Source organism: Mustela erminea, chromosome 15 (assembly GCF_009829155.1).
Source record: "Mustela erminea isolate mMusErm1 chromosome 15, mMusErm1.Pri, whole genome shotgun sequence".
NCBI lineage: Eukaryota > Metazoa > Chordata > Mammalia > Carnivora > Mustelidae > Mustela > Mustela erminea.
This window is the reverse complement of record NC_045628.1, coordinates 20,656,603-20,728,691: the sequence shown is the minus strand read 5'-3', so window position 1 is coordinate 20,728,691 and position 72,089 is coordinate 20,656,603. Positions and strand designations below refer to the sequence as shown.

At 33.5% G+C, this 72,089-nt stretch overlaps 1 long non-coding RNA gene across 2 annotated transcripts; it reads right to left on the bottom strand.

Moving 5' to 3' along the window:
• Nucleotides 1-15,985: 15,985 nt before the first annotated feature.
• LOC116574590 lies at nt 15,986-41,809 on the bottom strand. 2 transcript variants are annotated; one of them, XR_004279382.1, is made up of 4 exons: nt 41,504-41,809; nt 37,347-37,460; nt 30,229-30,317; nt 15,986-16,121 (listed from the first exon to the last, which is right to left on the bottom strand). It is a non-coding gene; the product is annotated as an uncharacterized LOC116574590 (long non-coding RNA). The 2 variants fall into 2 exon arrangements; XR_004279383.1 differs by lacking the exon at nt 15,986-16,121 and adding an exon at nt 22,162-22,221.
• Nucleotides 41,810-72,089: the final 30,280 nt, after the last annotated feature.

Below are 72,089 nucleotides of genomic sequence, written 5' to 3'. Positions count from 1 at the left end.
ATTTAAGAGCTTCCATTACCCTCAGGAAAAAGTCCAGACATTTTAGTGTGCCGTATATATAAGCATTCCTTTATAAACTTACCCATGTTTATCCTTATAGTCTTTTATAGGCCGCTATTACTTTGTGCTAAATTTATTGTGACTTTCTTACTACTCTCCAAATGTGCCATTCTTTATCTTCTCTTCTGGTGACTACATGTGCTGCTCTCTGTGCCAATAACTCTCTTCCATTCTTCTATTTTTATTACAAATTCCTCTCATCCTCAAGAGCCATTGAGATACTGATATATACATTATGTTGGCTTTTCTGCCTCTGTTTACCACTATTTCCAAGAATATACCTACTATAGCATGTTTTACATGATGATACTCTTGCAGTGTGCTTATTTGTAGCTCTAATCTTCTGTAAATTTTTTGAGAGCAGGGAATATTATGCAGCATTCTAATTACAATGACTAGGATAGAGCTGAACCCATTAATAAGCGTGAGTTAAACGTCATGGATGAAGACAAGTGGAAGAAAAGAAGGAGGTTCTCCAACAAAATATTATCTCTAATGAATATTTAAATGATTTCATAATAACCAGTGTGTGTAGAGCTGAACAGAAAATATTTAGCTATTCTACCAAAGTAAGGGTCAATATTGATTAGACTTAGAACACTTTAAGCTTACTATATATTTTGACATGTTTTTCTTGCCAAAAACGACTTCAGCTTAATCAAACTGTACTATAACGCTTTGATTATAGTCACTAAGAGAGCATATATACAAGTATATTTTTTGGATTGGGTGTGTCATCAAATTAATACATTTTTAGATCAACCAGAGCTTTTAAAAATATTTAAAAATATTTTTAGATTGCATTTTCAATTAATCAAATAACATAATGGAGTAGACATAATTGAATTTTTATATAAAATATTTAATATATACAATGAATTATATACATTTTTAGATTGAGAAAATGAAATGTTAAAACAAATCAAATAATATTTGGCCTGAGAGAATCAAGGATATGTTTTCTATCTCTTATTAACCAAGCAAAACACTAGATACCTTTCACAAAAATAAACAGTCTACAATGAAAATGTTTTTGTGATGAAGCGAACTTGTGTTAACATGCACTTAAGTATTTCCCTAGAAGCTCCAACTTAATATTCTAAAATTAGATTTTGCTTCTAACTTCATCCTCCAAACTTTTTTTCTTCCTGTCCATTATTTCATCTGCAATTTACACAAAGCAGAAATCTGGCTGCCACAGATGATTCCTCTTTTACCTTTACACTGACAACTTCATAATTAGCAAGACATTTTGATTTAATTTTCTGCATCTCTCTTTAATGAATCCACCACATGGAATGTTCTTTGACATTACTCGACTTTGTTACTGCCAACATGGTATGTTTGACTTGCGTGTATTTTAAAATAAGTGTGGTAAACCTGTTTTAGGACTTGGCTTCGCAGCTTACTTGTGACCCTCTAAAATTGATAAATGGAGCATATGGATGACATAACATAATAAAAAAACAGAACATATAGAATGTCTTCTTTTATATCTGGCTTTTGTCATTCAACATTATGTTCATGGGATTCATCGATTAGGTGTATGTAGCAAATTTTAGTTTACTTTTGTACTCTATGGTATACATTAAAGGAATTATTCTATAAACACAACACATTTTATTTAGCATTCTCCTATTGTTGAACATTGTTTTATTTTTTACCTATGTTTTCTCTAGATACTGACTCTAACAGTAATGCTATTGTGAACATACCAGTATATATATAGTATATGTCTTTTGGTGAGTAATGTACACATTTTGGGAAAGTATAAATAGAAAATAGAATAATGGGTCACAAAGCATGGTTTTGGTTATATGCATTATTATATAATTTTCCCCTACATCTCCAGCCATTACTATGTTGTTGTTGTTTTTTTCCCCAGAATGCCATATAATTACAATCATATATTCTTTATAGACTGGCATCTTTCACTAAGCAATACGTATTTTAAGAATCATCTATTTATTTTTTATTTTTGGTAGCTTATTTCTTTTTATCACTAAGTATTATCCCATAGTATGAATCTTCCATCTATTGAAAAGCATCTTAGTTCAAGTTTTTGGTGACCACAAATAAAACTGTTAGAAACATTCACATGCCATTTTTTTGTGTGGGTGTAAATTTTCAGGTTATCTGGGTAAATATCTGGGAGTGTGATTGCTGAATTGTGTTGTAAAACTCTGTTTAGCTTTTAAGAAGCTACCAAATCTTCTCCCAAGTGGCTCTACCATTTTGTATTCCCACCAGTGACGAATGAGTTCCTAACACAAGTGCTATCACAAGTGCACTTCTCCCCCAATCCCCATCACCTATTTAATTCATCGCCCACCCACCTCCTCTCTGGTAACTATAAGTTTGTTCTCTATAGTTAAGAGTCTGTTTCTTGGTTTGCCTCTCTCTCTCTTTTCTCATGATTGTTTGTTTTGTTTCTTAAATTCCATATATGGGGTGCAATCACATGGTATTTGTCTTTCTCTGACTTATTTTGCTAAGCATCATACACTCATCTTCATCCATGTCATTGTAAATGGCAAAATTTCATTCTTTTTATGGCTTTTCATTCTTTTTTTTTTTTTTTAATACAATAGTCCATTGGATACACACCACTTCCTTATCCATTCATCCATCGATGGACACTTGGGCTGCTTCCATAGGTTGACAATTGTAAATAACACTGCTATAAACATGGTGGGGGAAGGAACCCCTTTGAATTAATGTTTGTTTTTTTTTTTTTCTTAAAGATTTTATTTATTTACTTGACAGAGATCACAAGTAGGCAGAGATGCAGGCAGAGAGAGGAGGAAGCATGCTCACTGCCGAGTAGAGAGCTCAATGGGGGCTGGATCCCAGGACCTCAGGACCATGACCTGAGCCGAAGGCAGAAGCTTTAGCCCACTGAGCCACCCAGGTGCCCCTGAATTAATATTTTTGTGTTCTTTGGATCAATGCCCAGTAGTGCAATGGCTGGATTGTAGTGTAGTTCTATTTTTAAGTTTCATTTTTTTTTAAGATTTTATTTATTTATTTATCAGAGATCACAAGAAGGCAAAGAGGCAGGCAGAGAGAGAGGAAGGGAAGCAGGCTCCCTACTGAGCAGAGAGTCCAATGCAGTGCTCAATCCCAGGACCCTGGGATCATGACCTGAGTCAAAGGCAGAGGCTTTAACCCACTGAACCACCCAGGCACCCCTATTTTTAAGTTTCTGAGGATCCTCCATACTATTCTTCACAGTGCTGTACCAGTTTGTATCCCCAACAGTGCAAAAATGTTCCTTTTCCTACACATCCTAAACAACATCTGTTGTTTCTTGTGCTGTTGGTTTTAGCCATTCTGGCAGGCATGAGATTGTATTATTTGTTTTTTTGAGTGTTAAGTTTTCTAATTCCGTATGTATTTTGGTTACTAACCCTTCATAGGATATATCATTTGCAAATATTTTCTCCTATTCCATTGCCTTTATTTTTATTGATCGTTTCTTTTGCTGTGCAGATGCTTTTTATTTTGATGTAGTCCCAACAGTTTATTTTTTGCTTTTGTTTCCTTTGCCTCAGAAGACATATCTCAGAAGACATATTATTGGACCAATGTCAAAGAAGTTACTGCATGTGTTTTTTTCTAGGATTACTATGGTTTTGGGATTCACTTTAGGTTGTTAGTCCATTTTAAATTTGTATTTGTGTATAGAGTAAGAAAATGGTTACTTCTTTTTTTTTTTCTTTTACATATAGCAGTCCAGTTTTCCTTACACCATTTGTTGAAGAAATTTTTTTTTCCCTTTGGATATTCTCTTTTGCTTTGTCCAAAGTTAATTGACTGTATAGTTGTAGATTTATTTCTACAGGTTTTCTGTTCTGTTTTATTGGTCTATATGCCTATTTTTGTGCCAGAACCATACTGTTTTGATCACCACAGATTTATAATATAACTTGAAGTCCAAATTGTGATTCCTCCTGCTTTGCTCTTCTTTATCAAGAATACTTTGGCTATTTGGGGTCTTCTGTGATTCCATACAAATTTTAAAATTATTTTTTCTGGTTCAGTGATAAATGCTGTTGATATTTTGATAGGGGTTGCATTAAGTGTGTAGATTTCTTTAGATAGTATATACATTTAAAAATATTTGTTCTTTCAATCCATGAGCATGACATATCTTTCTACTTCTTTGCAACATTTTCAATTTCTTTCATAAATGTTTTATAGTTTTCAGAATACAGGTCTTTCACTTTCTTGGGTAAGTATATTCCTAGATATTTAATTAAATTTGGGACATATATAAATGGGAGTGTTTTCTTAATATCTCTTTCTGCTGCTTCATTATTAGTGAAAAGTGCAATAGATTTCTGTACATTGATTTTGTATCTTGACACCTTATTGAATTCATTTATCAGTTCTAGTAATTTTTAGGTGGAGTCTTCAGGGTTTTCTGTACATAGTATCATGTATGATGTATCTGCAAATGTTGAAAATTTTGCTTCTTCCTTACCAAACATTTCCGTTTAAGTTTTGACTTGCCTTTTAATTTCCCTAGCAACATCTTCTTTATATATTTAAGTGGTATTTATTGAGACATAAATTACATACAGTAACATTAAACCTGTTAAAGGTAGTGTTTGATGAATTTCAGCAATTGTGCTTAGTCATGTAACTACCACCATGGTCACAATATAGAATATTGCCACTCTGGTAGGAAGCTTCTTAATGTTTCTTTTCTTTGAGTATTCCACAGCATCTCAGCCTCAATCTCTTTCCCTGTAATTTTCCCTTTCATGTAATGTCAATATTTGAAATTATACTTTATGTAGCCTTTCATTCCTCTAAACTTTCATTTAATGCAGTGCTTACAATAATACTTATTCATGTTCTTGCATTAATTAGCAATTTGTTCTCTTATTGATGAAAAATACTCCCATTTTTAAATTTACTACAAATTGTTCCTCCACTCTCCAGTTGATAGACAACATCTGTTGTTTCCTGAATTGATAATTTTAGCTGTTCTGACTGGTGTGAGGTAATATCTCATTGTGGTTTTGATTTGTCTTTCCCTGATGCTGACTGATCTTGAGCATTTTTTCTCGTGTCTGCTAGTAACATTTTAATAAATTCTTTAGGATTTTCTGTGTAGACAATTATGTAATGTCTTAGAATAGATTGGTTTCTTATCTAACAGATTTTTATCTTACTTGTCAATCTGAATAGATTGTGTTGTTTCTTGCCTTATCATGCTGGTTAGGGACTCTGCACAACGTTGAATAAATGTGATCATTTCAGACATCCATGAAAGTTTCCCGATTTCAGGAAACCATCTTGTCTTTAATTATTAAATATGATGTTAGTTCTAAGGTATTTTTAAGTGTCTGTTACTAATATGAGACAGTTTTCTTCTATTTCTAGTTTATTGAGATAATGTTAAATATTACATATAAAAAGTGTGTAGATAATATGTGTGATTTTGAATTGTATTATTTTCTGGCTTAAACAGTTCACATTTCTTTCTGGCAGGTAGTGGAGGAGGCACACTACTAAATTTGATCATCTTCATCAATTTCAAGATTACAATGATCCAGTCTTGGTGCACCTGGTTGGCTCAATGGGTTTAGCATCTCCCTTCAGCTCAGGTCATGTTCTTGGGGTTCTGGGATAGAGCCCTGCGCCCAGTTCCTTGCTCAGTGGGGACCCTGGTTCTTCCTCTGCCTTTGCCCTTTCCACTGCTTATGTTTTCTCTCTCGCTAATTTTCTCCATCTCAAATAAATAAATCTTAAAAAAAAAAAAAAGAATGATGCAGCCCTGAGCTTCAGTCACTATATAATCTAACATTCTTCAAAAGGTGTAATCCTGAAAACATGCAGTATTCACTAGGACCTTCTCAAGGTTAGCATATTTGAAACACATTTTTATTGTCAGTTCTTTCATTCTGGGAATAAAAATATAAATAAATAAAAAAGACTCTGCTCAGGTTCTCTTCTTTTCAACCCTGGGAATCATCAAATGACCCAAGGAGAAAAACAACACCAAATGCCTTGATCACCTCTTTTGGTTTCTCTTCTTTCTTGGATATTTTTTACCTTATAAATTCTTTTTTTTTAAGATTTTATTTATTTATTTGACAGAGAGAGATCACAAGCAGGCAGAGAGGCAGGCAGAGAGAGAGGGGAGGAAGCAGGCTCCCTGCTAAGCCCGATGTAGGACTCGATCCCAGGACCCTGAGATCATGACCTGAGCCGAAGGCAGCAGCTTAACCCACTGAGCCATCCAGGCACCCTGAAAAGAATTTTTTAAAATGAAATAAAGACAGCTCTATGATTAATGCAGGAATTATTTATATTTTATTATTATTTTTATTTTCTTAATGTTTTACTTATTTATTATTTATTTGGGAGAAAGCGAGAAAGATCACAGAAGGAGAGGAAGAGGGAGAATATCTATATTTTATTTTAATATTACCAATAGGTTATTCTAATTACAATGATTAGCTTTCAGTTTTGGAAGAATAATTGAAACATGATACACGCACACACTAAATGTCTGATATTTGTTTTGCATTCAAATGTGTAATATTGATATTTTATAATGAAAAGATATGCATTAGAAGGGAGTAGATACATGATAAATGATAAATGATAAATGTGATTTTAAGTCATTTTGATACCACTGAAAAGCCAAGAAAAGTTAAGAAAATCAACTTGTAAGGTAACAATTTACTTTGCCTATCACATGTATTTTTTCCCTATGGGTGCTGTAGTAAATTATCACAAACTTGTTGGCCTAAAACAACAGGATTTATTCTCTCTCTGTTGTAGAGGTCAGAAGTCCAAATTCAGTCTCCCTGGGCTGATTTCAGGTGTCGACGGGTCTTTGGGGAAGAGTCTTTTTCTCTCTTCTTCCAGCGTGTGGGGGCTTCCATCAATCCTTGTAGCCACATCAGTCTTCATCACATATCTCTTCCTCAGTGACAAACTACTTTCTGTGTGGTGAAATCATCCACCTCTGACTGCCTCTTACAAGGAAACATGTGATTGCACATAGGAACAACCCAGATAATCCAGGACACTCTCCCCATCTCAAGATCTTCATCTTAACATCTTAACATCTTAACATCTACAATGTTCTACTATGCTACATACGATAATATTCACAGGTTCCAGGCATGAGGGCATAGTTACTTTTATTGTTACTATTTTTCAACATACTACATTTTTCCAATCTCTCAAATCTGCCAAAATCAGGAAGAGAGACTTATAAAAATGACATTTTACATATTGATTATACAGCATTATTTTAGCAATGAGCCATGGCATTGCTTTATTTCATTGTTTTTAGGCTGAAAATTGTTAAAGCAGAAATGGAAGGATGACATACATTAATAATTTATAATCAGAATTTATATTAATGAATAGGTGAAAGCATATTGTATGACTACAATTTGAGAAATATTTAAAATATTTCATAGGAAATATTTACTATAGACCTATGATTGTAAATAATTTCCATTTAGAATTAACCTTCTAATCTTTTCTGGAGAACTAGGTTTTCATTATCTGTCCAGGAAAAGCATTTATAGATAGTGTTATCACTGAAGGTTACAAAATAGCAGGAGCCATTTAGTTCAAAACCTGAGTTCCCAATATTTCTCGATTCTAGCTTAGATTACTTTAATATTACATATTTGATCTTACAGTCATTTCTATTTTCCTCTAATCATTTTATTTTATTATTTTTATAATGTGGCACATTTCAAATACAAAATAAAAATACATAATTTTGTGTTGATTAAACATTTCTAGTTTGGAGATCTTGAGCGTGATAATATGATTCTGTCTTAATTACTGAGTATAGGTTGGAGAGGACCAGAAATGTGTAGGAGTCCAATCAGAAAGCTATTGCATTAGTTCAGGGAAGAAATAACAAAAATCCAGAAAAGAAAATCATTGGTATATGTGCAAAGAAAGGGCGAAAGTGTGCATTAACGTAATAATATTTATTAAATGTCTTCTATAATACTTTGTGATGGATTTTTTATGGATAATATGATAGTATACTTGCTTGAGATAGGAAACTCTGGAAAAGTGTAGGATGTTAAAATGTTTGGGGAAGATATTATGATTTTATGAGGAACATTCCAAAATTGATATTTTGGTGAGATATCCTTGGGGTGATATCAAACAGGTAGCTGAAAAGTTACAGAAGTTCTATAAATAAATAAATAATCACTAGCAGAGATTATTTTACTCTCCTATGGTCCGTGGCATTTTCATTTATTGCATTAGACTGACGAGTAAGTACTCTGTTACATACTCTGCCAAAGGAGATAGAGTATTTAAGTTTTTAATCATGGAATTTCCACAGGAATATTTAATGCAAATATGTTATGTACTTAGCCCTGCCGTTGCTGTCACCTGAGAGAAAACTACTTGTACCTTCTTTAAATTGTCAACAAACATATTTTTTTGAAGATTTTATTTATTTATTTGAAAGAAAGAAAGAGAGAGAGCACAGAGGGAGAAAGAGAGGGAGAAGCATACTCTCTGCTGGGTGGAGACTTTCCATGAAGTTGGGGCTCAATGCAGAGCTCAATTCCAGGACCCTGAGGCCATGACCTCAGCCAAAGGCAATGCTTAACCCACTGAGTCACCCAGGTGCTCCTAAATTGTCAACAAACATATTAATTTGTTAAGGTCATATGGTTTAAAACTGTAAAAAATTGAGCTTTATTGTTTCCTTAACATTTCACATTTGATGGCATATGTACATGTGACTATAATTAACATTGAATATGGAGTTTTTAATACCTTATTTCTTTTTTTGATGATACCTTAATATAGCTTTTAAATATGTTTCATTACTAAACACAATGTTTGTAAATATAACTTATTATTACGTATGATACTAAAATTTCATTTTACCACAACATCAGCTATTATTAAAATCATGTGTTTGTGGATTTTGGTTTCTTCCAATGCATTGTTAACACTACTCTCTCCTTTTTAACCTAATTTAAATGGTATGAAAATGTAACTTTAGAAATGGTAGTGATAGCAAAATGATCTTGATTTATTATCATGCAAACATGTATTTTTCACTGAGTTTATATGTGGCCTATAAAGCGATATTTGTGCATCACATAAAGTACATGGATTTTGCATTTAGACATTCTTGTTAAATAGGTTAATGGACACTTTAAACTCAATTCAGAGCAGATCTAAGAACCAATAAAATAGATCTGCAGCCCATTCCAGGTAAAGTTCTGTTGACAGTCACTTAGTCACTTGTGGATAAAGCTAAAACAAAAGTCCCTTATTAAAGAAATGGATAAACAATGGTTTTAACAGTCCTAAGACCCATGAAAGGGCTGGGCATACTGAATTTAGTTGACTATGGGTCAGTTGTGTCCTTAAGGACTTAGACCTTTAAGTCTTCAGTTGTAGAACTACCTGAGCCCACTTGATGTTCTTTTTTATTTTGCTGAAGAATTTATCTTTCACACATTCTGTTCTTTTAGGAAACTGATGGAATAACGTACTTTTGATAAAATTTTTATTATACTTTTCCTTCAGCGGCAAGTGCACCTACTATATTTGGACTAATTTCTGCTACGGTTCTTGCCAAATAATCTTTAAAACATTCAGGACTATTATTGATATTTGTGCCAGTTATATGTAAACATATAATTTACTTTTAAGAAATATACTCTATGTATTTGTAATTTATCTTCATGTTTGTTTTAAACTTATATATATATATATATAGTTAAATATATAATTATAATATAAATATAAATAAATTATAATAAGAAATAGATTAATGCAATGACCTATTGTGTAGATCAATAATATGAGGATTAGTCTCTCAGACAATTTTTAAGAGAAGTCACAGATACTATAAATGCAAAGAGCTTTGATTTCTAATTCCAGTGAAACTGCAGGTGTTACTGGTCTAAGTAAGTTTAGTTTCAGATATCTTGAATGCAGCATCTTCAAATGGGAGGACAAATGGTCATATGCTTATTAGCATATATATAAATTAAATTTTCGGGCGCCTGGGTGGCTCAGTGGGTTAAGCCGCTGCCTTCGGCTCAGGTCATGATCTCAGGGTCTTGGGATCGAGTCCCGCATCGGGCTCTCTGCTCAGCAGGGAGCCTGCTTCCTCCTCTCTCTCTCTGCCTGCCTCTCTGCCTACTTGTAATCTCTCTCTGTCAAATAAATAAATAAATAAATAATCTAAAAAAAAAAAATTAAATTTTCTTTGTCCCTAGAGATAACTCACTAAAAAAAGACATTATTACTCTAAATAATGAATATTTAAAATATTTATTTATTTATTTATTTATTTGTTTGTTTGTTTATTTGAGAGAGAGAGAGCATGTTAGTGTTCACAAGCACTGGGTGGAGGAATGAGGGAGTGGGAAAATCTTAAGCAGACTCCCAGCTGAATGGAGCTGAACCTGGGGCTGGATCTCATGATCCTGAGATCATGATTTGAGCTGACACCAGGAGTCCTGCACTTTGCCAACTGTGCCATCCAGTTGGCACCCTAAATATAAGTATTTTAACATCCATTCCTGTGATGTTAATAACGAAATAGATTGCCATAAATTTTCAGAGTTAAATTAAGAATGCTCAGTTTCAGCAATGAGAATACTCCTGAGTTCTTAGAATATTGTCCTTGAAGCTATCACACACCACTCACAAGTTCTTTCATGATGACACCAGTTGGTTACACTCTTTACTTCATTAAGAACAACACATAATAGGGGCACATGGGTAGCTCATAGGTTAAGCATCTGACATCAACTCATGTCATGAACCCAGGGTTCTAGGATCAAGCCCAACATCGGATTCCCCACTCAGGGGGGAGTTTAATTGTCCCTTTCTCTCTGCCCCTCCCCCTACTCATGTTTGCATGCACTCTCTCTCAAATAAATAAATAAATAAAATCTTTAAAATATACCCACATAATTAACATCCCTGCATATGTAATCCTGTAAATGTTTGTGAATTTTTTTTTGAGATACCTGCACATCAGTGGAATGTTTGGTTTATGGGTCATACACGTATTTATTTCTACTAAATAACTGCTCATTTTCCATAAAATAGCAAATAGTTTCCACTACTACTTACAGTACACAAAAATTCTTGTTTTCTCAAATTCTTAATAACATATTTTAATATGTATTTTTCTTAATTTTGTCATTTTATGGGCATAGTCATCTTGCAATGTTTTTAAATATTTAGTAGGTATATTTTTGTCTATACATTTCTGTTTTAGAGTTTAATTTGCTTATACATATTTACTCTACCATGAATTATAGTATGAATTTGAGGAGTTACTTAACAAATGTAAAAAAGCAAGAATTTTGATTGGAATTCTATTGAATTGGAAGATCTTGGGGTAGAATTTAAATAATATATTTATGTTATATTTTCTCATTAATAAGCATAGACTATTTCCCTATTCAGATCTTATTTTATGTTATCATATGCATTCTATATTTCTCTACATAAAGACTATGTGCATTATTTTAGTTTGAGTTATGCATATTTTATAGTTTAAACCCCTGCATTGAATAGTATTTTTTTTTAAGATCCATTTATTTATTTGACAGAGAGAGAGCTCACAAGTAGGCAGAGAGAGAGACTCTGAAGGTAATTTACAATGCTAGTACCAGTAATGTGAATATTAAAAAACAGTAGGAGTGCTGTTGTATATTTTTAAAATAGCATGCAGCTTTTTAACATGGAACATATAATCCTTCCAATCGTCAAAAGAAATACAGTATGGTTTTATCTAAGGTCATATAACGTATAATTGACAACTCATGGCAATGGTAGACATTGGTATCTCAAGCAAACAATTTACCTTTTGTATTGTCTTCAGTGCAGAGTATCATAGTTAAGTGCTATCATTAATAGGAATTTGGACATTGGAAGTATCTATCACAAAGAACAGCACTCTCAATTATATTTTCTATTGTGTTTTTAATGGAGTCTACTTCCTAAAATGGAAGTAAGTACCTAAGTTTATTTAATTCATTTTCTACATATAACAAGATAGCTCTTTTTTTAAAATCTGATTAAAATTTGTTCCCAGAACCCAGCAGTCATGGTTTAGATTTGTCATTAAGGTGACTAAATCAAAGTTGACTTTGTAAGAAAAATATAATGATTTTAATGTTTCTATTGGAGACAAACTTAGAACTTGAATGTCACTATTATTTCCTGCAATAGACTAACTTATGTCATAGAAGAAAAACACTTACTTGAAATAATTTCTTTGTGGAAGCTTTTGCAAAAATGGCCTTCCCTCCAAAAACTTAATACTAAAACTTAATTAATAGCAACAAAATGATGTAAAACAATATAGTCACTGGAAAAATAAATAAGAATTTGCAATTCCATTTTTATATTCTGATTTATATATATTGGTTTGGTGTTGCACTTTTCCTATGTTAGTATATAAGAATTTGTTAATAATTCAAGTATACTTCGTTTCAATTCAGCAATACAAATTTCAAATTTCTGGTATGTTTGATACCTTGTGAAGCATTTTACTGTAGCCCACCTATCCAAAACTAAAGAGCACATTTTTAAAAGAAAATCATCTTATGATAGCAGGTCAAACTAAAATAAACATTGCTTTCTACTTCAGACCTACCCAAGGAAGGGAATGTTTACAAAAATGCACACCAAAAAAAAATTAGGGAAGAAATTTAATCATGAGTTAAATGGGTCCTGTGTTCTTGAGCATTTTCTTATATTCCCTTAATCATATTTTTTGAACAAATAATGTTCAAAAAAATGTTCAAAAAATATGATTAAGGGAATATAAGAAAATGCTCAAGAACACAGGACCCTTTTAACTCATGATTAAATTTCTTCCCTTTGGGAATATTACTGCCTGTAGTCATATATTTAGCCATTCAGTTCATCCCACCAGCAATTTCTATGCATCTGGTATAATCCAGTCCTCAAATCTTATGTGATCCTGCAAATTCAGGACACCCAGGATATCTCCTGGAATCTGCAATTGAAAACATTCTCTAGGTAGTATAATCCATTGAGGCAATATCTGAATACTAAACCTCTTCCATCAGAGGACTTGTGAAACTTGCATCATTATGGTTAACTAAAGGTACAGCAACTACCACATAAGACAATACAATTATGTCCAATCCAATTATGGCCATTGTTTGAAATACATCTGCTGTGTTATTACCTCTAGTTCCTCCCGGAATTGATTCTCCATCCTCCCCAATTTTTCTATATGACATATGAAATTCTGCTACATTATTAACAAACTTAGTGGCATCCACATTTTTATTCACACATTAACTGAAACTCTTCTATTCCTGAGATGCTTTTCTCTGCAGCTTTTCTCATGTTTAGAGTTCCTTTTTCCTGTCGGTCTGAGTTTGCAATTGTCTCCTCCCTCTGCACTTCTAAATTATTACTCTTCCTCCGTCATGCGAAACCATTATTCTTTTGGGTCACATGTAATTTCTCTTTATTACCCTCTTTACATACATGTTATAACCTAAAAACATCATCCATCAAAATCTTTAATAGCCGGGGCACCTGGGTGTCTCAGTGAGTTAAAGCCTCTGCCTTAGGCTCAGGTCATGATCCCAGGGTCCTGGGATAGAGCCCCAAATTGGGCTCTCTGCCTGGCGGGGACCCTGCTTCCTCCTCTCTCTCTGCCTGCCTCTCTGCCTACTTGTGATCTCTGTCTGTCAAATAAATAAATAAAATCTTTAAAAAAAAAATCTTTAATAGCCAATTAAAAGTGTTATTTTCTTACCCTAAATCATGCCATTAACATAAAAACTGATATCATCAAATATGTTAGAGCTAAAAGCATCAACTTTTAATTCTTTAATTACCTTAAGAGCAAAATAATTTTCTGCATTACTTGGAAGTAGAATCCCTCCAGGGTTTTGACTGCAGCAAGTACCTGCTTTATTTCTGAGATCTTTTACTCAGTCCTCCTCTTCTTTGGCCACAGCTTTCTGTGTCTCAACAAGAATAACCACACATAACACACACATAGCCTTTTTTTGAGGGGTCCCATTCATCATTCTAAGAGCTTTACCACACTAACTTACTGAATTCTCAAACTTTATCATGAAATAAGTTCTAGTGCCATGGCCACTTTAAGTTTGAGGAAACTGGGGGCGCCTGGGTGGCTCAGTGGGTTAAAGCCTCTGCCTTCAGCTCAGGTCATGATCCCAGGGTCCTGGGATCGAGCCCCGCATCGGGCTCTCTGCTCGGCGAGGAGCCTGCTTCCCCCTCTCTCTCTCTGCCTACCTCTCTGCCTAGTTGTGATCTCTCTCTCTCTGTCAAATAAATAAATAAAATCTTTAAAAAAAAAAAAGTTTGAGGAAACTGAGTCACAGAAAATTCAGTCACATGCCCAGGTCACAAATGAATTTAAAACCAATGCAGCATGTTTTAGTATTTGTGCCCTCAATTACTATAATTAAATAATCTTTTGTACCAAAAATTCAAGTCTATATGGCTGTCTATATTCACATTTGTTATCCTCTTCAATTCTTGATCATTCTTTGACCAATATGTTTCCATTTACACTTGTATCAATATGTTTCTATTTCAAAGCCTGGCAAACTTGAATGCAAATTTTTTACTATTCATTCATATTTTGCATTTATTAATAATATAATTTAAGTTACCCAATAAATATGTCCATACTCTTCTTTGTTTTTTTTTTAATCAAAACAACATATCTTTCACTTAGGTACTCAAAAGCATTCATTTTATAAGTTCTTGTAAGCAGCAATATATAGGTATAGATAAATATAGGTTGATATCTAAAATATATAAATGTATACTTTTGCTCTATTAGCTAATATTGAGCATTAGCTAATATTGAGTAATTATCTAATGTTGAGTAAATTTATTTTTGTTATATTAAAATGTAATTTACTTTTACTATTTCTCAGGGACTAAGGATATCTACATAAAGACTAGATTGTTTAATCAAGTATTTTTTTTAGTGATTTTATTTGTTGTTAATTATCTAATATAGTAGTAATGTTACAAATGGTGTTGTCATTCCTGTCACTCTCGGATATTCCTTTTTGGACAAATTTCTAGTCAGATGGTTCGTTTCCTTCTTAAGCTGAATTCCTCTGCTTGTGATGAACTTGAAGTTGAAAATGTATGAAAGCTAAAATACTGCCTATCTATCCAGTGCTCCACTTTATAAACATGTAAAACTCTCACTAGAATTTTAGCTTGTCTTTCTTTCTGATCACCTCCATTAAATCTGATAGTGAGTATGACACCATAGCACTCACATTTACACTTAGATTTCACCTCAGTTATAAACTAGACAATAGCTTTAGGGGTGTCTGGGTGGCTCAGTTGATTAAGTGTCTGCTCTGTGCTCAGGTCATGTCTCAGGATTCTGGGATTGAGTCCCATGTGGTCACTGTAGTCCTTAGGGGCTCTCTGCTCAGCAGGACTCTGCTTATTCCTCTCCAGCTGCTCTCACTCTGGCACTCTCTCAAAGGAATAAATAAAATATTTAAAAAATAAAATATAAATAAACTATGGCTTCTACTGTTTTGCAGCATAAGACACACTGGGGAACATCATTTTTAAAATCAAAGAAGTTACTTGTTGCTTGAATTGTCTGTCCAGCCAAGTGTTATTTATTCCGCTGGGGCTAAGGGGGCAATATTGTAAAGGTGAAACTCGACCCCAAATCTAATTTTGGAATACAGTTGGAGCTTTCCCTTTGTCAAAACTCTTTTCAACATTAAAGCAAAATTATCTGGTTTGAGCAGTCATTTTCTCCTTCAAGGTGAAAATACTAATGAGGATGAGGTATCTTAATAGTAAATAAATTATTGTACTGTAAAATAAATAAATAAATAAATAAATCAAACACAAATATGAGCTTTCAGATTCCAGGAAGAAAAATAACGAATTATGTGAATAATTCTTTCTAGTACATACATAGAGAAGCGTTCTTCCAATAAGTATTTTGTGAGAGAAATCCCATGATACATCAATTGTTAATTCTCTCTTGATGCTGAGTCATCCTAGAAAAAAAAATAAATATTTAAAGGAACCAAATTCGTCAAGTGTTTGGTGACACTAAGGTACATTGTGAAAAACACATTTATAATTAAAGGCACCAAACAGAAATGCAAAATAGGTTTCTTAAGTCTTATTTATAAAATTGGTGTTTCAGGGTTGCCTGGGTGGCTCAGTGGGTTAAGCCTCTGCCTTCAGCTCAGGTCATGATCTCAGTCAGGGTCCTGGGATCCAGCCCCACATGCGTCTGTCCGCTCGGCCCGGAACCTGCCTCTCCTCTCTCTCTGCCTGCCTCTCTGCTTCCTTGGGATTTCTCTCTCTCTCTCTCTCCCTCTCTGTCAAATAAATAAATAAAATCTTAAAAAAAATAAAAAAGGTGTTTCATATGTTATGATTCAAAGTAACAATTATCCAGATTAGTCTGTATTAAATCTTTTGAAAAAGGAGCCCTGTAGAGAACCATAATATTTAAAAAATGTATTTTGGGATGCCTGGGTGGCTCAGTTGGTTAAGCAGCTGCCTTCGGCTCAGGTCATGATCCCAGCGTCCTGGGATCGAGTCCCACATCGGGCTCCTTGCCCCGCAGGGAGCCTGCCTCTCCCTCTGACTCTGCCTGCCACTCTGCCTGCCACTCTGCCTGTGCACTCGCGCTCTCTCTCTATCTCTGACAAATAAAATTAAAAAATCTAAAAAAAAAAAAAAAAAAAAAAGTATTTTAATTGTTTGACTTCCAAAAAGTGGCATTAATCACTCAAGAAGGCTAGGGGTTTTTTTTGTTTGTTTGTTTGTTTTTAAAGATTTTATTTATTTGTCAGAGAGACAAAGAAGGAGAGAGCAAAGCAGGGGGAACAGTAGGCAGAGGAAGAAGCAGGCTCCCTGCTTTACAAGGAGAGCAATGTGGGATTCAGTCCCAGGGCCTTGGTATCATGACCTGAGCCAAAGGCAGATGCATAACTGACTGAGCCACCCAGGTGCCCCAGGCAAGGCTTTTATCAAAATGTATAGATTTTAGGGCAAACATTCTTTATAATTTTAGTTTTTGTATTGTTAGAAAAATTACGTACGTATTTTATTGACAATAGGAAATAGTGATTTTAATCAAGAATCTTGTTATAAAACGAATATTGAAATATCTGGTTTAAGCATAATATCAGATAGTAACCTAAAAATTCCTCTGAAAAAGGGAATTTTGAAACAAAAGTTATTTATTATTCCTTGCTTTAAAAATATGTAAGAAAATTATCCTGCAAAACTTTTAAAGGAAATTCCTGAAACAAATAGGTCTGTAAGTAAATAAAATAGGGGAAAAGTAAAGGAGAGTATTTGTTAGCTTCTCTTAAGATGTGATATTTTTACTAATAGCTTTACTGAAATGTAACTCACATGTAGGTACAATGCACCCACTTCAAGTGTATAACACAACATTTCAGTGTACTTACAGATTTGTGCAACCAGCACCATCATTGATTTAAGATGTTTTCGTCATCTTGGAAAGAAACCCTGGACTTACTAGCTATCAGCCCCTTACTGCGTTCCTCACCCCAGCCCTAAGCAATGACTAGTATATTTTTTGTTTCGATAGTTTAGTTTATTCTGTACATTTCATATAAAAGGAATTATACAGTATCTGGTCTTTTGTGTATGTTTTATTTCACTTAACATAATGTTGTCAAGGTTGATCCTTGTTTTAGCATGTAACAGTACTTCATTTATTTTTATGGTTGAATATTATATCATACCATACATACAATATATCTATTGTATAGATAGGTAAACTACACTTTGGTCATCCATTCATCGGTTGATAGACATTTAGATTGTTTTCCACCCTTGGCTATTAGAAATTATGCAGCTATGATCATTTGTGTATGACTTTTTGTATGGAATTTGTTATTTCATTTGAGTAAATTCCTAGGAGAGGATTTACTGGTCAAAAGGCAACTTTATGTTTAACACTTTGAGGAATTGCCATACTGCGTTGTTGTTCCATTTTACAATCCCACCCATGTATAAGAAGGTTCTGCTTTCTCCAAATCCTCGCCAACACTCATTTATACGATGACCATCCCGATGGATGTGAAGTGGTACCTTACTGTGATTTTGAATTGTGTTACCCTGATGATTAATGATGTTAAACATCTTTTCACAATCTTTCTAGTCATTTTTTTAAAAAGATTTTATTTATTTATTCAGCAGAAGGAAATCACAAGTAGGCAGAGAAGCAGGCAGAGAGAGAGGATGAAGCAGACTCCCTGCTGAGCAGAGAGCCCAATGCCAGGCTGCATCCCAGAACCCTGGGATCATGACCTGAGCACAAGGCAGAGGCTTTAACCCACTGAGCCACCCAGGCGCCCCTTCCTGGTCATTTTTATGTCTTCTTTGGAGAAAAGTTTATTCCTGCATTTGCTGTTTTTTGTTGGTTTGTCTTTTTATGATTCAGTTGTATGAGTTCTTTCTATATTACAGGTACAGTTCCCTTGTCAGATACATGGTTGACAAATATTTTATCCTATACTGTAGGTTCTCTTTTCAGTTTCTTGATACTGCCTTTGAAGGACAAAAGTTTCAATTTTGATGAAAGTCCAATTTATCTGTCTTTCAATAAATATGTAAAGATAAAATGCATTTCTATAAAGTAGAAATAAACAGTGATGGAAATTGAAATTTTAAAATACCATTTTAAATAGGGTCAAATATGAAATATATAAAGATAAATATAACAAAATATATGTAACACCTGCATGCTAAAACCTATAAAATATCGTGTTTAAAATTTTAAAGGATAAAATTAATTAATTAGTTAAATTTTAAAGGACAAAATAAATGAAATGATATTTCTTCTTTATGGATTGAAAAGCTCCATACTCTTAAAATGACAATTCTCCCCATATTTTTTAAAAGAATCCAAGAAGTAACTAGGAAAACTTTTATAGAACTTTTGTAGAAATTGACAGATTCTAAAGTTTTTAAGAAAAATCCAAAGAAACAAGTGTAGCCAAAAAGCATTAAGAAAGAGAAAAAAAAACTGACCTACCATCAAGATCTTCTATAAAACTGCAGTAATCAAGGAAGTGGGAGTACGGTCATAAGTGATAAGTAAGTGGGACAGAAGGAGCCAATAAATAAATACAAATGCACAGATAGAGTTAATTGATTTTCATTTGGGGGAAGGGAATTCACTGGGAGAAGATCAAATATTTCAGTGTGGTGCTGAAACTATTGAATATCTGTAAGCAAAGAAGTGAATGTTGATTCATGCTGTTAACCACACACAGAATTACAGCAAAATAGACCATGAACATAGATATAAAACTTAAATTTCTGCGAGAAAACATAAGATATAATTTCATGATTTAGAATTAGCAAAGGCTCTATTATAAATGTGGCAGCAGAGTGATTATATTGTGTCATATGGTGTATATATTTGTTGTATGTATTTATCTTTATTAGAAACTTCACAATCAGCAAATTGTGGTTTTCTTGGGTCTCCTAAAAACCAACTTGTTAAGGTTTGCACACATAACAATGAAATATTTGGGATTTTAGATGGTGTTAATGAATTCTAAGAATAAATTTGTAGATAATAAAAAATTACTACATTATTGGTTATCCAATCTAATAACATGGTACTCTTTCTATGTATTTAGGTATTCTTTAATGAATCTCAAAACTCATATTTAATTTGTTTCATGCAATAGAAAGGTATACATACTGTTTTCTCAAAGTTTTGTCAATTGGTATACTCACCATCAAACATGAATATCAGGTAATATAAATATGTGATAAAATACCAAGGGATTTATTTTTCTCAATACATTAAAGATATATCAATCATCCCATATTACATTTGATTTGTTCTCGAGCTGCTTATTTCAAGTTTCCTTAAAAATTGTTTTACCTTGACTGCTGCTAATATTTTCTCCTTTTTATTTGGTTCTTCAATTTTAAAATATGTTTATGTGTGGTTTTTAAACCTTAAGTTAACTTTTCTCCCTCTAAATAACACATTTTATCATTTATTAGCTATTTTTCATAAAATTCCTCATTCTTCTTTCTCCTCCATCTGGAACACCAATTAAAAGTGTATTACGCCTTCTCTTCCCTTTTATATCAATATTTCATTCATATTTTCTGAAAACGTAGGTCTCTAGTTCTAGTTAAGTTTCAAACTGTTGGGTGCCTGGGTGGCTCAGTGGGTAAAGCCGCTGCCTTCGGCTCAGGTCATGATCTCAGGGTCCTGGGATCGAGTCCCACATCGGGCTCTCTGCTCAGCGGGGAGCCTGCTTCCTTCTCTCTCTCTCTCTGCCTGCCTCTCAGTGTACTTGTAATTTCTCTCTGTCAAATAAATAAATAAAATCTTTAAAAAAAAAAAAAGTTTCAAACTGTTTTATGGTAATTTAATTCTGTCATCAGCAGTAACTAATGTGTCTTATAGTCATTCAATTACTTTTTAATTCATAGCAAATGAAAGCTTATCATTTTTTCAATTGGATAAGTTTTCTTTTTCAACAAATTGACTGTCGCTGTTCTTGACAATATTTAAGCTTGACTTTTTACTGCTTTATTCATATTAAGCATAGTTATTTTACTTTTTCTTTCTGGGTTTTTTGTTTGTTTGTTTGTTTTTATATTTACGGATCTATACATCTTTTGCTTCCCCAATCCCGCTGGTTCTATTCCAAAAGAAACAGTGACTTGTTCTTTATGTGCTTGGTTACTTTTTACTGTTTCTTTGTGAAAAAGTCTTGGAGCAGTATATGAGTCCTAGGAGGAAGTTATGTTCCTCCAGAGAGAATTTGGATTTTCTTTTAATAGACACTCAGGCACCACCAGTCCAAGGAAAATTTAGTCTAGAATTAAGACGTGAGTGTTTTCAACACAATTTGATTGAGAAATCCATACTATGTTTGTTTCATGGTTACACCTTTGGAAGGTCTTTTCCCTCACTGGCCTTCCCTGCTCCATGTCAAGTAGGAGTGTTGTTGTTCTGTTTTGGGGATACAGGACCCAGGTTTATCCCTTGATCCCTCTTCCCTAGCCCCAGCAGTTTTAGACACCCTTTTACAAGTGGGCTGTTGACTAATTTTTCTGTCTGTTATGCCAGGAGGGCTGTGTAAGCACATCACCAAAGTAACCAAACATTCTCAAGCAAAACCAACTTTATTACTCATTTTATCAATCTGTGTTTGCATCTTCAATTCACATATGTTCATAAAATTTTGGGAGCTTTTAGAAATGTGTTTTGTAGTACTTTCCCAGCATTTTTATATGCTTTCCTTTCAGATACCTAACATGCTCCCTTTCAAGAAATAGAGAACCCAGCTATATTTTATCATTTCTTGTTTTTGGTTAATTCACTTTGGCAGATATTTTAAGAATATATATGTAGCTTTTAATCTTATTTTATATGGTTAGGTTATATAGGTTTGTCTAACTTTTTAAAATACACATGCCAAGCTACTGCTTGCACTGTAGTATCTGCTTGAATACTAAAGCATGCACAAAATTCTTTTAAGATAAAAATTCTGATTTATCCATTTCAAAACAATGACAGTCTTCAATTTCCAAGAAGAAATAATTTTACACTAAATTAACTCAACCTGTGATGTCAGCCTAGTTTCTTCTTTATATTAAATTTTGTCTTTATTTGTTGTTTGTTTATAAATGTGATCCTTAGTTTCCAGAATTCGAAATTAAAAAAAAAAATACTTCCCACATACCCCCTCCAAAAAATATCCATTTGGAAGTTTTATGATAGGCAGGCAGAATTTTGGGAGAACCATAGAAAACCACATAACTTTGAAAACTTAACAGCCAGGGCTGGGGGAAAACGTAAGTTGACAAGTGATTTGTGTGAAAATTGTGATGGCATTGCAAAAAGGAGAATAACTTACATGCCATGGGGATTTTCTGCATACAACCTGAGGTAAACTTAAATCAAACTTTAGCATGTAGAAAATAGTTCACCAAATAGTAAACATTTTCTGACAAAGAAATTAACTTTATGTGAATTGATATGAATGTCCTTCTTCGAGTAGTTAATTTGAAAACATGAATGTTCCATGAATTAGGTATTGCAGATTCACCAAGTGAACATGTGTTTACCTTAGATCAGGAAAAAAATTTTAAAAAAAAGGAAAATCATTACAGTTTGAATAGTACTGTATTTACTAGAAAGTTAATACCACTTTTTGCTCTTTTATTATTTTGAACAAGCACATTTTTTCTGTATCTAGTTATCCTATAAAATAAGAAAGCTAACGTCAAAGTTAAAATAGTTTAAAGAATATATGAAGCATTAACTTTTTTTTTTTTCCACATTTAAACCAGGATAGACTTAAATGATATAACTTCACTTATGGTAAAGAGAGAGAAGCTCCTATAACTTAATTAGCTCACCCTTCTCACCAGCAGCCTTAATTAGGACACTGCTAATTAATGTAGTATTCTTTCAGAGGGCTAAATAGAATCAGCTTCTTTGAATTTGACCTGAGAGGATATGCCATGAATGCTACAATTTTGAGAACTTAAGAGGCTCAAATATTTAGATTCAACATCTTTTTTAAGCATTCTGGAAAAAAAAAAATCAAAATTTCCCAGTTTACAAAATATAGGGTATTTCCTTAATAACTGAACTGTCTAAATAATAAAACATAGTCTTATTAGCTATCATTTTAGTATTTGCATAATTTAGTGTATGTAAATGTATTGAAATAAGCTCATATAGACTATAATGTATGCTTGCATTAAGTTATATCAATCTGCTAAATAAACAAATGCCAATATATCAAGTTAAATCTCACTAATATTTCAAGAGTGAAAATTCTAAAATTATTTTTAGGGTCCATAAAACCACATATGCATTGGATTTCACAATGCTAAAATCCCATTCTCTTTCTTTCATAAGATATTCTCATTATAGTTAGCAGAAGATAACTTCACATGTTCATAGTGATACCTAGTCTTATTCAGCCATGTACTTTTGAAAACATTATTCAAGACTATAAATATCTGCCACACAGACCAATCTCATTAATGCATTTTTAAATTAATAAATGAATATCATAAGTATCTTTTACAGCACCCTCACCAGGAATACATTCATGTATATATAATGGACACATTCCTAACGAAGACCATATTGCCTCATTATTCTCTTGGTATTTCTTTATGTGAACCCAGTTGAAAGTAGAGAACAGGGGAGATACTTTATAAAACCCATAAAAGTCTTAGAGCATAGTGTAAAGTGGAGAAGGATAGGATAGAGAGAGAGGATTGGGGGCAAACGGAGACTATTTCAACACAATCTGGCATCACTTGATTACTTTCAAAATGATTACATTCTTTTTCACCTTTCAAATCTCAGAATCAAACATACGTAGAAATTAGTTACTGTGCTATGGACCTTACTGCTTTACATAGGATGGGAACCCACTCTCAGAAACATCTATTTTGCCTTTATCACAGCTAGACTTGGGCTATCTATTCCGCTTCCTGATATTCAAGAAATTAAATTGACAAGTTCCTTGAAAAAGGAAGTTAGGCTTTCTCATTTTATCTCTCAGATTGTTTAGGACAAAGTGTTCAAAAGAATAAATTCCGGATATTAAAAAACAAAAAAATAAAAACAAAAAAAGAAATCAAATAGTGTTACATCTTTGCTAGGTATAAGAATATAATAGGATAATATATTGAAAGATATTTCCCAGTATTGACTGAAAAATTGTAATTCAGAAGAATCCTTATTGAATTTGGCAGAATAATTTCTACTGTTTTTCCCCTCCTATCTTTAGCTAATAATAATAAAAAAAAATTTTTTTAAAGAATCATTACATCACATCAGAGGCATCACACATAAGAAAACAAATAATTCAAATAGCTGCCAATAAAATGAAATCTGTAAGATCACGTGAAGTTATTTATTTAAAATAAAAAGCCTAATAAATGACATTGTTCCAATAATCCTTACAGAGAAGCCTGGAATCAGAAGCAGTTTACGAATACATTCCTGAATCAAAGACAATACAGCAGTAGGGTAAATAGAAAATTTATGGTTGCATCATTTTGCAGTAAGGTGTTTGTCTTTATCTTTGGGGAATCCAACTTGTCAGTTACTGATCCATGAGTGTTTTGCTTTCTGATTGTAATAGTACTACTTGATATGGCTGTTGTGAAAATTAAATGAATTAATGTATTTCCATATTTTAAATATTGTTTGGCACATGGTAAAATTATGTGTTATATTTACAGAATATTATAAGCATCACAGCCAAATGGCTCCTGCCAAATATGCTATAGGTTAAAAAAAAAAAAAAAAAAGCCAAACAAACAAAAAACAAACAAACAGAAAAAAGAGAGCTTGGGAAATACAGAATTGGTGAACTATTCTTTAAAAAATTAAATAAATCTTATGGGCACAAAATAAAGCCTTCCAAAATGAATCAGATTGGGATTTATTGTTTAAGTAGTATTCATGGGTTGAAGGAGCATTAGTAACAGAGGACTATGGAATATACATAAGTAAATTGAATACTGATCTAAATGAAGGCAACTGTTGATACTATTATCATAGAAGGAAATGTTAAAATGATAAATCTTTAAAAGCAAAAGTTAAACTGTCAAACTAAGAAAATGAAAAGGAAAGAAAAAATATAAGTAGTCTAAATATGTTTCATCACTATTCACATTTGGAACTCAACAGTTATTTCATAGTTGTTTATTTGATACCTATTTCTATATTCATGTGTCAAAGCACTCTAAGTATTTGAAATGTAGTATTGAACACAGCAGACAAAATTCACTATTTCATCTTTGCTTGCATTGTAGAGAAATAAAAAATATACAAATACATAAACAAGAAAATATCATTTTGTGTTAAAATTTCAATCAATTCAATTTTTAATAAAAGTTTGCATTGTCAAGCCTCAATTTTTGACAAAATAATACCTGAAATAATAGCCATGAGGTCTTGATTAAGATTTCCCAGGCTAGTAATCAAGTTTAGTCTCTTTTCATAAAAATCATTTCCTAGATATTTTTATTTTTTTAAATCATGTGCATGTCTTTACTTGTTTTTATTGGGTTGTTTATGATTTTTACATTTGTTTGTACAAGTTCTCTATATATTACTAGTATAGAACAATACCCAAAATTTAGGTCTGAATTTTTGTCAAATCAAATTCGCATTTTTAAAAAAATAACTTAAAAAAATAACAATACTTTTTTACCTCAAGGTCCAAATATTTCTCTTTTTTTTTTCATTTTTTAAAAATTTATTTTCAGCGTAACAGTATTCATTGTTTTTTGCACCACACCCAGTGCTCCATGCAATCTGTGCCCTCTCTAATACCCACCACCTGGTTCCCCCAACCTCCCATCCCTTGCCCCTTCAAACCCCTCAGATTGTTTTTCAGAGTCCATAGTCTCTCGTGGTTCATCTCTCCTTTCAATTTCCCTCAACTCCCTTCTCCTCTTTAACTCCCCTTGTCCTCCATGCTATTTGTTATGCTCCACAAATAAGTGGAACCATATGATAATTGACTCTCTCTGCTTGACTTACTTCACTCAGCATAATCTCTTCCAATCCCGTCCATGTTGCTATAAAAGTTGGGTATTCATTTTTTCTGATGGAGGCATAATACTCCATCATGTATATGGACCACATCTTCCTTATCCATTCGTCCGTTGAAGGGCATCTTGGTTCTTTCCACAGTTTGGTGACCGTGGCCATTGCTGCTATAAACATTGGGGTACAGATGGCCCTTCTTTTCACTACATCTGTATCTTTGGGGTAAATACCCAGTAGTGCAATGGCAGGGTCATAGGGAAGCTCTATTTTTAATTTCTTGAGGAATCTCCACACTGTTCTCCAAAGTGGCTGCACCAACTTGCATTCCCACCAACAGTGTAAGAGGGTTCCCCTTTCTCCACATCCTCTCCAACACATGTTGTTTCTTGTCTTGCTAATTTTGGCCATTCTAACTGGTGTAAGGTGATATCTCAATGTGGTTTTAATTTGAATCTCCCTGATGGCTATTGATGATATTTCTTAACAAAATTTTTAATATTCTGTTTCACATTAAAGATGAAAACACATGTGTGAAGTATATTTAGGAGTTGTTTGTGATTTATGAGTTTACTTGTATTTTTCTTATGATTATTTCAGACCTAATGCAAGGTTACCTTCTTCCTCAACTGATCTGCAAAGTTACCTTTGCAGCTTCCAGTTTTCCATATATGGTTTTCACAGAGCTCTCTCTCTCTGTTTATTGGTCAATATGTTAAAGGCTGTATAAGTGCCATATTGTTTTAAATAATATAGCTTTATAATAAAACCTTGTATCTGATGTGATAATCCCCCCCCCTCTGTCTGTTCTTCTTTTTCAGAATGATCCTCACTATTTTCTTCCCTAAACTTTTCGGGTGATGTATATTATAGGATTTCAATGAATATTTTTTATAAAGTTAAGGAATTTCTTTTCTATTACTAAATTACTAAGTTAATCTGTAATGATTTTTGATATCAAATAGGATGGAGAAACTTTTGGCAGATCATTAATGTCTATAAGGAATAGAAAAGTAAAATAATAATACCAATGTAATGTGTTTAAAGGCACCAAATAGCTATTGAAGCATCAAATAGGACTAGAGTGATCAAGTTTCTACAGAGGAGAACTCTACAGAGGTGACCTGGATCTGCTGGTATTTTTAGTTTCTTGCCTTTCTTTTTTTCTTACTTCCTTCCCCCACTCCCCACCCCCACAACCATGTTTTAATCTTGTTCTGTGCCTAGGGTTAAAGAGTGTCAGGTTTTTCATTTTTTCTTGAGGAGATTGAGATTGTATCCTGCTTAAAAGCTACCTAGATAGCCTGTCTTATTTTCTGAGAAATCACAGATATCTGGATCAGAGACAAAGGACCTTATTACTCATGGCAGAGCATGAAGTATGAGCTTCATGTGTGTCTTGGTTCCCCTTGTTTCCCTTTCCTAATCAATGGAAGTGATCCAGAATCAGATCTGTGGATCCCTTGCACACAGTGGTTTTGTGTGGCAACAATGGAACACTGAGCTTAAGAAAGGTCCAAAGTTACATACAAGTGAGCTACTGGCAAGTCTTTCCACTGTTCCCTCCTGGAGAGGAACATTCTTTTTTTTTTTTTTTTTTTTATTTTATTTATTTATTTGACAGAGAACACAAGTACTCTGGAAAGTGAGCAAATGGTCTCTGGTGAAAGAACAGAGAACTCTTTACCTTTACTATCTGAGCAAATTGGTGTGCATGTCTAAATATCAAGGAGTGCGAGGGATACATGGAGACTTGTGTCCTAAGAGTGAAATGATTTTCATCCTTCATTTTGTTAATGTGGTAAATCACATTCACTGATTTGTAGGTGTTAACCAGCCTTGCATCCCTGGAGTTAATCTTAATAGAGTATTCTGTGTGATCCTTTTGATGTATTGTTAAATTTGGTTTGCTAATACTTTGTGGAGGATTTTTACATCTATGCTCATCAGGGACATTGGCCTATAATTTTCTTTTCTTGTGGCAACCTTGACTGGTTTTGGTATCAGGGTAATGCTAGCCACAAAAAATGAGTTTGGAAGAGTTTTTGCTTTTTCTATTTTTATGGAAGAGTTTGAGAAGGACTGGTATTCATAATTTATTTATTTTTCTTTTTTTTGAATGTTAAGTATAATTCACCAATGAAACCATCTTGTCCTAAACTTTTGTTTGCTGGAAGGTTTTTTATTACTGACATAATCTCCTTACTAGTAATCAGTTTGTTCAGATTTTCTATACCTTTATGATTTAGTCATGGTAGGTTGTATGTTTCTAGTAATTTATCCACTTCTTCTAGGTTGTCCAGCTTGTTGATGTATAATAGTTCATAGCACTGTCTTATAATGTTAATGCATATTAAAGCAAAATTAAGATATAATTACTCTCCTATCATTTTGCCAAAATATACAATCAATATATTTGTTATTTTAAGGCTGAGACAAATAGTTGTTCTCCTAAACACTCTGGTTGAATGTAAATTGTCAGGGCTTTAAAAAATATTTATTGATTTATTTGAGAGAGAAAATAAAAAACATGCATAAGTGGGAGGAGGGGCAAAAAGAGATAGGAAGAAGGAGAGAGAGAATCTCCTGCAAACTCTCTGTCATGCGGGGCTGGATCTCATGACCCTGAGATCATGACCTGAACCAAATCAAGAGTCTGGTGCTTAACTGACAGAGTCACTCAGGTGCCCCTTATCAAGGCTTTTTTGGAGAGAATTTTCCCAACATTTATAAAAATTGTAAATTATTATTAAATAATGGCTGAAATTCAAGTTGAAGCCAAAATAAATGATTTCATTGCCTCCATATTTGTGCCATCTATATCTATATCTATATCTATATCTATATCTATATCTATGACATGACCAAATTATGGTTCACATACTATGTGATGGGACAGTTCTATATTGTGATGAAAGTGTAAAGGGTATAATCATTATGGTCAATATTTGTCATTGTATGGTAGATTTCAAGATACTAATACCCTAAGTTCCAACAATTCTATTCTGTGGATTTTATCTCAAATTTTACACCAGTTATATCCAAGAATGATTAGAGCAACATTATTCATAGCAGACTAAATGATCAGTGCACAGCTGAATTGTGGTAGCAGCATTCAACGGATGACTACAAAGTAAAGGAAAAAAGTTAACTGCAGCCATACACAATCAGTTGCCTGATTCTTAGAAATAAAATCTTGAGGGGGTACCTGGATTGTTCAGTTGATTGTGTCCAACTCTTGATTTTGGCTCCAGTCATGATCCCAGGGTCCTGAGATCAAGCCCAGCATAGGGCTCTTCACTGAGCTTGAGGCCTGCTTGGGATTCTTTCTATCCTTCTTCTTCTGCCCAGCACCCCCAGCCCCATTTATGTACACACACGTGCTCTCTCTCAAATTAAAAAGAAAAAAAAAAAGAAATAAAATCTTGAGTTGTAAAGCACAATATGGTTCTATATATGTTTTTAAACATACAATATGTATTTAGAAAGCTTGCTGAAGTGAACTCTATTGATGTATTGATCAAGCATGTATGTAATGGGTGCTCAGAAAAAGAAAGAAAAAAGGTATAATTATCACTAATAACCAGGATGGTGGTTAACCTGGAAAGGCACAAGTATGTCTTGATGTCTTGATGGAAAGGTTTACACAGGGAGTTTCTAGAGATGTACTACTTTTGAAAGGGATATATGTTTTACACCCTCTTAAATGTGATCAAGGAATTACTTGAAAATAGGACTTAAAGGTTAAAGAATATGATTAACTTTTTATTGTCAAATAGAAGAGGATGGACATTTATTTTGTACTGCTCCAAATGGCAGATATTTTCACTGGATGAAATTTAGAAGGAATCATTTTTCTTTGTTAGAAGTAGGGATGTTGTAACAACCAGATGCCTTTTTTTTTTTTTTTTTTTTTGGTAAAGCTGTGAGCATTTTATAGCAACTTCACAATATTATTTTTATTAAAATACTTAGAATTTGTCAACTCATTCACGTATCCAAAGGCTTCTGGTCTGCAGAAGCCTTCAGATTTATCCCTCTGCCACTATTCTTGCACTTCTGATAGTTCTTTACTCACCTGTTTGAGGTATCTTTGAAAGAATACATCGGGTTCCACGGCGACTATTAATGAAATTAATCTATTACTTGTTGCCAAAATAATTTTTTACAATTATTACTATTGCCTAGAATGTCCACACATGATTACTTGCTCCACAAAGAGAAGGAAAGGGAGAGAGATAATAGAGACAGGAGAAGAGGGAGGAAGGAGGGAGAGGAAAAGTGGAATGAGCAGGAAGAGTTAGGAATAAGAGAGGACTTATACCTTTATGGAAGACTTATACCTCTATGGGTTTTTCAAATATTGTATTATGAGAATTGTAATTTTAAACAGGGTAATTAATTACCACTTAAACAACAATAAAAATGGTTTAGAAGTCATGGGAATTTGACAGCACTAACTGAATGGAGTAAAACAAAAATACTCCCTACCCATCCTTTGTTTCAATTTATACATAAGTATATTTTTAGATAAACTGAAAATATACCCTGCATCTGAAAGAAGCCAAACAATGAGCATCTTCTTAGTCACACGGGGCTGATGATATGGTCTTTCTCTCATAATAGAGGGTGGTTTCTGGAAACAATGGAACATGTTGGTCAATTACTATCAGAATGAGCAGTTCAATAATAACTATTTCAAAATCAGAATTGTTGATACTGGCAGAATCTTTTTTTTCTATCCAGATGGATAATACTTAATCAGTCTATCCATCAGATTAATTCATTTCATGATTTGAGATAACATGATTTGAGATAACATTTTATGTTTTTTAAAAATTTTTATTCTGACAAACACATAAAAACAGTTTGACTGAAAACAAGTAATTTTCAGAAGTCACTCTGTATTTATTGTTTGTGTTTTTGTTTTTATGTTTACTAATGTATGATTTCCACTACATTTAGGCCTTTTGATTGGAATGTAATATCCACAGATTATAGTGCTAGACTTTGAGGGTTGAATTTGAACCTGGTAGCAATATTTTAGGAGCAAACCTGAATTTTCTTGGCCTGACCTTACCTCATTAGGCATCTGCAGACAAAAGCAGCACCATGGAGGTGATCTATACAACTGTTTCTATTTCCAACCGACTATGTATTATTTTAATATGTCCTGCCTACCTCATGCATCTATTTCCATCACCCATTATTTATTACTTGACTTTTGTTCCTATCTAGGTCTTAAAAGATTTAATTCTCTCTATATTTATTATTGGATATTCACCAAAAACAGTTATGAAAAGTAAAAATAGAAACATAAGGATGTAAAAAAATATACTATATCTCACTTGAAAAATGAGACTATTGTTTGAACCTAACACAGTATAGACACAAACTGTCAGATTTGCTCCTGGGACAGTCTTAATGGAAACTGAATAAGCATTATCAGAGAACCCTGGGTATGTTAATTGAGATATTAACACACTTTACTGAGTAAACCAACAAAACTCAAAATTACTTGATTGTTTTTTTCCGAGTGTTTAAGTTATTTATATGGGAATATTTACTCCCAGAATATAAGCTTCTTTAAGATAGGGAGCCAATTCTAAATCATCTCCTTTTCTACTCTCGTGTCTCGCACATCAACCTAGAACTCATTTAAACCAGTATTCTAAGAACTATCCTTATTACCAATAATAATGCAAATAAATGAGATTTGTCAAACTCTACAATGTACTAAAAACACGTTTTGTGTACTTTAATTAATTTTAAAAATCATTAGCAACTTTATATTGTAGGAACTATTACCAATCTTATACTAAGGATGAGATGGAACATCCGAAGTCATATAGTTAACAAATCTAAGTAAATGAGATGATTGTACTTTAAAATGTAAAGAAAAAAATACTCTGTAGTGTGAATTTCCAAAAAAGAGAGGCATTTTGAACAATACTGAGTTGACTGAGAAAAAAATAGGAAAGGATGAGCTGTCATTATCCTTTCATTAAACTACGTCCATGGGACCTTGGCCAAAGTCAGCATAATGAGGTAGTTAAAAAAAAAAATTTGCTCGACCTTTTTCCTGGTTGTACTTTGTTCTAAAAATCTGATATTATCCTTCCTTGGAGAAGCTTGTTTATGATTGCATAGATTTTTTCCCCCAAATCACTGCAAGTAATATTTCTTGTTGCCCAATTTGTTATGATGAACTATAATTTTACTTATCTTAAATGAATAAATGCTTCGTCAGGTATATTGATTTCTTTAGTACGTAAAAGAGCACAGAAAATGATGAAACTTCCAAAGAAAGATAGCAGTATTAGAAATGAGATGATCAAAATTAATATTCTCCCAGTAACTCTTTACTATCTTAAAAAGATAAATAAGATGCAGTTGTGAACAAACTCAAATTTGAATAAAAATATGATTTTGTCTTTCACATTACTTTATATGTAGAAGTTTATGTTGGGGTGCCTGTGTGGCTCAGTTAGGTTAATCATCCGCCTCTTGGTTTCGACTCAGATCATGATCTCTGGGTCCTGAGACTGAGCCCTGCTTTGGGCTCTGTGCTGAGTCTGAAGCCTGCTTAGGATTCTCTCTCTTCCTCTCTTTCTCTTCCTCTCTTTCTGCACTCCCCACTCCAACCCCCCCACACTCTCTCTAGTTTTCTCTCTCTCTCTCTCTCAAATAAATGACTAAATCTTCAAAAAATAATTTATGTAATTGCTGAATGTCCTTATTAAATGCGTGAATTTCCTATTTGGTAATAGCAGACTTAATCCAAATCAGATGTATTTTTTTTTCCCAAATGAGTATCAACCTTTGAGTCATGTCTTTGCTCTTACATAATTGAAGAAAAAATATATTTATTCTAAGCTGTTATATAAGTGATGCATTTTTATTCAACTTATCACACACAGCAATTTCATTAAACTTATCCCAGTCATTCTTATCTGAGATACAGCTTAGTGAATTGGAAAGTGCCTAATGTCAATTATATTTCAGTCAATATTTACATAGATGCTTAAATTTATTCATTAATAATCATTTGATAAGTTATTTACCATATTTGAGTCTTGCTTTCTTCTTCACATACACAAGTCAATGATGAAATTTTAAGCATAGACTAAAATGCTCGTTTATCAGTCCACCCAATTATTAGGAACACCTATTCTTCCTTAAATTTGATTATAACTCGTACACATCACCCACATCCTTCCACAGATATAGATCACGGTTTTGTAATCCATTGAGAGTTGACATCTCTGATATTATTGATAGAGGGCTTAATAAGTCTTTGTGGCTTTACTGTGTTCTCAAATTAGCATCTTGCCTGCCATGACACTGCTTGATTTTTATGGTGAAGATCCATTTATCAGTTGTTTCACTAGGACAGGTTGATTGTAGGGTTTAGTTTTCTTCTAATATTGGATAACTATTCAATTAACCAACCTTTGGTCCTATCCATTTAGTTAAATATTGACATTCATTGAACTTGTTCCAAGTTAAAATTATTATTATACTTTGACCCTTATCATTAAAGTAAAGTCTTTTTAGCTCTACAATTACAATGCAAATTAACATTTAGCAATGACTTTGTAGAACTCTACTAAATGAAAACGGTTTGAACCTTTGACATACATTGAAATCAAATTTAGATGCACAGATTTGAAATTTTATCCTTATTAGTCATTTATTTATGGTATATCCATATACACAGATATTACCAAGTGTAAGTTAATAGATGCTGTGTTTTTTCACAAGTTTTCTGATGTTCTGGTTATTTGAAGCTTCATTCAATTTTGAATCCTTTCTGTGGGTCTTCACCTCCTAATAGTTTGTGTGAATTTATATTTTAAAACTATAAAACAGAAAACATTGTTAAACAAAACCTTTATTAATGAAAGTCTAATGTATTTCTGATAATCAAATGAAAATTAACAAATTTAAAAATTAAATACCAACTGCCATCTTGCTTTCCAATATACTGTCTAAATATAAGGAAAACAAGTAAATGTATATTGTTATTGATCTCCCAGCCTTTGCCATTGTCTCATTCAGTCTCTCTTCAGTACAACATCCTGAATGTTCTTATATTAAGAACACTACATTAGGAACAGATCCTGTTACACTTTTGTATCAAATCCTGCCATCATCACCCATTTAATTTCTTCTCAGAAAGATCTATAATACATTACACAGTTTGACTTCCCATCCCTACTTGAACCCACATACTATTCTTTTCCAGCCACACTTTGTTCCTCATGATTTCCCCATAAAAATATATAACAAACTCTGCACTCAGGACATTTGTGCTTTTTCTTCCCTTTGTATGGAATACTCTTCCCTTGAGTTTCTTCCTGGTCGATCAGGAAGCTGTGTCAACTTCTTGGTGATCAGTTCCTGCACTCTAAATAATATCCTAGTGACACTTCAACACTGCCTAGCCTTTTTCCTACCTTGTTTTTTATCATAGAAATTTCCATCTTCTGACATCAAGTTTAAGGGATGAAGTCTTTTCTTTGTTGTTTTGTTTTGTTTTTAAAGATTATTTATTTTAGAGAGAGAAAAAGTATGAGGGAGTAGGGCCTGAGGGAGAGGAAGAAAGAGAGAGAGAGTGCACACCCAAAGCAGGGCTCAGTCAAAACTGAGATCATTACCTGAGCCAAAATCAAGAGTTGGCTGCATAACCAACTGAGTCCCCCAGGTGCATCACAAGATTTTTGTGTTTTAACCTTGATTTCTATAATTTTGTCTTATGTTAGGAGCTGGAAAACATAAAGCAAAATCAAAATATTTTTACTTATCACCAGTTATGGAAAACCAAGTTATATGAAAATAGTTGCTATTTTGTTATAGACTTGGATAGTACAATCTTTCATATAGCATAGATTTTTTTTTTTCTTGAAACTTCATTCATTTCTCTCATTGCATTCATGGGCACCAATCTGACAATAATAGAGCATCCCTTCTAAACCTTTCTTTATTAGAGAAAACTAATATTCAGTGAAATAAAACAATCATGTGAATATTTTTTTGAATGTTTCCTGGACAAGCATACTTCACTATTTTAAAAAATACATATAAGGATTGAATAAAATAAAATGTATTTCCATCTTTAAGACTCATTTTTATTGAGAATTTCACTAATTACCACAAGGTATTTAGTAGGTAATTTAAGTCAATGTAAAGACATGTCTGAAAGCACCTGTACATTTTCTTAAAAAAGGCCATCCTCATTTTTCATATCAATAATTATTCAACTCAGTGTTTAGATTCCAATCATGGAAGAAAATACCAGAAAATTGTCATAAAGCATGGATAATTTCAGTTGAAAAACTTGGCTTCAGAGCACTCTTTGCACACATCAGGGGAACTTTTAAATTTAACTAAAGGGCTGATTATCCTTTTGGGTATTCTAAATGGTTCTAAATGATGGAGGGAGAAAATACACACTTTGCTTTCAGTGGGTCCTCTAACTAAAAATTAATACAGCTGTGTTTTTTACTGCCATATTGTGTTAACCACGATTAAGTTACATATTAAGTCACTTTTAATATTCTAAAAGCCTTTCCTAAATATTTCAACAAACTAGATTTATCTATCTATTTATTTATTTACAGTGGTAATGGGGAAAGAAGTAGAGAGAGAGGGAGAGAGAGAATATTAAGCAGGCTCCACACCCAGCATGGAACCCAGACAGGGCTTGATCTTATCACCTGAGATCATGACATGAGCTAAAATCAAGAGTCACCCAGGCACCCCAAATAATTTATTGCACAAATGTTGAAAATCAGTCTGTAAAATTTTGTAACCAAAAATTGCTAAATAAAACTACTCTTATTTTAAAAAGGTTATAATAATCACAAGTTATTTAAAAATAATAGATGTTATATTTATGAGATAATATGTATTCATGTATACTTATGTATATATATTTTGTATTTTATTTCTATATCTATATATATGTGCATGTAAATGATTATTATCTTGTCTTACAAATAATAAGCTTCAAAACAGAAAACTTAAGAAATCTGTTATTATATACTGTAATGCTAGTGAATCCCAATCTGTTCTTACATGAAAAAAAAAACATTTTTTTCCATTTACTTTAAATGGAGAGCATTATTCTGTTATCCTTAAATCATAATTAAATTATAATTATAAGTTATAATTGAAGTAATTAGATGAAGTCAATTTTAATTTTTCACTACTTTATTTAAAGTATTTTTTTGTACCAGAATTGCTATCTCAATTAATTTTAATTTGTCATCAATTAAAAAATTAAATAAGTGAATTCAATATAGTACTTGGTCTATGAAGCATGCTTTCTTGAACAAGTAGCATATGAATATATTTTGAGCTTGATGAATTACTTTTCTTCCACAATAATCTTGATTTGTATTTAAAAAAATAAACACTGGGGATGTTATTGATAACAGTAAATCAGGATTTTCCAAAAACATCAAAATCCTTAAAAACTAAAAAAAAAAATCCTTCTTAGATTCATGTATTTTTTTTTTATGTGTATGCTTATATGTGCAGGGATGATTGAGGTGAGTGACATTCTGCTGTTCACAAAAATGAAAGTAGAGTCTATGATTTCAAGGATGCGCACTAAGTGGCAGATAGAAAAATATTTTTCATTGCACACTGGGTTATTACATGTAAGGTGCTATGGTGAAATAGAGAATGAAGAAACACAGAAACCAGACTACACTGAAAATATAATAAGATAAGTAAGTGGGAGAAAACTGGAGAAGCATAGGCCACGTTAAGAGGAGGAGACAAATTGTCCACTTAAAAGCTATACTGTCTCTAGAGTGGGAATAGTTATGTTCATGGAGCTAAGTAAAGCTAAAATCCTAAACTATGCTTACAGTCATAAAAAAATGTATAAAATGCTAAAGTCAACTGGTTATAGTGGCAAATACACTTGCATTTTAGGAAGTTGATGAAAAACTGGAAGTAATTTTATTGGAAAAGAAATGGGAATCAGTGGTACTGAATTAACTGAGGATATCTTTTTGTTTCTTCAAACCATGGACCCAATCCCATGAGATTACTTAATCCCACATTCTTTGCACTGCCCTCAGTGCAATTCTCAGATGTCAATGCCCTCAGATGTCAATTCTAAAAAATAAAATACAATAAAATATATTTTAAAAAGCATAAATGATTAATTAATATAATATGCCTGCTCTTACTTAGACCTAGTCAGTCAATCTAAATTGTAATGTTAATTTAGATCAGGTTTACAGTGGCCAAATGCTGGGGTATTCAATGATCCACCCTTAGCTGCAACAAAGATGAGCTCTATGGCCATGCAGTCCCCACTCTAAGAATTATTCTGTATTTTTGCCTCATTTCAGGACCTCACCAGCTTCCTTTCCTATCTTGTAAGGATTTTAGTATGTATGAGTGTAACTATTCATATATGAAAAAAAAAAGTACATACAAAACAGTCCAGACTACATGGTAGATGTAAGGATGCAAGTATTTACTGTATATTGGCAGATTCTAAGAATATTACTGGTGTATAAATAGCTCCCCAGTGTTCCAGCTCTGCTCAAATAAACTATCATCAAAGGCTAATTATTTAGATATAATACTAATAACTATATTTGAAATTCATATTTGGTTATTCTTTCAATCACACACTTACGCAAACATGTGATTTTCATTTGAATCCGATAACAAGAACAAAACTTCTTTTCCTTGTAAGCCGGATTCTGTGTGTCCTCAGTCTGTCTTTTCTTACTTATGGTCCAGAAGAATTCTGAAAAACTCTCACAAGAAAGTATGGGGATTTTGGTATAAGTTAACTTCTGGTAGATTATGTATATCACTTTTATTATAATTATGAATATAGTTAAAGTCTGCATTAATAGAATTGTGTGAATTTGGGAAAAATAAGTTAACTAGGTAAAAAAAAAAGCTAAAATGAGACAGTAAATATACAGCAATTGAAAACTAAAATGCACTGTGCACATAATCAATTATGAATACTTAAGTATGAAGTCATCAAAAAAAGATAAAGAGGTCATTCATTCATTAATTCAGTAAATATTTATCACATCCTTACCATGTGCCACATAGTCATTTAGGACCTGAGATACATTAATGAAAAAAAAATAATGATTCATGCCCATGAAAAGCATGGCAAGCAGAAGATAAACAGGAAATATTAAAGTCTGAAAATAAATCAATTATATAGTATGGGAGAAAGTAATTCATTTTAGAGAAAAACAATACAACAGTGGACCAGGTAAAGATGATTGGGAGTTTTAATTATGGTGGAAGGAAGTGGCATGAGTTGCCTTATTAAATTGTGTGATCAATCTTTTGTGAAAAGATGCAATTTGAGCATACACTTGAAGTAAAGGAGGGATTTAGCCAAGCATGTATCTTAGAACAGTTTGATCAGAATCCTACAGTAAGAGTATTTGTGTATTCAAGAAGATTAATATAACAAGACCTGAGAAAGCAAAAAGAAAAATAGCTAGAGAGGACTAAAAAATGTTAGTCGAAAATCATTTAGGATTTTATAGCCATTGTGAAGACAAAGGGAGATATTGTGAAATAAAATTGGAGGTGATACAAGGATTAGGATAGAGGAGTAGTATCACTTTGAAAAACCAATCTGTGACTAAGGCAGGGATGGAAGCAAAGAGTATTATTGGAGACTATTATAGGCAAGAAAGGACAGAGGCTAGACCATGGGAATAACAGCAGAGCCAGTAAGACATTTTCAGAAACTGCATATTTTTCCAATAAGGAGACAGTGGGATTTATTTGAATGTAAGGAATGAGGGGGGAAAAAAAAAGAGATGTTAAGGGTGAGTCCACAGTTTGTGGCTTGAGCAAAAAGAACAGGAGAGTCGTCAACTAAGAGGAGGCCTGTCATTGGAGAATGTTGGGTGGAATCCATAATTTGCAGAATAAATTTAAGCTCCTTGTCTCCACATTTTAAACCTTTCAACATCTGACCTGGGTTTAAGTAAGTTCTCGGACTTTCTTCACTTTAAAGAAAGTTACTACATATTTGTTAAAAAGATAAAAATAACTTGCAATGTTGAACATCAAAGACCATATAATACCCCTCTTCACTTACACATCTTAACAATCTTTTTGATTAGACATTTATATATTTCATATTGCTATCAAAGATAACTTTAATTAGACACTCTTGTTCACAAATATTTGTTAAATCATCTTATTTCAAACCGTTATGATCTACTTTAACTACTGGTCCAAAGTCTTTACTGTTTTAATAGATTTTTTTATATATTTCTAAGTCCTTCTACAGAGATGTTTTAAAGGATAATATACCCAAAACTTTGAATATGAAAGCCTCTATTTCTAAAGACAGTTATACACATCGGTGTTCTTTTTTCTTCATCAATATAAATAGCAGTATTTATCTCACTCTCTTGTATTATATGCTCTTATATATATTTTAAACCAAGTTTTATTTATTATTTTAAGAATTACCTCTCTGGGGCTTCTGGGTGACACAGCTGTTTAAGTGTCTGACTCTTGATTTTGGCTCAGGTCATGATCTCTGGGTTATGAGATGAGCCCCGCCCACATGGGGCACTGCGTGGGCATGGAGCCTGCTTAAGATTTTCACTCTCTCTCTCATTTTGCCCCTCCCCTGTTTCTTCCTCTCTTAAGAAAAAAGGTAATAAAAAGAAGGATTGCCTCTGATATTTATATGATTTTATATTTCAGTGTTCATTTTTTCTTTTATTAGGTACAGCTATTTATATAGTGATGGTATTAAAGTTTTGAAGGATAAGAGATTTTGTAAATCTTTTCCTGTAATCTGTTGTCATTTTTAATTACACATTTTGAGCAAAGTTCATTTATTCAGATTTATTAGCCTGTCTCTTTATATTAAATACATTTTCTTTATTATTGGGAGAAAGGCAAGGATGTCTGTCTTCAACAGTTGTATTAATCATCATCCTGAGCAATAAGAATAAGGTTTAATTGAAAGCATAATTAGGAATAAAGAATTTAAAACTATCTCAATTTGAAGATGGCATAATTAAGCAGAAAATCCTAAAAACCAAACAACTATGAAAATGAGGAACTTAGCAAAATCTCAGCATACAACATCAGTAAACAAAAATAAAATGTATTTCTATAAAAAAAAACACAATTAATTGGAACTATTTGAAATTCCATTTTCTATCATGTTAAAAACCATAAAATAGTCATGGGAAATTTGAACTTAATAAGTGCAAGTTTTGTACTTTGAAAAGTATAAAAGAAGCCTAAGAGAAATCAAGCAATATTTAAATAAATAAGGGATATACTGTGTTTATAATTGAAAGATTTAATCATTTCAGTTATTACTTCTCAAATTAATTGATTAGTTCAATATAATATGAATTATAATCATAGGAGACTTTTTATAAAAAGAAATTGACAAGAGTTTTAAAATGCTAAAGAAAATGCAAAGGACTCAGAACAGTCAAAGCAACTTGGAAATATAGTGCATATTTGGAGGACATACACTAAACTGATTTTGACATTTACTTTAATATTGTAATAGTAAAAGCAATCTGGTAGCTGCATAAGGGTAAGTAAGGATGAAATGGAGAACTCAAACAGATCCGCATTTGTATGATAAATTGGTTTGAGACAAAGGTAAAAAAAAATTCAATGACAATAATAATATATTTTCAACAACTGGTACTGGAACAATGATATACTTATTTTTTTCATTTCTTCTTCTTTTTTTAAATCTCTGATTTATCCCTCTAGATACTTTCTGTGTCTTTCTGCCTTTCTTTCCCCCTTTAGGTCTTTTTTCCCCGCAGTCTGTTACATTTACATCACTACTTAGTAATTCTGTCATTCTTAATAACCACAAGTGACATTAAATCAAAACAAAACAACAAACTAACATAATGGGTAATAGCAAAGGAATTATTGCAAATCATATGGCTGATATAAAGGGTCCAGAGAAAACAGGACATAGAGATGTAATAATGGAGTGTTGTGAAAAAGGGTAGCTTCAAAACACTTGAAAGCAAAAATATGTGTTTTATTGTTCTTGTTTTCATTGTCATTTCCCTTTATTTATTTATTTATTTGTTTAATTTATTATTATTATTATTATTATTATTATTTTTTGCTTTGGGGCCTATTATTTTCTGAAACTGTGACTATGAAACATAACAGAGCCTCTCATTTTGAGGAGCTGGTGAATGCCAGCCCCCACAGAGGCCACTTAGCAAGGCTCTCTGAAATACATGCCATGGATAATGCCCTATTCATATATACCTTCATGTATTACTGGTCAAGCTCTGAGGAGCAAGCAGAAAGCAAAACACAGATAAATAAGAATCTTCTCTATCTTCTGGGAAGTCATCCTGTAGACCTATACATAGGAACATAACCCAGCAATTTACATTTAGTCAGTGAGGGGAATGGTATGAAGATTGGGACTGAGAGGCTATGGAAGCTCAGACAGAGAACAACTAAGCCCTGTGAGGAGCTCATATGAATTATAAGGGACATTATATACTATATGCTAAAATGTCTGGAGTAAAATAAGGCTTCTAAATATAAGTGTCTCTGAATTGATCCTTTATGAAAAGTGGCCTCTGTCCCAGTGCTGAAATAATTAAGAAGTACTGCTATATTTCAGGTAGTGGACAAGATAATATATGCATATTGTACCTTGTTCTTTAACCCTTGCAGCAAATATGTGACATATCTGTTATTAACTGAAGCCTAGAGAAGTTAAGGAATTTGCTCAAAATGCATCCACAGCAAAATAGAGATTTAAATCTAGTTTTAACTCACACCGAGGGCTGGCTTCTTTCCATTGCATTAGTGATTTTAAACTGGGCAGTTTTGTCCCCTGGAGTACACTTGACAATGTCTAGAGATATGTCTGGTTGTCACAAATGGGAGAGGGGTGCTATTGGTGTTACTGAGTAGAGGCCAGGAATGCTACTAAACATTCCGCAGTGTACATGCTATTCCCCACAACAAAGAATTATCCATCCCAAAATGTCAATAATGCCAAATTTGAGAAACTCGGCATTATATCAGCCCAAACAGAGAAAGGCAAATATATTTCTTCAGGCAGAAGGGATAGTGCGTTCTGAAGAGATTTGAGAGAACATCAGTTTTCATAGCTACAGTAGAATGTCATGATAAAGAATCTGGAATGTATGCTAATACCAATATTCTGCTGGAGAATCCATCAACAATACATTATAATTCTCTTCTAAATCCTGTTCCTCTACAAACCTAGAGGGTATGAACATATTGCTGCCATGAAATTGTTCTCTTCACATTCTCTTCAAGAAAAAATTCAGAAACTATTGGCTCATACATACAAAGACACAAACACATATCACATCAACCTAAAAATAAATGTCAGTATAATCAGAAACCACAAATTTATTGTGATATTGTGTGTAATTATGGAAAATTCATAGTATTGAATATGTTTTATAAAAATTTTAAAAAATAGTTAGTAGTATATATTTTCAGAATACAGCATGCCAAGTCTTGTACATCCAATGCAAAATCCTGGAAGCAATTCCGTTTGTAGAAAAAGTTCTTGATTTCCACACCAGGTAGGATTTAGAGAAGGAGCAGCGATCCGAGAAGCTTACCAATTCATTTCAGGGCTACCAGTACACACAGAGGAGATGGAAAAAAAAAGGAGGGGGGAGAAACAGGGAAAATAAAGATGGTAGGAAGCTCATTCCAATTATTACAGATCAAACTACAAAGCCAGCCAAAGGGTGAGATTTCAGGGCACATGGATTGACCTCTAGTAGGCTGTCAATTGCAGCACATTACCACATAGTAAGCTAAGACAGTTTGGGGTTTAGTGAGGGGGAAAAAAAAAAAGTAGGTAAATGGGGCATATTTCTGTATAGTTAGCAAAAATTTTTCTGAAGACAACCATTAGTATTCCTATAAAGAATATTGAACTTTTGATTCTTGTATCATATGACAAAAATGGCTATTATGATATTATATACTTATCCACTTAATAGTCCTTCATAATTTTTCCCTTAAGAATATAGTACTTGGCTTAAAGCAAAAATTTGAAATAAAAACTTCTTTAATACTTTGGGGGAAGTTAAATTAAAAATGGACTAACTGCTCAATTACCCAGCTAACTAAATTATTTTCTTCTCTATCTCTTCCCCTTCTCTCCCCTTTCTTTCTATTTCTCTCTCTCACTCTAAACCTGAAAAGGCTATTGGTGACAAACAAAAGTTGTTGGAAATTGAGATATTATCCATTAACAATTTTATCCACTGTAATGATGACAGCTATATTCATATCTCAGGTAAAAATAATGTATATTTATTTCCATTTGGGATTTTAACTGACCTATTTTAAGGGTATAAGTTTATTGTAAGAGTGTAAGTTCTTATTGTATATTGACCTTTATTCAGTCTGGAAAGAGTTAATCCTCCCAAGGAGTTTTTGAGTGAGAAAAATTCTATCTGTGTACCCTGAAACTTCTCCCATTCTGAATATTTCCCTCAGGCAATCATTTATTTCTATATCATGTAGATAAGTTAGCATTTTCTCATTAATTTTGTATCTTTAACTAAGTGAACTACATTTTTTATTTAAGTGTCTATTTTGTACCTTTTTCTATTTAAGTGAATTCTGACCAACAGACTCAAAAATGTGAGACTTGTTGCTTTTTAGAATAGATTATTTCTCAAGTACATAACATGAATAATCATTATATAGAACAAATAGAGCATTTTTATTCTAACCATAGCCTCATGATTCTTAATCATACTACATGCCAATTTCAAAAATAATAAAATGTATCTTCTAAAACATTAAACACATTAAAACCCATCTGAAAATATAAACTAGGTTAAAAATGTACATTTTTAGCCTTACTATTGGATAGAATTTCAGGACTAAATGGAGAGATGAGGAGTGTTGTAATAAAATTTCAGCTGTTAACCTATGAGGTAAAGAATAGTATTTAAATGATTAATTTACTTTAGACACTAAGAGGATTTTTTTTAACACTTTTGAAAATACTTCATACTTGAGAAAGAGAGAAAAGGAAAAAAAGGAAAGCAACCTCTATTCATGAGGAAAGGACATTCTGCCTTCTGATCCCAAGAATTAAAACAGGGGAGAGGGTTTAAGAACATTGACAAGATCATACCCACAAATATCCAGAGATAAGTGTGATCCTAACACTGTGGTTTAAACAGATAATTAACTCCACACACATCAGTGTGGCAACAGTGGTGAGTGATATTGAAAGGTGGAAAGATGCTCTCACTGACCGGTGTGCAAAGTAAAAGGAGAGAAAAATTTTTGCAAACCATTGCTAACAAAAGTAACAAAGTAATAAGGGAGAAATTTGAAGCCTCTTGTCCACTGAGAGTAAAGATAGCAAAAACAAAGTCTACATTAAATTTAAAAATAGTATGTATCTGTGATCTTTTTATAACAATCTGATTAATTTTTAGAAATGCATCATATTTACTTTCTTTTTGCTTGCCAAATCCCAAACTGTCTTAGCTTTCTATATGGTAATGTACCACAGTTGACAGCTTTTAGATAACAGTTTGTATGCCATGATAAACTCAATCAGGAGCTGATCTTTTAGATTCAGTCTTAATCATCAGAAGTCTTAATGTCTTCATTTTTCTTTTTTCTCCACATCTCATCAATGTGTACTGGTAGCCCTGAAAAGAACTGATATTCTTCTTTAATCATTCAATGCTCCTGTAAATTTCACCTAGGATGGAATTTCAGGACTTTTTTTTTTCTCTTTTCTTTTCTTTCTTTCTTTCTTTTTTTTTTTTAATTTTTTTTGATAAATGAGATTATTGCCACTATTTTGCATCCATTGCAAAATGGGACTTTATCAATTTTAAAACTCTAAATAAATGATACTATGTGAATAGAAAGCAAAACCTAGGAGAATATATTTGTAAATAAGATATATGACAAAAGTCTTGGGCGCCTGGGTGGCTCAGTGGGTTAAGCTTCTGCCTTTGGCTCTGGTCATGATCTCAGGGTCCAGGGATCAAGACCCACATCCAGCTTTCTGCTCAGTGGGGAGCCTGCTTTCCCCCCCACCCCCCCCACCCCCGTGTTCCACTCTGCCTAATTGTGATACTCTCTCTCTGTCAAATAAATAAATATATAAAATCTTAAAAAAAGAAAGATATATGACAAAAGTCTTGCATCCATAATGCCTTTTTATTTTGTTCTTATTTTTCTAGGTTTTTGAGAAGAAAGTTTAGATTAATTTGAGACTTTTCCTTGTGCATGTATTTAGTGGTATAAATTTCTCAATATTGCACTAGCTGTGTTCTACATGGTTTGAAATTTTGTATGCCCTTTTCATTCAGTACAATGTATTTTTTTAAAGGAGATGGAGAGAAGTGAGTTGGGGGAAATCGGAGAGGGAGATAACCATGAAAGACTGTGGACTCTGACAAAAAACCTGAGCGTTTTGGAGAGGAGAGGTGTAGGGAGTTTGGGGAGCCTAGTGGTGGGTATTATGGAAGGTACTTATTACATGGAGCACTGGGTGTGATGCATAAACAATGAATTCTGGAACACTGAAAAGAAATAAAAAATCAAAATTAAAAAAAATCTCCTGAGACTTTTTTTTTTTATGCATTTATTTTTTTTATTTTTAAAATTTTTTAAAATTTATTTTCAGTGTAACAGTATTCATTGTTTTTGCACCACACCCAGTGCTCTATGCAATCCGTGCCCTCTCCAATACCCACCACCTGGTTCCCCCAACCTCCCACCTGAGACTTTCATTTTATCCTAGATTAAAAATGTATTGTTTCCAAATATTTGGAGATTTTCACATTATCTTCCTATTTATTTCCACTTTGATTCCATTGTGGTTGGAGGACACATTCTGTATGATTTCAATTCTTGTATATTACTAGATATTTTATTTGTGGCCTAGTTTTTTATCTCTCTTGATGGAACTTCTTTGAAAATTGAAAGAAAATGTGCATTCTGCTCTTGGTTAGTGGAATATTCTATAAATGTCAATTGGATAGAGTCATTTGATATTGTTGATTTTTTTTTCTGATTTTCTTGTTTGTTCTATCAATTTTTGACAGAGAGGGGTTGAAGTCTTTGATAATAACTGTGTAATTCAATTTCTCTTTTGTTTCATATGTTTCAAACATTTGTGGTTCTGTTTCTTGTTGCATATATACATTTAGAATTGCTGTCCTTCCTGTAGATAGGTCTTACATGGCAGTAGGAGAGTAAGAAAGCTCCCTGGGGTCCTTATTATAAGGCATTAAATCCATACAGGGCTCCACTTTCATGATCTAACTACCCCTTAAAGTTTCTGCCTCCTAATACCATCACCTTGGTGATTAGGTTTCAATATATAAATTTGGCGGGACACAAACATTCAGTCCACTGCACTGTCCACTCTTCAAATCTCAAGAGAGATCTCAGGAAAGACAATTCTGAACTGTACAGAAAGTCAGGCTTTTTTCTCTCATACATGCCTGATATAAATCCTTCATAGGATTTATCATAATCTGTAGGAGTTATGGGAGTATAAGAAGGATGTATTGTTTCCCTTTTCCATTTAAAAGTAAGTTCCATGAGGGCAGGAACTGTGCCTGTATTATTTGTAGCTGTATATTCAGTGCAGAGCATGGTCTCTGATATCCAGCAAATAGTCACTGATTGAAATTAATATTTATTTCCAATAATAATATAAAGATATATACATTGTTGTCTCATAAAATAATATTTTATATTGTATTAAAATATGAAAATGATAGATATGAAAGAGTTTGTTGATTTGCATGCATGTACAAGTAATGGATCATTTAGTCACACAAAAATTCTCAAAAAAGTTCATAATCTATTAATCTCTATTCTATTCTAAGATTCACCTGTGAACCTATATCATAAAGTACAATACCACTTATTTTCCAGTTGAAATAATTTGGAATCCGCTTAGGAAAACATAATATTAGGCTTATCACCAAGTGGATAATACCGTTTATTCTACCTCGTATTGAATACATACATAAATACATAACTCTGGTATGGTGAAAAAAATGACATCCAGTATAAACTTGTTAAATTTTTAAATTATTAATTTTATTTAAATTTAATTAGCCAAGTATAGTATGTCATTGGTTTTTGATACAATGTCAATGATCTAACAGTTCAGTATAACACCCAGTGCTCCTCACATCACATGCCCTCATGTCCCCCTACCAGACTCCCTTTCCACAACCCTCAGTTTATTTCCCAGAGTCAAGAGTCTCATATGGTTTTTCTCCCTCTCTGAGTTCTTCCCGGTCAGTTTTCCCTCCCTTTCTCTATTACCCTCTGCATTATTCCTTATGTTGCACATATGAGTGAAGACATATGATAATTGTGTTTTTCTGATTGACTTATTTCACTTAAAATAATACCCTCCAGTTCCAATGCAAATAGTAGGTATTCATTCTTTCTGATGGCTGAGTAATAGTCCATTATAATACGAACCAGATCTACTTTATGCATTCATCCAGTGAAGGACATCTTGGCTCCTTCCGTAGTTTGGCTATTGTGGACATTGCTGCTATGAACATTGGGGTGCACGTACTCCTTCTTTTCACTACATCTGTATCTTTGGGGTAAACTTGTTTAATTTTAAACACTTAGTTGTGTTGCCCTTCTTTGTTATCACATTTGTGAACTATGCAATAGCAACAACAGCAACAGATTAAAGAAGAAAAAAGGATAAAGTGGAGAAGTGGATTAGAAAGTGGGAAGGCAGAGGTAATGTATCTCTGAATGCCAATCTTCCTAGCTTAGAACCAGCAAAGAAAGTATTATTAAATATTTGTTATATTCAACCAAGGCCACAAAATTAAGAAGGGGAGGATGGAGAAAATGTGGTATAAAAAGAAGCACTAGTGAAGTAGATGTGGGAGCAATGAAAAATGAAAATAATTATGAGTGGAAGAATGAATGAAAAATACAACAATCAGTGGAAGGATGCATTATGTAATATATTCTATACATTGTAAAACCCTCAAATAATTTGTGTTTTTCCTAGACTACATTAATGTAATGAATTTGTATCCTAAGAAGAATTGGTCAAAGTTACTTTTAATTTGATGAAGTGTCTACGGAAAGTAACTTTATTTCTCTATTAGAATATAGAAGGACATAGTTTATCAGTCATTGTGTTTCTATGATATTAATATCATTACTATAAAATGCCTTAAACACTCTTTACCCATTCTTCTACACAGCTTACTTTGGGTAAGGGGAATTAGGCTTTTTAACCCACATGAGCTGAAAGATTTCTAGATTTGAGTGCATCTTTCATCTTCCCTCTGTTGTAAGGATAAATCAATAAAATAGCTTTTGTACCTGCACAAGTTGGAATGATTTAAGAAAAAGGGATTTTTACCCTTTTGTTGCTGATGTCACTGTGATAGAAGCTCTGGAGAAGCCACATTTTCAACCATATTCTCATGATGAAGTGGTGAGAGAGTGAGAAATGGATCACCAAGATCCCTTCTCTGTCACAGCTACAAACAGAAAGGAGCAACAGTTATTTATTCTTATAAGTAAAGATACTAACAGCCCCCCTCTGTGAATGTGATTATAAAATTCATTCCTCTATGACATGCATAAATTTCCTAGAATCCCTGTAGAGCCTTCTAGTGTGACTTGCAAGAAACATTTGAAGTGGTTTTTGTATTTGTTTAGAGACTTCTGCTCAGTGTTAATACTTCTTACATCTGCAGTTATGGTAAAATTCTACTTACATGTACACACAGAAACACAAATATGTTTTGGTCCTTTCTAAAGCCTTGCTCAGTTTAATATTAGCTTAAATATAATTGGCCTTAAGGTAAATTCAAGGTGGAGTCTGTTTCATTTTAGAGTGATATTTTTAAAAGATGTATCAATAACAATTCAGTTTGAGTTGATCAATAGCAATAAGGATTTTACTGATAAGGTACACTGTGCCCAACTCAGAAGAAAAGACTGGAATATTACCAGCAACTAGAGATTAACTATTTAACTTCCAGATATTACATACTGAATATGTAGAATAGACATAGAAACATTTTACGTAGGGTCAGAAGGAAATAGAATTATCAACAGTCATTGTGTTCAGTCATCTATCACAGAGATATCAAAACTGAAACTTAGTTTCTTTAGATAAGTAAGTATATTATGGGATTTAATTATATAGTGTACCTAAAATGATTCATACTTCATGGAAAATGTTTGTAAAGTTTGAAAAATATCCAAAATCTTATGTAAAATTTGCTTTGAAGGAAATATATGCAATATTCTGAGTAGAGTGTTTATAATCCAATTCTCTTTGTGTTCATAAACCCCCAATCCCAGGGTTAAAGAGCCCTGTACTAAAGCATTTGTGATTCAGAAGCACCATTCTTACAAAATATTAAAGGTAAAAGACTGTATATTGACAAGAAGAATTTAGTAAATTAGAAATGTCAGTACTCAAAAGGAAGGAAGCATTTATAAAATGGAGTCACCCAGAAAACCAACATTAAAAGATGAGGAAGAAAAATAAAAAACTTGACTAAACAGCTATTTATACAAAGATGCTTCTTTCATTAGACTGTTTGACATTAACTAGTATTATAAAGTTATGTGACCAATGTGCCCATTATCACCTCCTTGACACAATTATGAGATGAGACTTACCTCGGTTTTCTTGTTCTAACAACAAGCATGACTCTATATCCACTGCATAGTTCTTCAAGAATAAGAAGAACTTGTCCAGCACCCCCCTACTACACACATGTGTTCCTAACACACTTGCAGAGAAACACCCACACTTCTGCATTTTTATTTTAGCATTGTGATCATTTAGCACACAACTGGTCACATGTTAGTCGTTCGTTAAACTCTGATGCATCAAATTGATACATTAAAGGGAAGTCTCAATATGTATAGTTCACAGACACTTATTGCCATCCCAGATACAGAGAGATCTTGATTCCATAGGAGTGTTGCCACAATTAGGACATCCAGACTGCTGGTAAAATTTAGAGTTAATGCTTATAATAACATTAGCATTGGCAGTATCTTTCAAATAAAGCATGAAATAGATCTTGTAATGTCTTCAGATGCATACATTATGATAAACATGTTAAAGTGTTTTATGGGACAGTATTGCCTCTTTTTGTCTATAAATGAATAAAACACACCTATGTTTTACTTCTTGACCCAAGAGATGTACTTTTAGGTAACGTATCACCAACATTAGATGTTTTCTGGAATTGTATTGAAATATCCTAAACTTCAGTTAAGATTTAAAGTGCCTATCAAAAAAAAGGCAAATGATAAAAAAACTTGCTATGGAAAATTGGAGTATACTCTAATCTTGAAAGAAATCACAGCTAATATCAGCTATAAAGAGTTGATAAAGTCATAAAGAATGTGAAATTATCCTGAAATTTTTAATTTTTTACTAATATATGTTATATTTGAGAGGTAAAAAATGTTCAAAGTATTGTTATCTATCAACAAAATAAAATTCAGAAAGCTGACTCTAGTAAGTCTCAAGATATGGCTTTATGTCCATTAATTTCAAGATCCCAACTACGATTTTATATAGACCACCATACAATAAGTGTAATATAAATAAATAGTGAAGGAGACCCAACAAAAACTTACTCAGCTTTACTGTGTGCTGTATACTAGAAAGACACCTGCCATGTATCATCTCCAATAACTCCATCAGGTGACACAGCAGTCTGTTTTCAGTAGTTTGGGTGCAATCACAGAACTAAAGCCAATTCAATAATTCCAAGGGGGAAAAAAAACATACAAATACTAGTTTACTAAAGGAATTGCAGTTTACAGAATCTTGGCATGCTCATCACAAAAAAATAAGAGTGTTGCCAACATCTGGGGGCAGCTGCTGAAAAGACAAAGCAGCAGATACTGAATCCCTCACTGTACAAAAGCAATGGTTTCTCAAAATCACACCCAGAAACTGCTGCAATTCTCCAAAATCTCTGAAAAACTTCACGCCAACCAATTCAAGATACTGCTGCCAAATAAGTAGAAAACAAAAACTCAGGGAGAATTCTCTGTGAATGTCACATCTGGCCACAGTTGCCTCTGTTCCAGTCCATCTCATGCAAAGCTTTAATTTGATGCAAATCCGTGGCTTGCTGTGTTTGATAGCATCCAATTCGTGATGGGCTTCTCTAAGTGTCATGGTGTCTTGAGAGTTATGGATGAATATTCAGTTTTTGCAAGGGTCCAGCACCAACCTTTAGCTCTTAATCACAAGGTAGGGAGATATCTGCAGACCACAACATGGATTTGCTTCAAGGTACAAAATAGACTTGCTATAGACACTTCAAGAATCCTTGGACCCATTGAGTCAAATACTGAAGGCAGAATAGCTACCATGGAAACTTCCACCTATTCCAAACTTATAATTTTTGGGGGAAATGAGTCAGGGTAGTAAGTCCAAACAAATTGTAGGTTTGCTGCTGAAATTCAGAGATGCAGCAGGTATGTGTCTTTTCTGTGGATATGTAAATATGGTGTTCATCTTGAAGACAATATATTGACATGCATTATACCACTGAAGCCATACAGTCTTTGAATGTCCCCTCATAGTCATGTGATATATTTCTGAGTGTCTGGCATACATTTATTTTCTAAGGATCTATTCTATATCGTAACTCCAACTGAGCAGGTCCAATCAGAATGATTTTTGTCAAAATAGTAGATAAGCCTCAATGATTTGAGATAGAGAGCTGAAGAGTTGATACAGCTCTGACTTAAGACACTGAAGCTTTGATTCTGTCCTGGCCAAGAAAAGACAAACTTCCTTTCAGAGTCTTTCAGTAAATACAGAGAAAAGAGCATTCTCAAGATCAATAGCAACATACTAAGTACTTAGCACTCTTTTTATTTACTTTGGAGCAGAATCTTCTATTTGAGTCACTAATTGTTTCTTTTATTGTTGGACATTTGGAAAAGGTGAAGGAAAGAATGCTGGTGAGGGTGATACAAGTGAACAAGTGCTACCTCCTCTTGGAAATGGAGAGAAGAATGAGTCAGAGATAGGGGATCAAAGAATCAGAGGCAGACTTTTAAAGCCATATCTAAAAAAGTTAAAAGTAATAAAATTTGTTTTAGTAATATATTATACTTAATCCATCAAAACTGCCATCTAAACATGTAGTCAATAAAATAATTATTATCAAAATATTTTTACATTCTTTTGTATAGTACTAAGATTTTGAACTGCAGGGTATATTCCATAGTTACAAAATATCTCAAATAGAATGCTAAAGTTTCATAGGAAGAAATTGATTTGTATTCTATATTGTTTTAGTTTTAAAATTTAATTTATTTACTATTAAAGCAAACTAAAATTTTAATTCCTCAGTTTTACTAACAACATTTTAAGTGCTCAGTAGCTGCATGTGGTTGGCATCTGCCATATTGGATGGTGTGGCTCTGGAATATTTCTTTCTTTTTTTTTTTTTTAAAGATTTTATTTATTTATTTGACAGACAGAGATCTCAAGTAGGCAGAGAGGCAGGCACAGAGAGAGGAGGAAGCAGGCTCCCCGCCAAGCAGAGAGCCCGATGTGGGGCTTGATCCCAGGACACTGAAATCATGACCTGAGCCAAAGGCAGAGGCTTAACCCACTGAGCCACCCAGGCGCCCCTGGAATATTTCTCAACAAGCTTCCTATAGCACTTCAGCTCAGGCAGTCCATAAAATAACTGGTTTTTGTTTTGTTTTAATTATGGCCCAAAGTGCAAGTTTATACATATCCCATATTAACTATATTTTAATTTATTGAATTATGCCTTCAAAAATTATTTAAAATCTCTCCAGCTATTTATAAATGATAAGTAGGCAAACTGACAGAAACCTCATACAGACAGATTTTTCTGAAACAGATATTTCAAACGTGTGAAATATGGTTAGAAAAACCAAAACCAAGAGTTGGATATTTAACTGACTGTGCCACCCAGCCACCCCATTTAATTGAAGGTCAGTTAAATATCCAACTCTTGGTTTTGGTTCAGGTTGTGATCTCAGGGTGTGGAGATTCAACCTGTGTAGGGCTTCACTTTGGGTCATAATTAAAACAAACAAAGAAACAAACAAAAAACAGTTATCTTATGGACTGTCTGATCAGAAGTACTATAGGAAGCTTGTTGAGAAATATTCCAGAGCCACGCCATCCAATATGGCAGAGGCGAACCACATGCAGCTACTGAGCACTTGAACTCTTGCTAGTAAAACTAAGGAATTATTAATTTGGGTCCCCTCTCTTCTTTTGAATTAGTTTGGCCAATGGCTTACCAATTTTATTGATTCTTTCAAAAAACCAGCTTCTCATTTCATTGATGTGTTCTACTGTATCTCTAGTTTCTATCTCATTGATTTCTGCTCTAATCTTGATTATTTCCTTTCTTGTGTGTGGGGTTGGCTTAATTTATTGTTGATTGTCCAGTTCTTTAAGGTGTAAGGAAAGTTGGTATATTCTGGGTTTTTCAGTTTTTTTGAGGGAGACTTGGATAGCTATATATTTCCCCCTTAGGACTGCCTTTGCCATATCCCATAGGTTTTAGACAAAAGTGTCTTCATTCTCATTGGTTTCCATGAATTGTTTAAGTTCTTCTTTGATTTCCTGGTTGATCCAAACATTCTTAAGCAGGGTTGTCTTTAGCTTCAAAGTGTTTGAATTCCTTCTGAACTTTTTCTTGTGGTTGAGTTCCAGTTTCAAAGCACTATGGTCTGAGAATATGCAGGGAATAATATCAATCTTTTGGTATTAGTTCAGCACTGATTTGTGGCCCAGTATGTTGTCTATTCTGGAGAAAGTTCCATGTGCACTCAAGAAGAATGAGTATTCTGTTGTTTTTGGGTGGAATGTTCTGTTATATCTATGAGGTCCATCTGGTCCAATGTGTCATTCAATGCTCTTGTTTTTTGATTGATTTTCTGTTTGGATGATCTATTACTGAGAGTGGCATGTTAAGATACCCTCTATTAATATATTCATATCAATATGACTCTTTATCTTGATTAACAGTTGTGTTATGTAGTTGGCTGCTCCCATATTGGCAGCATAAATATTTACAATAGTTAGACCTTCTTCATGGATAGACCCTTTAAGGATGATGTAGTGTCCTTCTTTATCTCTGTCTACAGTCTTTAGTTTAAAATCTAATTTATCTGACATGAGAATCACTATCCCAGCTTTCTTTTGATGCCCATTGGCATGAAAGATGCTTCTCCATCCCTTCACATTCAGTCTGGCTGTATCCTTAGGTACCAAATGGGTCTCTTTTAGATAACATATGGATGGGCACTTTCATTTTATCCAATCTGCAACCCTGTGCTGTTTTATGGGAGTGTTTAGGCCTTTCACATTGAGAGTAATTATTGAAAGATACGTTTTTATTGACATCATTTTGCCTGTGAAGTCCTTCTTTCTGTAGTTTGTCTCTGTACATTTCTGTTCTATGGCACTCTTGGGTTCTTTCTTCTTATCTCAAAGATACAGATATAGTGAAAAGAAGGACCATCTGTACCCCAACGTTCATAACAGCAGTGGCCACAGTCACCAAACTGTGGAAAGAGCCAAGATACCCTTCAACAGATGAATGGATAAAGAAGATATGGTCCATATATATAATGGAGTATTGTGCCTCCATCAGAAAGGATGGATACCCAACTTTTGTATCAACATGAATGAGACTGGAAGAGATTATGTTGAGTGAAATAAGTCAAGCAGAGTCATTTATCACATGGTTTTGCTTATTTGTGGCATAAGGAATAATACAGAGGACACTGGAAGATGGAGAGGAGAAGGGGGATTGAGAGATGGGGGAAATCAGAGAGGGAGACAAACCATGAGAGATTGTGGACTCTGAGAAACAAACTGAAGGTTTCAGAGTGGGGGTTAGGGGGTTGGGGGGTTGGGTGAGCCTGGTGGTGGGTATTAAGGAGGGTACATTTTGCATGGAGCTCTGGGTGTGGTGCCTAAACAATGAATTTTGGAACACTGAAAAAAAATTAAAAAACAAGAATTAAAATTTTAGTTTGCTTTAATATTAAATAACTTAAATTTAAAAACTAAAACAATTAGAATACAAATTAAGTATTTCCCATTTAATTTTGACATGCCTTTTGAGATATTCTGCTTAAGACTTTCTCTCCCTCTGCATTCCCCCCTCTGTGCACGAGCTCTCTTCCTTTCTAAAATAAAATAAATATAACTTTTTAAGAAATGAAAATTAAAATGGTTTAGTTGTTAAAACTACTGAATTTTATTAGTAAAATTCAGGACACAACACACAAGCTTTATAAATTAACATGAGAGTAGTTTAAAAGCATAAAAGTGCACATTTATGTAAGCATGTATACATAGATACATAGTGGTGTGTATGCTAATATGCACATTGTCTTATTAAACATTTATGGTATACCTGAATTCTCATCACTAGTGTTGCATACAGCCATTCGGATTATAATTCAATTATGCTAACTTTCCCTAAATTTTCTTTTCAGCACAAACTTTATTTTCTCCATTAACTTTATGAAATAAAGTAATGGTAATCAAATAGGCATTAATCCTCAGCCAGTGTGGATGACTTAATCATGGCCTCACATCCTCATTTACATTTTTATTCCATCTATAACATTCAATAGCAGTTATAGTCTTATCTGGTAAAAAATGAACTCTTACCTGATAAAAGAGATAACCTCAACCTCAAAACAGCTATGAGGTTCAAGAACCTCAACTTAAATGTACAGTAGTATTCACCAATTATATTAGTTCTAAGAAAGGAAAATATGTGGGCATACATGAAATAATCAAATTTTCAAAATGTCCATTTTGCTTGTTATGCAAAAATAACATTTTAAAGGCTTTAAACTTCCTTACTAGGAATAAAACTGTCAGGATAACTACTACCGCTTTAAATAGCAAGAAGAGCTAAGATAAAGAAATACAACTGAGAAGCACATTAAGAAAAAATTTAGCTGATACTTTATTCATTTAATTTAGTACATTTTTTTAACATAATTTAAACTTAATATACAGGAACATTTATTTGAATATTTTTAAGTGTGCTGATAGAAAGAAATACCATAGCTTAGTTTGTTCATTCTTATCTATTATTTGCATTCTGCTTTCAATAAAGTAAAGAGAATTTATATCATGCCAAAACTATATTTGCAGATTTTGGAAAGGAAATGTTTTGCTTTTCCATGGCAGTATAAAAACAAAAAAAAAAAAAAGTAGAGGGTTCAATTGTGGAACTTTTCTAGATAAATTTGCAATATTATTTTTAAAAATGGAAAATAAAGGCTTTTTTGAGGAGAAAATCAGTAAAAATGAATTAGCTCAGTATCCAGAAGTATAAAGTTAAAATGTTTTTGTCCATTCCTCCCCCTAAGTAAAACTAAAAGCTATGGACATTATGTGTAAAATAAACACTAAAAAACAAACAAACAAAAAACAGAAGAAAATCTCTGAAAGTAGAAGGCAAATGATTTACTGGCTAGGGATTTCACTGGCCAAGAACCTTGGCATCCATCCATGACTGGAGAGTGCATTTCCTGGGTTACTGGTTTCTATATCATTGACTTCAAGCTGAAGCAAGGAGCACCTGGAAATGTCTATGGGTGAGGACAAAAGTGGCCCAGTCTAGTCAAAGGGGCAGCAAAGGGGTAACCTGACACGATGTAACCAAACATTATAAATGAAAATATGAAACTGTGACCCCACCATCAGTCCCAAGAGCAAAGGCCAAGTGGGTAGACTAAACCTTAGTTATAGGGCATGGCAGCATGCCTTCAGCTAAATGGTTGATTTCTGCTTCTTCCAAACCCAGTGGCAACCTTACTAGGAATGATCACCTCCAGTGATATTTACCAACCATCAGGATGCCCTTCCTTTCTCATAAGCACTATATTTATTTTACAATTATAACATCATTTATTTTCTCATAATAACTGTGTAATAGTGGTCTGACTTATTTTTCCTATTTAAAAGATAAATGTATTTTTAAATTAATATAAGTGTGCGTTGTCTTTAAGAATTGATACAGATATCAAAATCTTTCATAGAATTTGAGAAAGCGAGAGCAAATTTAATATACCATTCATCCATTCATTCAAAAATATATATTTTTAAATGGAACAACATTTTTATTTATTTATTTATTTATTTATTAATTATTTATTTATTTATTTAATAAACATATGATATATTTTTATCCCCAGGGGTACAGGTCTGTGAATCGCCGGGTTTACACACTTCCCAGCACTCACCAAAGCACATACCCTCCCCAATGTCCATAATAACTCCACCCCCCTTCTCCCAATCCTCCTCCCCCCAGCAACCCTCAGTTTGTTTTGTGAGATTAAGAGTCACTTATGGTTTGTCTCCCTCCCAATCCCATCTTGTTTCATCATTCTTCTCCTACCCACTTAAGCCCCCATGTTGCATCACCACTTCCTCATATCAGGGAGATCATATGATAGTTGTCTTTCTCCACTTGACTTATTTCGCTAAGCATGATATGCTCTAGTTCCATCCACATTGTCGCAAATGGCAAGATTTCATTTCTTTTGATGGCTGCATAGTATTCCATTATGTATATATACCACCTCTTCTTTATCCATTCATCCGTTGATGGACATCTAGGTTCTTTCCAGTGCACGTGCCCCTTTGGATCACTACATTTTTATCTTTAGGGTAAATACCCAGTAGTGCAATTTCTGGGTCATAGAGCAGTTCTATTTTCAACATTTTGAGGAACCTCCATGCTGTTTTCCAGAGTGGTTGCACCAGCTTGCATTCCCACCAACAGTGTAGGAGGGTTCCACTTTCTCCGCATCCTCTCCAGCATGTCATTTCCTGACTTGTTGATTTTAGCCATTCTGACTGGTGTGAGGTAATATCTCATTGTGGTTTTGATTTGTATTTCCCTGATGCCAAGTGATATGGAGCACTTTTTCATGTGTCTGTTGGCCATCTGGATGTCTTCTTTGCAGAAATGTCTGTTCATGTCCTCTGCCCATTTCTTGATTGCATTATTTGTTCTTTGGGTGTTGAGTTTGCTAAGTTCTTTATAGATTTTGGACACTAGTCCTTTATCTGATATGTCGTTTGCAAATATCTTCTCCCATTCTGTCAGTTGTCTTTTGGTTTTGTTAACTGTTTCCTTTGCTGTGCAAAAGCTTTTGATCTTGATAAAATCCCAACAGTTCATTTTTGCCCTTGCTTCCCTTGCCTTTGGCGATGTTCCTAGGAAGATGTTGCTGTGGCTGAGGTCGAAGAGGTTGCTGCCTGTGTTCTCCTCAAGGATTTTGATGGATTCCTTTCTCACATTGAGGTCCTTCATCCATTTTGAGTCTATTTTCGTGTGTGGTGTAAGGAAATGGTCCAATTTCATTTTTCTGCATGTGGCTGTCCAATTTTACCAACTCCATTTATTGAAGAGGCTGTCTTTTTTCCATTGGACATTATTTCCTGCTTTGTCGAAGATTAGTTGACCCATTCAAAAATATTTTTATGTGTCTGTTCTGTTCTTTGCTCTTGGACTTGAGTGACTTAGGCAAAAATATCTGCTTCTTTGGCACTATGAACAAATATTACAACAAATAAATTACATGGGATAACAGAAGATGATAAGAACTATATAAAAATAATAGAGCATTATATTAAGGGTATGGGAGGTAATTTTAAACAGGTAGTCAAAATACATTCCATTGAGTATATGACATTTGAGCAAAGATATTTGAGTTATGTGAGAAGTCATGAAATATAGAAAACTTCTGATCAGAATTTCTGATGTAAGTTGACATTGCTGTGCATAAACACTTCATTACCAAACACGTAAATTAAATAAACCATAGTGTTGAAAGTATTATTGTTCTTAGGATAGAGGTGTTAACTTACCTTCCACATACATACATCTATATATCTACACACACACACACACACACACACACACACACATATCTATCTATCTATCTACATATATATATATTCATGTCTCTCTATCTATCCACACAATGTACACTCTTGATATATGTCAGGTTTGGCTCAGCAAACCCTGAAGTGGTGAATGAAAGGATTACTCCAGACACCTTAGTAGGAGAAAGGAGTGGGCCTGGGGACACTTTAGTGGCAAAAGGCCCCAAGCCAAACTCTGCCTCCAAGTTTATTGTTAATGTTATCAAAACAACAGAGGAGTGTCATGTGATTAGAATAGGCTGTGCTCCTGTTGGGTATGGACAGGGAGTACATGGAGTGCATGGCCACCAAAGGTAAATGTTTCTCCTAAGCATTTACTCCCTGGATGAGTATACTTAGCTATGACAAGGATCTGGCTGTTTTCAGCCCAGAAACTTTAAAGGAGGCCCAGTTTTCCAGACACTCCTTTACTTTTCAACTAGTTTCATCCAGGGAGGCGTGTGTTTATTAAATCTTATCTAACCAGGCACATATATATTTCACACACACACAAATGCCCACACACACACATCCACACACACATGTATTTGTTATATATTTTTATTTAATTTTCTGAATAATGCCAAACAGCATTTTATGAGAAAAAAATTAGCAAATTACTAATACAGTGATTTTAACTATGTAGTTTGAATTTAGCTAACTTGAACTAATATTGAATATTCATAATAGATTTTGTGATTTGCAAATTGCAACTACAGAGTGGAAACCAAAGCAAACTAACAAAACAAAGCTTTGGGACTCTTATATTTGTGTGGTAATTGATATGTTAATTGATGTGAACTAGATTTTAAATTCCCGACTTTTAAAAAAGTTAATATTTAAAGTACCGGTGGGTATTATGGAGGGCATGTACTGCATGGAGCACTGAGTGTGGTCATAAACAATGAATTTTGGAATACTGAAAAAAATAAAATTAAGTTTAAAAAAGAATTAAAACATGTTACAGGTGAACATCCTCTTTCTATTTAATTAAGTTACTTTGCAAAATATTAAGATATTTAATTTTGTAGAGATAATGTACTTAAAACGCTGGTCAACTAATTAGAGAGATTTTTTTCCCCCATGTTTAAAGTGTACTATCACAGACATTAAAGAGGATTTCAGAAGGATTTAAAGTTTAAAAAAACTTAAAAGAAAAAAATATAATATTTTTTTTTTTTAAAGATTTTTATTTATTTTTCAGAGACAGAGGGAGAGAGCGCGAGCGAGCACAGGCAGACAGAGAGGCAGGCAGAGGCAGAGGGAGAAGCAGGCTCCCTGCCGAGCAAGAAGCCCGATGTGGGACTCGATCCCAGGACCCTGGGATCATGACCTGAGCCGAAGGCAGCTGCTTAACCAACTGAGCCACCCAGGCGTCCCAAAAATATAATATTTTTAATAGACAGGTTATTTTAAGCTAATAATAACTTGAAGCAATCGATTATAGGCTGAAACAAATATACACATGAATTAATTTTCAGTTGCAATTCTGATTGCAATGTTTCTAGCATATTATATTATCTAATAACACACCATCACTGAAAAGCTATATGTTTTTGTTTGTTTGTTTTTTTAAAGATTTTATTTATTTATTTGACAGAGAGAGATCACAAGTAGGCAGAGAGAGAGGAGGAAGCAGGCTCCCTGCTGAGCAGAGAGCCCCATGCGGGACTCGATCCCAGGACCCTGAGAGTATGACCTGAGCCGAAGGCAGCGGGAAAAGCTATATGTTTAAAGGGTATGGTAAAACATACTAAGTAAGCTGGTGTGATTTAAAATAAAAATAACAAAAGATAATTTAGCCAACCATTTGTTGTTAAGTCCATAGCCTAAGTAAGTTTTTCAGAACAATTCAGTCTTGTTGGTTCATGACTTCAGTTAATGCTACATCAAGCTGATAGAGGGATATCAGTTTGTTTTATATCACCAAGCAAGAGAATGAACCACATTCATATCCCCAGTCTATCTGCATGTAAGCCAATGTTTCATTCAGTATGACGTCTATTTTTTCTATTAACATATAATGTATTATTTGCCCCAGAGGTACAGGTCTGTGAATTATCAGACTTACACACTTCACAGCACACACCATAGCACATACCCTTCCCATCATTCAGTACAACTTCTGATTACCTCATTCATTCAAATATAACATTTCTCTGTAAATCCCCCAAATTTTATCAGCAATCTGACATTTATTTTCTAGAATCCACCAACTTCTGTACATTTCTACTTTGCCCTCCTATAATCTTTTTAAATGGAATTTGTTCATAAGCACACACATGCACACACATCCTATTATCTGCAAGACCTGAACTATCAACGCCTTGAAATGAATGTCTTCATGATTTTAATCATGATCCCACTCTTCTTGTCCATAAATATGCTTTATTTGTGCTTCAGCATTTTCAAGATAATATCATTACCCATTTCAAATTTCTCATTTTTAAAAGAAACTCTATGATACATAGCTTTTCTACAATGTAAATAATTCACCTTTCTGCTGTGATTAATCTCTCTAAACTTTCAAAGCATAGTTTTTCAACTACTGCCTTTTAGTTTCCCTTCACCAAACTCTTTGCATCTGCTATGACTTCTGTGCTCCTTTTTTGCCTATTTTACAAATAATCTTATTTAAGACTCACTTTAAATTAAACTTTTTATTATACCTTTTTATTGACCAACAAATGTGAAAGCAATTTCCTTTACTTGAGAATCATATGGAATGAAAAATAGGTTGTTCATTTTAGTCTCACCTTTACAGCATTGAAATTGGCAAGATTTAAACAGAACATATGGAACGAAGACTGCTCATCATACTGTTCAACCTATTCTCTGTCATGGAAGATGAAAAATCAGGTATATTTTGTGTCTCTCTGAATTTTAAAAGAATCTTCACATCCAACTACAGAGTGAATCAGACCTAGACATATGGACTCCTGGAAAGACGAAAGATGGCAAGCAGTTAAACTAATAATTCAAATAATTGTTTTAATGAGGGCAGGGAAAAATGATTTTCTATTAACAAGATTTGTTTTTTTCCTCATATCTAAATCAACCAGTTATAAGTGCATTTATTATGTGATTTTCTGAAGCATGCATTTTGTTAGAGAAAAAGAATATTAAGCAATCCTAACATTTATATAATAAACTTAAAATAACCTTTATAGGTGAATAACAAACTAATTTGTAATATTCAGAAGCAGAAATTCAGCATGTGATTGTGCCTGGGTTGGGATTGATTGATACATTTTTTTTCTAATACACTGTATTTTTTAGAGCATTTTAGGTTTAGAGAAAAATGGAGCAGAAAATACAGAATTCTCATATACCTCCTTTTCCCTGACCCTCTTCTATCCCTCCCACGGTTTCCCTATTATGAACACCCTGCCTTACTATTATATTGATTATCAGATTCAACAAATGAGTAATATCATGTATCCACATTTACAGTATTGTACAAAAAACTTTCACTGTCTGAAAAATCCCCTGTGATCCATCTATTCCTTCCTTCCTCCTTCCCTCCCCCTGAAACCCTGGCAACCAATGATATTTTTACTTTCTCTATAGTTTTGCCTTTTTCAGAATATTTGTAATTAGAACCATATAATATGTAGACTTTGCAGATTGTCTTCCTTACTTTAGAATTCATTCATTTGTGGTTTCTCCATTTTTTTTTTCCTGGCTTGAGAGGTTGTTGTTATTGTTGTTTTTAATATTTAAAAAAAAAATTTTTATTAACATATAATGCATTATTAGACCCAGGAGTACAGGTCTGTGAATCGCCAGGTTTACACACTTCACAGCACTCACCATAGCACATACCTGCTTGAGAGGTTTTTTTTATGGTTTAATTACTTTCCATTGTGTGCATGTATCACAGTTTTAACCGCTCAATATATTGAAAAGTATCTTGGTTATTGACAATTTTTGACAGTTTTTGACAATTATGAATAAAGTTGCTGTAATTGTTCATGTGCAAAGTTTTGGGTGCACAGAAATTTTCAACTCATTTGGATAAATATATAGGAGTGTGATGGATGAATCCTATTGTATGATAATGTTTTGCTTTAGCTTTATAAGAAACTGGCAAACTGTTTACCAAAATGGCTGTATCATTTTGCATTCCCACCAGCAATGAATGAGAGTTCCTGCGGCTCCATATCCTCAGAAGTATTTGGTGCTATCTGTGCTTTGAAGTTAGCCAGTTTAATAGGTTTATAGTGATAACTTGTTTATTTTTTAAAAATTTTTATTTAAATTCTAGCTTGTTAGCATATAATGTAATATTGGTTTCAGAAGTAGAATTTAGTGATTTATCAATTATGTATATAACATCCAGTGCTCAATATAACAAGTACCCTCTTTAATACCCATCACCCTTTTAACCCAACCCCCAACCACCTTCCTCCATCAATCCTCAGTTTGTTCTCTATCCTTAAAAGTCTCTCATGGTTTGTTTCCCTCTCTCTCTCTTTTGTTTTTTCTCCCTTCCCCTACGTTCATCTGTTTTGTTTCTTAAATTCCACATAGGAATGAAATTTACGGTGTTTGTTTTCTCAATCCTGACTTTTTCACTTAGCATGATATATTCTAGCACCATTCATGTTGTTGCAATAGCAAGTTTTCATTCCCTTTGATGATTCCTTTTGATTCCATTGATGGCTCACATCTCAAAAATTCTTTATCCATTCATCAGTCAATAAACATTTGGGCTCTTTCCATAATTTGGTTATTGTTAATAATGCTGCTATAAACATATAAACATCAGGTTACATGTACCTTTTCGAATCTGTATTTTTGTTTCCTTTGGATGAATACCTACTAGTGCAATTGCTGGCTCATAGGGTAGTTCTATTTTAAACTTTTTGAAGAACCTCTATACTGTTCTCCAGAGTGGCTGTACTAGTTTTCATTCCCACCAACAGCACAAGAGGGTTCCCCTTTCTCCTCTCCTTGCCAACATCTGTTTCTTCTCATGTTGTTAATTTTAGCCATCTGACCAGAGGGTGATAGTATCTCATTGCGATTTTGACTCGTATTTCCCTGGTGAGTGATGTTAAGTATATCTTCATGTGTCTGTTAGTCATCTGGATGTTTTCACTGGAAAATGTCTGTCCATTATTAACTGAATTATTTTTTGGGGGGTGTTGAGTTTGATAAGTTCTTTATAGATTTTAGATACTAAACAATTATGAGATATCCATTTGTAAATATCTTCTCCAATTCCATAGACTGCCTTTTGGTTCTGTTGAGTGTTTCCTGGAAGAAATGGATAAATTCATAGAAACATACAAACTACCAAAAACCAAAACAGGAAGAAATAGATCATTTGAACAGATCCATAACCAGCAAAGAAATTGAGTCAGTAATTAAAATCTTCCAACAGATAGATGGCTTTCCAGGGGAATTCTACCAAACATTTAAAGAAGAGTTAACACCCATTCTTCTCAAACAGTTCCAAAAAAATAGAAATGGAAGGAAAACTTCCAGGTTCATTTTATGAGGTAAGCACTGCCTTGATTCCAAAACCAAAGACCCCACAAAAAAAGGGGAATTACAAGCCAATATCCCTGATGAACATGGATGCAGAAGTTCTCAACAAGATACTAGTGTATAGAATACAGCAGTACATTAAAAAAAGTTATTCACCATGGGGCGCCTGGGTGACTCAGTGGGTTGAGTGACTGCCTTCGGCTTAGGTCATGATCCCAGACTTCCGGGTTCTAGTCCCGCATCGGGCTCCCCGCTCCTTGGGGAGTCTGCTTCTCCCTCTGACCTTCTCCTCTCTCATGCTCTCTCTCACTCATTCTCTCTCAAATAAATAAATAAAAATCTTCAAAAAAATTATTCATCATGATCAAGTGGGATTTATTCATGGGCTTTGCCAGTGTCTAGAAATCAATTAACATTATATATCACATTAATAAAAGAAAAGAACCATATGATCCTTTCAATAGATACAGAAGAGGCATTTGACAAATTCACCAATATAGCATTCATTCTTTTTTTTCTTTTTAAAGATTTTATTTATTTATTTGACAGAGATTACAAGTAGGCAAAGAGGCAGGCAGAGAGATTGGAGGAAGCAGGCTTCCCGCTGAGCAGAAAGCATGATGCGGGGCTAGATCCCAGGACTCTGGGATCATGACCTGAGCTGAAGACAGAGGCTCAACCCACTGAGCCACCCAGGCGCCCCTAGCATCCATTCTTGATAAAAATCCTCAACAAAGTAGGGATAGAGGGAACATATCTCAACATCGTAAAGGACATATACAAAAGACTCACATCTAATATCATCTTCAATGGGGAAAAACTGAGAGCTTTTTCTCATTGTCAGGAGCAAGACAGGATTGTCCATTCTCACCCTTAATATTTAACATAGTACAGAAAGACTTAGCCTCAGCAATCAGACAACAAAAAGAAATAGAAGACCTCCAAGTTTGCAAGGGAAAGTCAAACTTGCACTATTTGCAGATGACATGATACTCTATATAGAAAACCTGAAAAACTCCACCAAAAAATTGCTAGAACCAATACATGAATTCAGCAAAGTCACAGGATAGAAAATCAATGTACAGAAATCTATTGCATTTCTACATACCAATAATGAAGCAGCAGAAAAAAGAATCAAGGAATCCATTACATTTACAATTGCACCAAAAACAATAAGTTACTTAGAAACACTAAAGAACACTTACAAAAGAAATTAAAGTTTACATGAAGAAATGGAAAAACATTCTATGATCATGGATATGAAGAACAAACATTCTAAAATGTCTATTCTACCCAAAGCTATCTACATATTTAACCCAATCCTTATCAAAATACCACAGCAGGGGTGTCTGGGTGGCTCAGTTCCTTAAGCCACTGCCTTGGGCTCAGGTCATGATCCCGGAGTCCCTGGGCGGAGTCACACATCAGGCTCTCTGCTCTGCAGGGAGTCTACTTCTCCCAGTGACCTTTCTCCACTCACGCTCTCTCTCATTCTGTCTCTCTGTCAAATAAATAAAATAAAATCTTAAAAAAAATCAACATCATTTTTCACAAAGTTAAAACAAAGAATCCTAAAATTTGTATAGAACCACAAAGGAGTCCTAGGAACCAAAGAAATCTGGAAAGAAAAAAAAAAAGGCAGCAAATCTGGAGATTTTGCAATTCTTGACTTGCAGGTATATTACAAAGCTATAGTGCTCAAGACAGTATAGTACTGGCACAAAACAAGACACATAGATCAATGGGACAAAATAGAAAACCCAGAAATGTTCCTACAACCATATGGTCAACTAATCTTCAATGAAGCAGGAAAGAATATCCAATGGGAAAAACACCATTTCTTCAACAAATGTGTTAGGAAAATCGGACAACGTGCAAAAGAATGAAGGTGGACCATTCCTTTTACCATATAGAAAAATAAATTAAAAATGGATGAAAAACCTAAATGTAAGACAGGAAACCATCGAAATTTTAGAGAACACAGGCAGCAAATTCTTTGACTTTGGCCATAGCAACTTCTTATTAGACAGGACTTTGGAGGTAAGGGAAACAAAAGCAAAAGTAGCTATTGGGTTTTCATCAAGATAAAAAGCTCCTGCATAGGGGCGCCTGGGTGGCTCAGTGGATTAAAGTCTCTGCCTTCAGCTCAGGTCATGATCCCAGAGTCCTGGGATTGAGCCCCATATCGGGCTCTCTGCTCAGTGGGTGCCTGCTTTCTCCTCTCTCTCTCTCTCTCTCTGTCTGCCTGCCTCTCTGCCTAATTGTGATCTCTGTCAAATAAATAAATAAAATCTTAAAAAAAAAAGCTCCTGCACAGTGGTATCTCATTTTTTAAGTTGACATTCCCGATGATAAATGTTATTGAATACTTTTTTGTGTGCTATTTACCATCTGTATATTTTGTTTGGTGAAATTTCTGTTCATTTTTTTATTGATTGGGTTTATTTTTGTTTATTTATTTATTTTTATTGTTGAGTTTCAAGAATTCTTTATTTTGAATGCAATTCCTTTATCAGTTATGTTTTGCAAATATTTTTGGCAATCTGTGGTTTGTCTTGTCTTTCTCTTGAAATAGTTTTACATATAGCAAATTTTTTTGGATTTTAATGAGCTCTGTCATCAATTCTGACTTTCATAGATTGTCTTTCAGTATTATATCTAAAAAGTCATTGCTAAACCCAAAGTCACCTGTATATTTTCTTATGTTATCTTCAAGAAACTTCATAGATTCTGTTTACACTTAGTTCTATAATATACCTAGTTAATTTTTTGAAAGATGCATCTAACTATATGTTTTATATTTTAACCTATGAATAATTTATTACAATTACATGGTTATATTCATTTTTCGCACATAGATTTCCAGTGGTTTCAGAACCACTTATTGGAAAGATATCTTTTTTCTACATTTAATTGTTTTTGTCCTTTTTCAAATTTAAGTTGACTGTGTTTGTGTAGGTCCCTTTCTAAGCTTGCTCTTCTTTTCTGTTATCTTTTTGAGTGTTTTGTTACCAATGCAACACTGTCTTGATTAATACAGCTTAATAGTAAGTCCTGAAGAATGGTAGTGTCAGTCCTCTGACTTTTTCACCTTGTCTTCAAGATTGTGTTTATTTTTCTGGGTCTTTTGGATTTACATATAAATGAAACATTAGAATTACTTTATTAATATCCACAAATTTGCTGGCATTTTTATTAGGATTATATTGAATCTATGAATCAAGTTGAAAAGAACTGACCACCGGACAACATTGAGTCTTCTGATCATGACCACCTGACAACATTAAGTCTTCTGATCTATCTCTACATTTATTTCAATCTTCTTTGAATTCTCTCATCAGAGTTTATAGCTTATCTCATGTAGATACTATATATATTTTGCTACATTTATTATTTAAAGTGTATTGGGAGTTTTTAGTGTTACTGTAAATGTTTTTGTGTTCTTAATACAAAATTCTAATTTTTTGTCCTGGTGTATAAGAAAGAAGTTAGATTCAATATATTAAACTTTTATTCTCGTGTCTTATTAATTTCCTTATAGTTTCAGGATTTTTGTAGTTGATTTTTTTAAGACTTTCTAGAGAGACAACCATATATTCTACAAGACTGTTTTATTTCTTCCTTCCTAATGCTTATACTTTCTTTTTTCTTGTCTGTTTGAATCATCTAGGACTTCCAGTATAATGTTGAAGTAAAGTGATGAAAGGGTTATATTTGTTTTGTTACTGATCATAGAGGGAAAGCTTCTAAATGTCTCACAATTAGTATAATGTGAATCGTAGGTTTTCGTAGATGATCTTTACTCAGTTGGAGAAATTCCCTTCTATTCCTATGATGAGTTTTTTGTTATAAATATGTATTGGGTTTTGTAAAATGATTTTTTTTTGGTTTGTTTTTTACACTTATTGACATGATCATATGACTTTTCTTCTTTAGCCTGATAATGGGAAGGAATACATTAATTGATTTTGAATGTTGAGTGTACATACATAACTGGAATAAATCCCATGAGGTTGTGGTATGTACTTTTTTTTATTTTGTTGGATTTATCTTGTAAATATCTTACTGAAGATTGCTGCATGAGTATTTATGAGATATACTGTTCTCTAATTTCTTTTCTTGTGATGTCTTTGCCTCGTTTTTATAGTAGGATATTGCTGGCCTCATAATATGAGTTAAGTTTTCCTTTTGCTTCTATCTTTTCGACAATACAATAGAGAATTGCTATCATTTCTTTATTTAATGTTACATAGAATTCAACAGTGAAATCAGCTGTGCCAAGTAATTTCTGTTTAGGAAGCTATTAATTATTGATTACATTTTTTAAGTTGATATAGGCCTATTCACATAAACCATTTGTCCTTTTGTGAGCATGGTAGAATGTGTTTTTCTAAGAAATTGGCACATTTCCTGTAGGTTATCAAATTTGCATGGATAGAGTTTTTCATAGTGTTCTTTTATTATCTTTTTAATGTCCATGGGATTAGTAGTGATGTCATCCTTCATTTCTGATATTAGCAATTTGAGTCTTGTCTGTTTATCTTACCTAGCTTGCCCAGTGGTTTATCAATTGTATAGATATTTTTTTCAAAAGATTTTATTTATTTATTTGATAGAGAGAGATCACACGTAGGCAGAGAGGCAGGCAGAGAGAGAGGGAAGCAGGCTCCCCACTGAGCAGAGAGCCTGATGTGGGGCTTGATCCCAGGACCCTGGGATCATGACCTGAGTTGAAGGCAGAGGCTTTAACACACTGAGCCACTCAAGTGCCCCAATTGTATAGATCTTTAAAAAAACAGATTTTATTTGGTTGAGAGAGAGAGAGCTTGCAAGTGGGAAAGGCGCCAAGGGAGAGGGAAGAATCCTCAAGTAAACTCCCACTGAGCCAGGAGTCCAAGGCAGGGCTTGATCTCAGGATTCTGAATCATGATCTGAGCCAAAATCGAGAGTTGGCTGCTTAACTGACTGAGTCACCCAGGTACCCCTGTATTGATCTTTTCAAATAACTAATTAATTTTTGGTTTTATTTGTTTTCTCTGTTTTTTTGTTTACAATTTCATTGAGTTATGCTCTCGTTTTTATTATTTTTTCTTAGCTTAATTTGGATTTTAATTATTATATCTTTTCTAGTTTTCTTAGGTAAAACCTTAGATTATAATTTCAGATGTTTCTCCTTTTCTAGTTGATGTATTCAATGCTATAACTTCTTCTAGGCTCACTTCTAGGCTTCTTCTAGTTCTCACTGTATCCCCAAAATTTTGTAAGTTTCATTTCCATTTCCATTTATTTCAAGATATTTTTAAATTTCTTTTGAGATGTTACTAAATTATATTGCTAATTTTTTTAAATTATTGGCTTTGAGTTTGCTCTATTTATTTATTACTAATCTGTGTTCACTTTCAAATAATTTACTAGGTAGTACTGGTATCTTAGAGTACTCCAATTCCTCCCTTCTGTTTCTTATTACATTGCACATATACTATAATCACATACACTATTATTATTTTGAACAAATGGTCATTTGTTAGATCAAATAAAAATGAGAAAAACTTAAAAATAACATGAACAATTACATATCTTATTACTTTATTCATTCTTTAATACTATTCCTTTCCTCATTATGATCTACGTTTCTGCTTTATATAATTTTTCTTCCCTCTGAAGAACATCTAACATTTCTTGCAAAGCAGGTCTACTGGCAACAAATACCTTTATTTTTTGTTTCTCTGAAAAAGTATTTCTCTTTTCTTTTTGAAGGATAATTTCACTGGGAACTGAATTCTAGGTTGTTTTTTGTTTTTGTTTTTGTTTTCTGTCAAAAATTTAAATATTTCGCTTCCCTTTCTTTTTGCTTGTAAAATTTATGAGTACAAATCTGACATAATTCTCATTTTTATTTCTCTACAAGGTAAAGCCTCCCCTCTCCTGATTGCTTATTTAAGATTTTTATCTTTGATTTTTGATGTTTGAATATGTATACTTAGGTATAAATTATTTAGTATTTATCCTGCATGGTGTCTTTGAGCTTTGTCAACCTGTGGTTTAGTGTCAACCATTAATTAATTATTTCTTCAAATATTCTATCTGTTTTTTCTCCTGGTCTTTTAGTATGTGCACATTATACCTTTTGTAATTACCCTTCCCTTCCTCAGGTATTTGATATTTTGTTCTACTTTTTCTATTATTTTTTTCTCTTTGATTTTCAATTTGAGACATTTTTATTGACCTGTATTCAAGCCCATTGATTCTTGACTGATGAGTTTATTAAATACATTCTTCATTTCTGTTACAGTGTTTTTATTTTGTAATGTTTGCTTTTGACTCTTTTTACAGTTTCATCTCTCTGATTATTTTAACCAGCTGTTCTTACATTTTTTTTCCCTACTTCTTCAGTTAGATCCAATAGTTTGTAAATTATCCTTATTGTAAATTCCCAGTCTGATAGTTCCAGAGTCTTCCTCATTTATATACCATTTATATTCATGTCTAGTTCTTACTTTGTCTCTTCAGATAGTTTTTTGGCTTCTATTATGCATTACATTTTTTTCTTCAAAGCCAGAAATGACCTATAAGATGAAAAGAACTGATGACAATAGGCCTTTTTTTTTTTTAAAGATTTTATTTTTGTATTTGATAGAGAGAGATCACAAGTAGGCAGAGAGGCAGGCAGAGAGAGAGGGAAGCAGGCACCCTGATGAGCAGAGAGCCCCCTGAGGTCATGACCTGAGCCAAAGGCAGAGGCTTAAACCACTGAGACACCCAGGCACCCATGGTGATAGGCTTTCTGTGTGAGGTTTTCTTTATTTGGCTCGGAGTTGAGTTCTCTTTACTATCTGTTGTAGTTATAGTGTCAGTATAACATCAGAAGATAAAATCTCTTCTAGTTTTTGTTTTGTGTTTTTGTTTGTTTGTTTTGCTTTGTTTTTGTTGTTGTTGCTGCTGTTGTTTTGGATTTCTTGTGAGAGTCTCTTAAATAAAGGTTGGTCCTGGTTCTTTCAGCCCTAACTCCTTGTTATTACACTGGAGCTCTGTGGATATGGTGGGAAGGTGTGGGGGAAGGAAAGCATTCTATAATCCTAAAATTAGGTCTCACTCTTTTAGTCAGTTTTTGTACATGGGCTATGAGCTTCACAAGTGCTTCTCAGCTTTTTTCCCTACCTTTAGGTGAGACAGGAAGGTTTGATAGAGTTGAAGTTAGGTATTTGCCTTCTCCCACATCAAACACTAAAGGGCTAGATTTAGGTATGTCCTTTCCCGTAAATTGTCTGTGCTTTAGTAAGATAGCTTCCCTTGTGGCTGGACCTTTGCAACAGAGGACAGAGTGCTTTTAGAATTTTTCAAAATGGTTAATTTTCCCCTTTCCTGCCAGAAATATGAGATGAGGGTATCTGTCTTCAGTCTTCTCACTGAGAACCTCATTGAGTTCCTAGAAATATTATTCACAAAATTGTGGGGATTCCCCTCAAGATGAGTCTCCAGGACTTTTATCTCTCAGTCTAGCCCATCTGGTTTCCAGAAATTAATCAGTATCCTTTAAGTATCCCTACTAGGGGTTGTATCCAGTGACATCTTTTGCTCCTGGTAAGTTGTGATTCTTCTTATTCACCAGTCTTTCCAGTTTCAGGGAGTAGCTTGCTTCATTATTAATTTGAGGACAGAGGTGATGACTTGAACCTCTATACACGTTACTTCACTGCATTAGGATACTGACATTTCTGTGAATGCCTCTTCTTACTGCTGTCTATAGTTGGCATGTATTTGCACTTATGTATTTGTGAATACTATTTTTTTCGCAGATATAGGAATTATTTACACTTTACAAGCTATATAAATTGTCAGTGGTGTACATTAAATAAAACTGCACAGGTTTTTTTT